This window comes from Microtus oregoni, unplaced genomic scaffold (genome assembly GCF_018167655.1).
Source record: "Microtus oregoni isolate MIOR12 unplaced genomic scaffold, Mior012 000020F_ref0000438, whole genome shotgun sequence".
NCBI lineage: Eukaryota > Metazoa > Chordata > Mammalia > Rodentia > Cricetidae > Microtus > Microtus oregoni.
The window spans coordinates 12,136,370-12,207,277 of NW_024543079.1; the positions used below are offsets into that span (position 1 = coordinate 12,136,370).

The 70,908-nt window shown below is 48.0% G+C and overlaps 2 protein-coding genes across 3 annotated transcripts; one reads left to right on the forward strand and one right to left on the reverse strand.

The window, feature by feature from the left end:
- The first annotated feature begins 26,425 nt into the window (after positions 1 to 26,425).
- Positions 26,426 to 36,130, forward strand: LOC121460384 (BLCAP apoptosis inducing factor). The gene is made up of 2 exons (XM_041670745.1): positions 26,426 to 26,556; positions 34,178 to 36,130. The coding sequence occupies exon 2, from the start codon at positions 34,352 to 34,354 to the stop codon at positions 34,613 to 34,615; it is 264 nt and encodes an 87-aa protein (XP_041526679.1). The 5' UTR covers positions 26,426 to 26,556; positions 34,178 to 34,351; the 3' UTR covers positions 34,616 to 36,130.
- Nnat (neuronatin) lies at positions 30,155 to 32,632 on the reverse strand. 2 transcript variants are annotated; one of them, XM_041670743.1, is made up of 3 exons: positions 32,408 to 32,632; positions 32,201 to 32,288; positions 30,155 to 31,239 (listed from the first exon to the last, which is right to left on the reverse strand). In XM_041670743.1, the coding sequence occupies exons 1-3, from the start codon at positions 32,477 to 32,479 to the stop codon at positions 31,010 to 31,012; spliced, it is 390 nt and encodes a 129-aa protein (XP_041526677.1). In that variant the 5' UTR covers positions 32,480 to 32,632; the 3' UTR covers positions 30,155 to 31,009. The 2 variants fall into 2 exon arrangements, with proteins under 2 accessions (XP_041526677.1, XP_041526678.1); XM_041670744.1 differs by lacking the exon at positions 32,201 to 32,288 and having other exon boundaries at positions 31,013 to 31,239; positions 32,408 to 32,607.
- Positions 36,131 to 70,908: the final 34,778 nt, after the last annotated feature.

Below are 70,908 nucleotides of genomic sequence, written 5' to 3' on the forward strand. Positions count from 1 at the left end.
TGCTTACCTTCTCTGAGCCTTCCCTCTTTATTGATTGAGGATCAAGTAAGGTATAGGACCTACTCCACGTGATGCTTCCTAGAGAAAGGGGAATTAGGAGCCTGTGGAGGGTGCCGGGGTTTGGGTAGGAGGGAGGAGGCTGGTGTGGAGCTGGTCTGGTAGGGAAGAAAGGCACTAGAGAGGGCTTGAGAATAAAGACAAGGGGGAGCCATGGAAAGGTTTGGCAGAAAAATGGCCAGGTCAGGTTACATGCTTAAACAGTCCACGGGCAGCGGTTATAGTGGGGTCAGAAAGGTCAATTTGGGACTTGAACCCGGGTCTCCCGGGGCATATCTTGCATATTCAAACTAGATGGCTAGTCTTGAAATCCAGAGCCCTACCTATCTAACCTCCTCCCCAGTTCTGGCTAGGTGCCCCCGACCAGCCAGGCGTCCGGACTGGGTCAGTAGGGCGGGGTCCGGCTTTCAAAGCAGGTTTAATCTGGTTGGAGCTGAGTAGGGGCACGCAGTCCCAGAGCCCAGCCTCCTGCTGAGGCCAGTCAGGCGTGCCTTCCTCTCAGGAGCGGGAGCTGTCAGGCATAGCCAAACTGCGCTCTCGGCTGCCTCAATTTCGCATCCCCCAGGTAGCGCAGACACTTGAATGGACCGGAAATTGAATGCAAAATCAAAATGCAGCAAATAAATGGATGCAAAAGTCATTTGGAGGCAATAATAAGAACCCCCTCCGCACTGGGAAAGGAAGTTCTGCAACCTCTGCAGGCTGGCCCAGAACGGAGCGGACAGGAGGCTGACTGCCCTTGCTGTCCCCTGTTCTGCTCCACTGACTTATATTGCTGGAGGGTCTCCAAGGTCACTAAAAGCATAGACAGCAAGACTGAGACTTGGAAAGAAGGTGGGTATAGCCAAGGTCCCCAGGGAACAAAGACCCAGGAGTCAGAAGGACCTGGGCTCTGATCCTTCAATTTCCAGCACACGTGGCCTGCTGGGAAATTTCTCTACAAGGCAGATCAAGGTGCCTGCATTCAAGCTGGTCAGGGTGGTCCTGATGGCTGCTGTCCCAGCCCTGGCATCCCTGTTGCCTTTACACGGTAGGATGGTCCTAACGGCTGTCCTATTTAGATGTCCCCACTGCCTGCACACATTAGGGTGGGAGGATGGCGGTTCCTCCCTGATGTCTCCACTGCCTAGACTCACGTGCTCAATGCTAGCTATAGGGCATGCAGTGTGGTGGCACCTTCCGGGAAGCCAGACAGAATCTTGCTCTTCTTTGCTGGTGGTGCCCAAGAGCCTTGCCTGATGTCTGCGCACAGTAGATGCTCCATAATCCCAGCATTGACTTCCCTTCCGCTGATTCCTCTCACTAAAGAGACCTAGCACTCTAAGATCCCAGGGCTGGGGTCTCTGGGGGCTGCAGACTGACTTCTTGTTCTCTTAGGGCAGGTATGGGAGGTGACAGCCACCAAGAAGCCTTTAACCCTTCAGAGCCCACATTCATCCATTGTCCTTCTCGCCCTTTGTCTCCTCCACAGGAGAATGAGTGACGTGACTTCCCCAGGCTCACGAGGCATGTTGGCCCAGTGGTTGGATGGAAGCATCAAGTCCCTTTCTCTTTGGCCCTGTTATTTCTTCAACAGGAGTGGTGGGTGCCTCCTGGCCTGGTACCTATCACATAGAGCCTCATGCTGGCACCGGTCCCCACTCTGAGAGCTATGGGAATAGGACACTGAAAAGAAAGGCCAGGGTGGGGGGCACCAGGAGTTGTTGGGACTGGGAAATGAGAAACAAGCAGAGGAGCCTCTGGCTGGGGCACCCAGGGAGCTAGGACAAGTCAGAGAGAAAGGCAACCATCTATTAAGTACCAACTATGTACCAGGAACCCAGGCTACAGCTGGGATTCATCTCTTCTGAGTAGCAGGGCTCAAAGCAAGGACATACTTTCAGAAGGGGAGAGGACACAGGGACAGCTAGGCTGGGTATCAAGGAAGCCTTCCTGGAGGAAGAGGTACTTAGGTTAAGATCTGGAGGCTGTGAGGAGATGCAAAACGAGGAAAGAAAAGCACTAGAGAGGGCATGTCGAGATGAGGTAGGTGAGATGGAGGAAGAGGATGACAAAAGATGGCTGGCCAGGAGAAGGACCCAGAAATGAGAGGCGGCTGGAAAGGCAGGTAGAGGAGGAAAGACGCCAGCAGACTCAGCCAGCCAGGCAGCAGTACAGAGAGCTAGAGACAGAGACTAGGGGGTGGGGGCTAGCTGGGGAAAAGGAGCCGAGGAAGGAGGAGAGGAGAGAGGGGCTGCCAGTCACTCTCAGCTCCCACACACTTCTGTCTGGACTTTCATCTCTGACACAAAAGAGGAAGCGAGGCCCCTGGAGGAGGTAGGGGTGGGCAGGCCGAGCTGCATAATGCATTTCACGTCGAAGCTGTTTTCATCTTCTGCTCGCCTGCTTGCCCGGGGCCTGAGCTGAGCAACTGCAGCTAGTGGGGCAGGCTGGGGTGCACAGGGGTGGAGGGATGGATGGTCCCGCCTGCTGCTAGGGAAGACCTGGCCGGGCCGGGACCATGGCTACCGCACCAGACAGGATGCTGGGGCGAGCTGCCTTTCTCCCCAGGCGCCTTAATGCCAGTCGGGTCCTAACTGCTGGTGGGCCCTGACTCCCATTCCTGCCAACTGGAGGACTGTTGCTTTAGGAGCTGCTGTGGAATAAGGGCATTAGCTGTGGGTGGACGGATTCCTGTGAGCAGAGTGCACACTGTAGACTCCAGTGTGGTTGCCCACTAAGGTGCAGCTTGCAGTTTCCCTGGTGTTAAGAGTTAGTGAAGATGTAAAGCTATACTCTCCTTTAACTGTGGAGTTACTACTCGCTGGAGACGGCTACCAGGAGCACCTTAGTATTAGCATTAATAAGACTAGGGTACTTATTAATAGGGTAGTCACTGCAGCCTGCTTGGTACCTCCCTCTGCCTGATATCACTTTCCTCTCTCCCTAGTAATTTCTCAGTGCTTCCTCTCTCTAAAAGGCCAGGATATGGTGACTTGGATTGACTGGGATAATCTTCCTCTAATTACTGGCCCCAGAGTCCTAGCCAGCTAACAGTTCCAGTCTCAACAGTCCATCAGTATGGACCTAGAGAACTTCCTGAAGAGACTGCCTAGGCAGCCAGGAAGTCTGGGGCCTGGCTCCACTCTCTAGCTTGAGAAAGCAGCTCTGGACTGAGACTGTCCTTCCGCTAGAGACCACCAGCTCCATCCCCAGCCCTGACTCTTTTCAGTCCTGGCACAATGCCAGGGACCAGAGGCACTCACCACTCACAAGCCTTGGCCATGGCTAAGAATCAGCTTAGTGTGAGAGAGAAGAGGAACCCAGGCACACACTTCCCTCGCTTCTGGACGTGGGCAGCCTCTCCCGGTGCCCTGCTGCCACTCTGACACCCTGTCCACACCCACACTGCAGTAAAGATGGTCCCTGCTAAAAGCATGTTCATGTTTCCCCAGGGTCTTGGGAAAAGCCCCCACTGACCTCAGCTCTTCTCTCTGGCCACCTAACCTTCTCCTGGAGCCTCCTGAGCTCCCACTTCTCCAACCTTTGGGCCTTGTACATGCTGACTCATGGCTGGATCATAAGTCCCTCCCACAGTCCTCTGTGCCTGCTGAATGACTCCTATTTAGCTCTGGTGACCTCTCTGACCCCAGCCCAGCTTGGAACTCAGGGAGAAGAAAGAGGTAACAAGAACAAGCCACATGAGTGCCCCCTTCTTCCGTGGTAGTAAGCATAATGAGGCCAGGGCCTGCTCTGTCTCTTACCACACCGATCAACATACATCATGCCTGGCACAGGGCAAGTCAGTGGAACTTCGTATACACTAACACAATAAGCAAGTCAGGGCCTAGTGTTATTCTATACACCCAGGGACAGAAACACACACACACACACACACACATACACACACACACACACACACACACACACACACACACACACACACAGAGAGAGAGGACAATAGACCCAGAGTCAAACCCTTACTTACTCTCCTCTGATTGAATGACCCAGAGAAATGGCTTGGCCTTTCTGGAATTCTCCAGGATTTATGGAGATAAATAATAACCGCTAGAGTGCCGTGGGGTTGAAATGGCCCAGTGGCTAGGAAGTACACCAGATCTGGCCCCTGTCAAGGACTCAGACACACTTAGTCTGGTAGCCTATCACAGCTTCTCCTCCCTAGGCCAAAGCCTGGCTCACAGCCAGAACTCCTTGGCCCTTCAGAGAAGAAACAGCTGCTGTTTCCAGCCCCCATGAGCTGGACTGGGCCGAGTGCTAGACCAGGCACCCTACCTCTTCCAATAGCGGAGAGAACAGGTACCCGTTACTCTAGTTTGCAGAGAGCTGGGCTGAGGACACTGGGAGGACAAGGGAACTTTGTGTGGACCCCTTCTCTTTGCCATACGCAGCTCCCCCCACCCCACAGCTCATCAGGCATCTTCACCGGCTCCTCCGCTTTCAGTCACGTGCCCCTTCCCTGCAGAGGAAGGTGACAGGAGCTGAGTTTAGGGGCCCCTGGCCAGGGCTTTGCCCTGCTGTGGCGTCCTCTGGCTGTGCGCTGCTGGGCACGTTGCCCCACCTCTCTGTACCTTGTATTTTCCATCTGAAAAGTTGAAATAGTACCACCTAGGTTACTGAAGGACAGGACCGAGCCCTTGTGGAGCCACACCCTCCCTGCATGCTCCAGGCCCGCTCTGTGCTCTTTATGTCCCAGCCCCAATGTTTTTATACTAACAAGTAGCCCCCATTCAGGGGCCTCACCTGGGACTGCAGGATGCCCAAAGTCCCTGTGACATCAGGCACCGCAGTGAGTCTTAGCCAGTGACTGATGGATGCAAGAGTTTGAAAGTTCTGCCCTCACCAGACTTGACTTGACATAGGCCCCACCTCCCACGGGACCAGGTAGGGCATTTCCCGAAGTCACCCTCTTACTTGGGTCCCCAGCTTCCTTGGGCAGCCCCGCAGCCTCAGCAGGCCTCTTGCCCATCCATGCTGTCCTTTGTAGTAAATGTTTGCTTCCAGGTCTGCTCCTCAGACCCCAATCTAAGCAGCAAGGAATGTTGTCTAGTATGGCTCAGGATCCAGGCAGATGTTCAACACACTGCAGCCACTACCAGTCCATCTCCTGGCACCTGGGTGGCCACGAGCAAACAGAGTTGTCCCTCAGTAGCCACAGGGTGCTGGTTCCAAACTTTACCTTAGTATTAAAATCTGAGGATGCTCAACCCCTTATATAAAATGATGCAGTCTGCATACGGCTGGGGCACACCCTCCTGGTACTTTACATTGTTTCTAGATGACTCATGGTGCCTAGCACAGTGTAAGTGCTGCCTGGAGTTGTATTACACACATACACACACACACACACACACAAACACATCTATATATATATATATATTAGACAAGTTCATATGTTGTTCAGGCCGGCTTCTAATTTAACTCTAATTTACCTGGGAACAGCCTTGGACTTCTGATCCTCCTGCTTCTGCCTCTCCAAGGCTGAGATTATAGTAATATTTATTTATTTATTATGTATACAATATCCTGTCTGTGTGTATGCCTGCAGTCCAGAAGAGGGCACCAGACCCCATTACAGATGGTTGTGAGCTACCATGTGGTTGCTGGGAATTGAACTCAGGACCTTTGGAAGAGCAGGCAATGCTCTTAACCTCTGAGCCATCTCTCCAGCCCCAAGATTATAGTCTTTGGACCCACCACATATGTTATCTCCTCACCTGGAAGGGCAGGCTTCCTTCTCCAAAGGAAAAGCAGCAGGTCAGCCACACCCACCAGAAAGCTTTCTTGACACACAGGTGCTTAAGAATGTCCAGTTATGGCTTTGTGGGAGCCTAGGCAGTTTGGATGCTCACCTTACTAGACCTGGATGAAGGTGGGTGGTCCTTGGACTTCCCACAGGGCAGGGACCCTGATAACTCTATGGGCTGACAAGGGAGGGGAACTTGATTGGGGGAGGGGGAGGGAAATGGGAGGCGGTGGCGGGGAAGAGACAGAAATCTTTAATAAGTAAATAAACGGAAAAAAAAGAATGTCCAGTTATGGAAATTTTAGATTTTGGACCCCTACAAGGAGCATCCTGGTCTGGAGAACCTCTTATTTAGAGGCTTGCTTCAAGAGAGACTGTACGAGCAAATGTCTTGTCTAACAACGTCTGCATCGCACTGACAAAGCCTTCTGGGAGATCCATGCTGGAGTCTCCACAGAGCTCACACTTGGCTGGGTGTGGTGAGCCTGCTGCCTTTCCTTTGGAGCAGGAACCCTGCCCTTCCAGGAGAGGAGGTAAAATATTTGGTCCCAAGCGGATGGCATAGTAAACTGTGAGTCTTCTAACCCTGGAATACACTTGGGAAGCAAGTCATATACCGAGTCATGGGGAACCCCCAAACTGCTGAAGTTCTATATAATCATCAGAAATTAAAATCATAGAAATGTGGAACTGGAAGGGACGTCATCTCCCATCAAATACTGAAACCTCTCTGGCATCCTCATTCACTTGGCCTCTGTTTGGATTCCTTCAGCGTCCGGAGCTAGTCCCTGTAAGACCCCTCTGAAGGTGACTTCTGGGCACCTCTAATCAGATGTTGAACAGGGAGTCTTTCTGTGTCTCTGATGAACAGACAACTTCAAGGTACCTCTCCTGCATACATTGAGGACACAGAGGAAGTCAGACCCTGCCAGGGACCCTGAAGAGTCAGCAGCGAGATAAAAGAATTCTCTGCTAGGTCAAAGGAGGATCTCAACTCCTCAGAGCTGCCCTAAAGTGGCAGGTAATGTCTGAGGATTCCCAGACACCCTAAAATTCCCAGATCCAGTCCAAATCTCTCATGGCATAAGGTCAAGGTCATGTCATGCGAAAGCAGCACTCAGGGTGAAGCCTAAACCTGCCTCAAATTGCCCACGCCTTTCCTCACCCCCACGCCAGGAGCCTCCCCAGGCAAGCCAAGATAAGCCTGAAGACTAAGGTTTGACTTGAAACCCCTCCCCACCCCACCCTGCTCTTTTATTAGGTCTAGACTCAACTGTCTGGACCTAACTCCAGACGCTCAGAGCTTAGAGGAAACCCAGTGCAGTCCCAGGCCACTGGAGGGGGTGGACAGCTGGGCTGGGTGATGGGTGGCTTTAATATTTAAACACAGCTTCCCGCTGTACAGCCACGGGCAAAAGCAGCTGTGTCCTTTTTCTTCTCCTTCTTCTGCTTCCTTCCTTCTCTTTTCTTTTTTTTTTTTTTTTTAAATCTTTAATGTCTCCCGCCAGGCACTGGTGGGGAGGCATCAGGCCTGTGCCATATATCAAAGGATTGCCACAGCTGGAGGGATATTCGGAGCATTCCCAGCCAATCCATTGTGTATAAATATATAGATATATATATATAGGTTTCATTATCCCCTTCAGGGCTGCCAGAGAATATATTCTTTTAATATGTATAATATATTTGAGCTGCTACTCGACTCAAGGAGGGAGGGAGGGCCCACCACTGGCATTTCCCAGGCATTACCAAGGAAAGAGAAACAGCTGACTTTGGGGAAAGGGAGGGGTTCCCATCAGCCAAGGTGGATCTCAAGACCCTGTTGTAGCATCTCAAATGTAACGCCAGCCTTATGCCTGGGCCCCACCTTGGCATTTTCTTGGTCCTTTAAGGAGATTTATATGATCTTCTTGTGTACCCATAGTTTCCTGCTATTTATGGGTGTTCTGCTCTAACAACAGGTTTGAGTGCAGGGCACCATCTCCCGCAGCTACCAACGTGCGTACCAACGGGAGTTTAAGGATGTGTGCTTGCCGTGTGACCTTGGGCAAGCTGCCCAATGCTTCATTTATAGGTGGAGCCAGCAGCCCCACCTTGCTGGATGAGGAGAGATCAGGTATGAACATCACTAGCGTGGAAGGAGGGCTGAGCCAGGCTCACTTGTATCAAGAGAGATGAGACTTGAATGATGAGTCCTAAAGGGTCAAGGGAAGAGACTGTCCCTTGGGTTTCCCCAGCCTGCCCAGGCAAGGGACATCTTGACCATGTGAAACCCATATAGGCTAGGTCATTGGTTACAGACTTGGCTGCGGCATCCCCCTCCTCCTCCAAGGATGGATTCTGCTCTGTGCCTGGGTGGTGCCCCTCAGACACTTTCCAGGGGACAAAAGAATCATGCTGTGCTCCGTCATGAGGATAATTTAGAGAGGAGGTCTTGTGGCATTCTCCCACCCTCAACTACCACTGTGGTTTCAGCCTCACCTGGGTCTGGAAGGGGCAGACAGAAGTCACAGTGGGTACAAATCCTAACTCTGGGGGGGAGGGGGGATATTCACTAGTCAGTGCAGCCGAGGACTTCTCAGCCTTACGTGGACTCAAGAAGGGGTCTGCCACAGTGCCCCGGTGATCTGAGGCCAGGTCAAGGTCTGGAGCCTGATGCTTGCAGATAGAACCACAACCCATCCACCCCGAGGACAGGACAAAAAGAGGGAGGGCCGCCCAGCCTCTGAGATCCTGTTCTGGGCTGCCTCCTTTACTGCCTAGAGCTGAAGCCAGTCCTCTCCCACCTTGGTCGAGGGCACCTCTGCACACCAGCCAGCACCCCTGCCTGTCCCCTCCCTCTCCACAGTCATACAGAGACCCCGCTGAATGGCACCATCAGCTTCCTCTGGGCTTCGGGCTCCCGTCAAACCCCACCCAGAAGCCACAGGAGCTGTCCTGAAAATGATTGAACTGTCCCTCGTCCGTGTCACGGCTTCTGCCTGCCTGGCCTCTGCATGGCCGACTCGGTCTCATCGGCCAGCTCATGGCTCAGATGCTGCTTCTTTAGCCTTGTCTCATGCTCAGTCGTTTTCTTAATTTAATTCTACTTATTTATTTATTTTGGTTTTTCAAGACATGCTTTCTCTATATAACGGTCCTGGCTGTCCTGGAACTTGCTCTGTAGACCAGGCTGACCTCGAACTCACTGAGATCCGCCTGTTTCTGCCTCCCAAGTGCTGGGATTAAAAGTGTGCACCATCACTGCCCAGTCAATGAATTAATTTTTAAGGCAGGATCTTTCTATATAATCCAGGCTGACCTCAGGTTTGTGAGTTTTCAGTCCTAGCCTCCCACACGCTGGGAGGCAGATGTTTATGGACTTGCCTCGTTCCCAGCTATTCTTTGCCTAGTTCCCGGGGCTTCTGTCATCACCACCTGTAACTGTTGGGTGCTTACTAGTTAGACCACTGCCCTCTCTCCAGAAAGCACAGTCCCTGGGACAAAGCCTGGCTTTCTTTTTTTCTACCTTACTCCCATCAAGCAGCAGAAGGCCTGGTCCACAGTGAGGCTCCAAAGAGTAGGGGGAACGACTGATTGCCCAGCACACCCTGAGGGTCAGGCTGCCAAGGAAGGGAAGACCCAGCCTTTAGCTTAGATCACTGTGCCGCAGGATCTAGATATGATGTGATTGGACGGCACTCGGTGAGTGCTCAGGATGCACGGGGCCACCGCTGAAGCCTCCGGGCTGAGAGACGATGAAGCGGAAAGGCTGGAGGCGAGCAGGAGGTACCTGTTTCCCAGCATGTCAGTGTCACAGAAGAGGGGACAAAGAGGGTCGGGTGGGGATGGGTGGAAGGTTTGAAACTTCAGTCTTGCCCTTACCTTAGCTCATACACTTTCTGGCAGCTTCAGATGTCTGAAGAGACAAGTCACTGACTGAGTCCAAGCCCTTGCCGCTGAGTGGCTCTAGGCAGCTCAGCTAGGGAAAAGCACCCCTCTCGTGCTCATGAAGTCTAAAGAGAGGCTTGGTGTTATGGAACCGGGATTTAAAGGATTAAGCAATCTCCTTCCATAATCTCACTTCGTTTTTCTGAGCAGAGAGAAGGATGGTAGACTCAGCCAGCCTGAGCAGGGCCCCTCTGCCCAAGGCGGCCTCTCCGCGGAACGTGGGCGCCCCCTACTGGAAAACTGTGAACACGCATACCAGGCTCTCCAACTCCCGGAGACTCGGTTTAACTTGACAGGGGCTCAAATTCCAAGCCTGTTCCAAGCCTCCGGAACTTCGCGTGTCGAGAGATTAGCAGACACACACATAACACCCACCAACCTCAAAGGTTCAGACCACTCTAAACGTATGTACGATGCCAGTCCTCCTTTACTTGGGCAGATGGCATTCGTAAAGCAAAATGGTACTGTTAGTGGAAGTTTAGATAGGGCTTGGGATGTCCACAGACTTTGTGTTCTAGGTTCCCAAGGGGTGGGAGGGTAGAGACGGAGCCAGCTCTCCCCATGGAGAAACAAGGAGGCAGGGGCGCTGCCCGTCTCACTAGCTCTCATTCAACTCAGGCTGTGGTTTCAGGCCTCATAAGGGTGCTCTTCCCCTCAGGGACTTCAGCCTGCAGAGGAGAAAGAAGAAAATCGGGACTCAGCATGCCGGGTGCAAGCCCTTTGATTTGAAATTAGGGCTACTGGCTTTTCACTGTGTAGACAGTGCCTTGTGTTTGCCGAGCACTGCTTCTCAGCGGAGCACTCCCAACTCTGGCGCTGACCTTCGAGGGTAGGGTCAAAAAAAGAAACTGAAAGCCAGGTAGCTAAAGTGAGACACGGCTTGTAATCATCCCAGCCCTCGGAGCGTGGAAGCAGGGGGTCCCTGGAGCAAGTTAGCTACATAGATTAGAAGGAATTGCGAACTCTAGGTTCAGCTAGAGAGTCTGCCTCAACAAACAGGATAATAAAGGAATACGCCTGACTACATGTTCACTCGTGTGTGCGCACACACACACACACACACACACACACACACACACACACACCAGGGTGGGGGTGGGGTAAGCAACCACACAGGTAAAGCAAGGCTAGTCAATAACCCGTCGATTACTGCTAATGTGGGGAAGAAAACCACACCCCCCTGTGTGGGTTGTGTCAATATGGCTTGCCCCAGAAACTCACTATTGAATTTAACCTTCATGGTGATCTATTAAAAGGTGGGACCATCAAGAGGTGCCTGGGACCCCACCCTCATGGAGTAGGACTCTTTCATGAGACTGGAGGATGAAGGGGTTAATGGTCTCTCCCGAGGGTGGGCTTGCTGTAAGAGTCAGTGTGACCAGGTCTGTCACCTGCTCCTTGTATCTTCTGCGTACCACAGGGGGACTTGGTCAGCAAAGCCATCTGCAGAGCTATAACACACACACACACACACACACACACACACACACACACACCGCCTCCTCTGCCAGAGCTGGGAGCTAAAACAAACCTACCCTTCCTACTAGCTTACCATTTGCAAGTGTGTGTGTGTCGGGGGGCGGGGGGGAAGTTCACTAATGATTTTATGTGTGGGTATATATGTGTGTTAGTTAGGGTTTCTTCTGCCGTGATAAAACACCATAACAAAAAGCAACTCGGGGAGGAAAAAGTTTTATTTCAGCCTACTGCTTTGAGGGAAGTCAGAACAGGAGCCTGGAGGCAGGACTGATGCTGAGGCCACTAGGAGTACCTCATGGCCAGGCTGGCTCCCTCACGGCTGGCTCAGCTTGCTTCTTACAGCAGCGAGAGCCACCAGCCCAGGGATGAAACTGCCCCAGTGAGCAGGGGCGGGGCTCCCATTGATCCTCTATCAAGGAAATGCGTCACAAATTCACAGGCTGGTCTTGTGGGGTTAGCTTCTCAGTGGTGGTTCCCTCCCACAGCTTGTGTCAAGTTGACATAAAACTAGCCAGCATAAGATGAAGGAGTGTGCACGCCATGTCCGCAAGTTCTAGGGTTGAAACGTTGAGAGACCCTGCCTCAGTGAAGAAGGCAGAAAGCAGTGGCGGGTGACTGACAGCTTCAACCTGGGGCATCTGCAAAGGTTGTTCCCAGCCTTCCCAACGCTGTAACCCTTTAATTCCACAGATTGTGGTGACCCTCAACCATAAAACTATTTTATTGTTTCTTCATAACTATAATTTTCTACTGTTATGAATCATAATGTAGATATCTGCTAGGCAATGCCAAAGGGGTCGTGACCCACAGCTTGAGAACCACTGCCCTGCATGCACGCACATTGGGAGAGGGAGCCAAGACAGAGTCTCACAAGGTTGCAGCTAAAATTGACCTCCTGCTTCTGCTTCCTGAGTGCATGCATTGCAAGTGAGCAACCGTCCACTCTGCTGCTTTGGGGTTCTCTCTTCTAGTCTGTCCCTCTCCTTTTCGTGTGATGGGATTGTCAGGGATGGAGCCCAGAGCCCCACACACCAGGCAAGCTCTTTGCCTCTGAGCTGTATGCCTGTCTGTTCCATGCCTACCCCCCTGCCAGTGCAGCACTGTCTAAATTCTTATATATCAATTCAAGTAATTCCTCCCACTTTGTTCTCCTGGGTTTTATTATCTGGGACTTGTGCCTTTCTATATAAGCTTTAAAATAGGTTTGCCTATGCCTACAGAAAGCTTTTCTGGGATTTTTATGGGAATTGCACTAAAAATGTAGATCATTTGGAGAGAATTGACTTTTTACTATGTTAATTCTTCTGATCCGCGAGCACAGTCAGCTGCTTGGATCCTCTCTGGCTTCCTTCTTCGGAGTTCTGCGGTTCTCTAAGCACAGACTCTGCAGTGTGAGGACCCCTCTCTCCTTGGAAACACTGGACATGGCATTGTTTTCATTTGAGGACCCATATGCTTATTTTGTCTGAAACAAGTCAAAGTTCCTTGGTCTTAAGAGACTGATTTGCTCAGGGTTCCATTTCCCCAGGGAACAGGAAGCTGTGGCAGAGCATGCTCCCTCCTAGCCGGGAGAGAATAACAAATTCCTCTGCAGAAAACAGTGGCTTGGAACTTTTCCTGACTCCATCTGAGAACTGAGGTCACATGGTCAGCAAGCGACTCAGATTCTGAAGGGTGACTACCTGCTTGAAGAAGCATCAGGACCCACTGCAGGGTCTGTGCAAGGTGCCCCAGGGACTAGCACCACCCCTGCTGAGAGCCTGTGGAGCAACTTACACACACACACACACACACACACGCACACACGCACGCACGCACACAAGCATGCACGCATGCATGTACACATACACAAACTCACACTTTCTCTCTCTCTTTCACACACACACGCGCACACACACAAACTCACACCTTTTCACACACACGCACGCATGCTCACACATACTTCATCTCTCACATATTACATGAAGTGATCTGTGACCTCCAGTCAGCAAAGGTCAGTCAAAGGCTAGGGGTCACAACTAGTGGGTCTTTCACAGTGACCTGAATTATACATACAGGTCCCACTTGCAGTGCAGCCACGGAGCACCAGAAATCAGTCCTCTCTGCTCTCAGACCCTCAGGACGATGTAACGGGCTGCAGCCTCTAGGACAGGGACAGAGGACAGTCTCAGACAGCTCTTCCTCATCTCAGAATGTCCTGGTCACTAGACATTCCTGTTATTCTTGATGGATACAAATAGGAAAGACGGGAGATTGGCTCAGTCCAAGGCCACCCACAGTGCTATCTATTCTCCCAAAATGGCTTCAGCCCACTTGCTTTCCAGAATCTTCTATCCTATAGCACAAAACCAAGACATTTTTGGAGGAAGGACAAGAAACCCTCATTTCTGGGCTCTACTGCCTCTGGGGGAATACAGACACCAGAGTGGTGTGGCTTTGGGAAGGAGGAGGAAGGTCTCATCCTGTGGGAGGGACCCACCACTGAGGAGGAGGTATCTGTCCTGGAGGGCAGCAGATCTCCCATCCAACCCACCTACTCAAACCGAATCACCAATGTGACAGTGTTGCTAAGTGGGCCCTTTGGAAGGCGATCAAAGCCTTCTTGAGTAGGGTTTGTGGCCTCATAGCAGAAATACCAGAAAGCTAGCTCCCCTCTTTACTGTGTGGGAACTTGACTACAAAACTCTGTCTAGCTGGCTTTAACTGTCAGCTTGACACAGGTTAGAGTTACCTGGAAAGTCTCAACTGGGAGATTGTCCAGAACAAACTGCCAATTGGTATGTCTTGGGGGAGGGGGTTGTCTTGCTATTTAACTAACCGGAGGGCCCAGCCCACTGGGGAGGGGCACCATCGCTAGGCGGGTGGTCCTGGGCTGTATAAGAAAGCTGACCAAGCATAAGCCTGCAAAGCAATCCAGAAAGCAGTGCTCCTCCTGGCTGTCCTCGAACTCACTCTGTAGAGCATGCTGGCCTCCAGCTCTCAGAGATCAACTGCCTCTGCCTCCCAAGTGCTGAGATTAAAGGTGTGTGTCACCACTCCCGGCTTTTCTTCTTTCTTTTTTGTGTATTTTTAAAAATTCTGTATGATCAAGGTTAAATTTCTATCCATTTAAAGTAACTTGGAACAAGATTGCTACTTCAATCCCAGAAAGAAACACAGCCCAGTCCACTACTCTACTCTCTCCTGGTCACCTGCAGACAAAGCTACACAGAGATGTTAAAAAAAAAAAATACAGTTATATCAGCCAGGGCGGTGGTGGTGCACCCCTTTAATCCCAGCAGGGCTAGTTCCAGGACAGGCACCAACGCTACAGAGAAACCTTAGCTCAAAAAAAAAAAAAAAAGAACAGTTAGCCAGGTGTGGTGTTCAGGCCTGTAATGGCCTGTAATCCCAGTCTCTCTGGGTAGGTGTATATTTAGTTGTATATTTAGTTTTATTATGCATTTTACTTTATGTAAAATCTGCCTCAATGAAGTTGAGCTTCATTTGTTTGTTTGTGATAGGGTTTCCCTTGCAGCTCAGGCAGGCTTTGGGTCATCCTGTCTCAGTCCCTCAGCTGCTGGAACTGTAGACATGAGGCTCCATCAAATGAAGTTGTGTGTGTGTGTGTGTGTGTGTGTGTGTGTGTGCTTTGTATGTGCATAATCTGTGTATGTATACACGTGGATACCTATGTTATAGCACATGGAAGTCAGAGGGCAACCTCAGCCACTGGGCTGCACCTTTGACCTTGCTTGTTGATGGTACCCCAGGCCAGCTATCTTTGAGCTTCTGGACATTGCCCGACCTGCCTCCCATCTCACAGTAGGAGCCGCAGGATTCCAGCATGCACTACCACAGCTTTACATGGGGATTCAAAATCAGGCTCTCACCTACTGAACCATCCGCCAGCTCTGAAGTTGTTTTGTTCATTGGCAGTACTAGAAACTGAACCAAGAGCCTCTTGGATGCCAAATGAGCTTTCTATCACTATCTCACAGCCCCAGACCTAGAAGGCTGAGGTACCCCCAGACACATCTTTAAGGCTATGACTGACTGTCTTAATTAAGGTTTCAGTTGCTGTGAAAAGACACTCTTATGTGATATTTTGATTGTATTCTGACAATAAAGCTTGCTTAGAGTCAGAGGGTTGAGCTAGCCACTAGCTGACTAAAATTAACCATAGAGATCTCGGATTGAGCACACAGGAAGTAGTTAGGCAGGCCTGAGAGAAGATCTCAAACCTTTTGGATTTTGGAACAGAAGAGAGAGAGGAGATGAGTGATGGCTTCTCCACTTCTCTGTTCATTCAGGTGCTTATCCCGATATCTGACTCCTGTTTTTTATTGACAAAGAATAATTAGATAAACGCATCACCTGGCGTCCAACACGGGGCATGAAAGCACAAGATAACTGCTTCCCTCTGGCTTTGCAGCCGCTGCAACTGCCAGTGACAAGCGCAGCTGCTACTGCTGCCAGAGCTGGCTGGCTTTTGCTGCCTTGCGCAAAGCCCTCTGAGCCAAGTCTGGGATTTTTCTGTTGCAGCCTCTACAAAAGCCTCCAGCTGCTACCCAGACTCCACAGGCCCCAGACTCCACAAGTGCCTCGGCTCCAAATACCTCCAGATTTAGCTGCCCATCACCAGCCAGCTCTGCCTTCAGGCAGCTCTGGGTTTTTACTTCCTGCCATCACATGTTCTGATTCCACACATTCCCTGGCTCCTTGAGTCCTTTTCCCAATGTGCTGTGGGCTTTCCCCGGACCCTTCATTAGGCTGCTGCTACCAGGTTAGCCACCTCGCTTATTGAATCTACTTTTAAACTAAAAAAGGAACTATTAGTCTTAAGCATTTTACCTTGATATGAATTTTTGTGTATTGATAGAAATGTAAGGTTATTTTTGTTAGGATACAATGTAAATATGTTTCTACTCTTATTTAAGGGATTCTAGCTATGCAGCTCATTTTAAAATGTAAACTTCTAGACCTTAAAGGCTATCATACAAACTGTTTAAGATAATTAAGAAATGTAGGTTAGTAATTAGTCATTTATAACAATGAAATTTGTGACCACGTTAGGTATGTTTTCAAGGTCAAAAAGAGATATATTTACCCGGGCGGTGGTGGCGCACGCCTTTAATCCCAGCACTTGGGAGGCAGAGGCAGGCAGATCTTTGTGAGTTCGAGACCAGCCTGGTCTACAGAGCTAGTTCCAGGACAGGCTCCAAAGCCACAGAGAAACCCTGTCTCGAAAAAAAACAAAAAAAAAAAAAGAGAGAGAGATATTTTTAGATATCCAGGTGGTCTTCAAACACTTCAGAGATCTACAGAATATGGCATTTAATTTTGATTTTGTAGTACTAAGGGGGCCAGTGGTTCTATTTGGCCTTGGAGGGTAAGATTGGTCTGAGCCACCCCTCTGAGATCCTAGATGATCTTAGATAAAAAATGATGGTAGATATCTAAGAGGGTAGTCAATCCCGCCACTCTGGTGGTGACACCAGCAGATATGCCCAGGAGAAAGGATAGGATCCGAACTGCTCATTTGTCATGCTGTGTCACTATAAACTCAGTGGTGGGAATCGGCAAGGGTTCTTCACCAGGCTCCACCCTAGAATCACTGGCCGCCTTAGTACTACAAAATCAAAGGGGATTAGATTTACTAACAGCAGAGACAGTTGGTCCTCATCTCTTCCTCAGGGAGGAAGGTTGCTTCTACGTTAACTAGCTGGGTGTGGTAAAAGACAAGATCTGACAACTCCAGATGGATCCCCAAAAATGTAAGAAACAGCTCAATGCCTCTGGCCAGTGACTCAGTGACAGCCTAATGTGGAACTGGATACTGCCCTTCTGAACCCCCTTTCTCTTGTTTTCCTTGATCCTACTAGTCATATCCTGCCTTATAAACGCCTCTAGATTTCTTCATCAACAGATTCAAAAGATTTCTAACCAGAATTTAAGTCAGTTGTTATTACAGAATTACTGACCCCAAGTCCTGATTGTTTATCAATAGTAAACAAAAAAAGGGAGAATTCAAAACCCTTGAGGAGTGTGAGTCCCTCCCCTGAGGACCTCTAATCTCCAGGTTCTACCCATAGAACACTCTAACTTCCTTAATAGTCCTACAGAGTAAAAAGCCCAAGCTCAGGACTTGAAATTCCACCAATCCGTGAACTTGGCCCAAGCTCAAAATCCCACCAATTCCCCACTCTGGAAATCTCCATCCTGGAAAGCTCTGCCCCCAAGAAACACTAAATAACCCTGTCTTCTTCACAGTTTTCTGATGCTTCTCACCAGAGCAGAGGCAGCCACTCTCCTGGGGTTTATTTTCCCTTCCATAAATCTCCTGTGTGAGGTTTGTTGTGTGGTGTGACTTTGTGGTCTTCTTGGGCTCCGCACTGCCAGGATATGTCTCTAAGCAGAGCTGTAACACACTCACCCTTTATCAAGGAAGCTCTTTGCAACAGAAGGAGACCATTAAGGAAAACCCACAACCAGGGGGGTGCACACCTTTAATCCCAGAACTTGGGAGGCAGAGACAGGCTGATCTCTGTGAGTTTGAGGCCAGGACAACCAGGGCTGTTACACGGAAAAGAAAAAGAAGAACTACAATCCATTGCAGAAGAATGGGCAGAGATTTTAGGAACCAGGTGAACAGAGAATTTGGCTGTGAGATTGTTAGAATGTCAGAACCGATGGCCATAAAGTCTCATCAACAGTATGGCTGCCCATACATGACCTGAACAAGGATGACACCAACAGACATGGTAATGTGGACAGAAGGGAAGAGAGTTTATGAGGCCTCAACTCTACACAAAGAACCACGGGCAGGTAAGGAATGCTGGGAGTGGGAGAAAAGTCTTCTCCAGGGAAGAAGCTACATAATAGAGAGACCTGGTCTCAAAAGAAATACATTTTTTTTTGTTTGTTTGTAGACAGGATCTCCCTATGCAGCTCTGGCTGTTCTAGAATTCACCAGGTAGACCAGAGTGTCCTCATACTCACAGATCTGTGAGTAACAGTAAATCTGTGCAATGGAAAATGATGCCATAAACAGGAAGTTTCTTCTCTTGTATTGACCTGTATTCTACATCCCTGTAGAATTCCGTGCCATATAATTGTGTAATTAAATTGTCAATTTCTAAAGAAAAGTCTTTTAAAATCTTGCCTGAGATGGTGCTTAATTTGAAGATCATTTTGGTGAGAAACAATTTCTGAATGTTGAGTCGTTCAATTCATGAATATTGTATACCTCTGAATTCGTTTAGATGTTTAGCTTTTCCCGGCAATGTTTTGTGGTTTTTAATACAGAGGCCTTGGACATGGTGGGTCACTTACATGCTACAGCACACCAGGGCAGTCATGTGGGTCCTGGGAACTGAACTCAGGTAGTCAGGCTTTTGTGGCACTAAGTCTTCTTGTCAGCCCTTGAATACCTTTTGAATTCATTGTTGTGTTTCATGTTCTGCTGCAATTAATATGCAGAATTTTTTTGTTTTGTTTTTCAAACCATGGTTTCTCTGTGCAATAGCTCTGGCTATCCTGGAACTCTCTTTGTAGACCAGGCTAACCTCAAACTCACAGAGATCCGCTGCCTGCCTCTGCCTCCTGAGTGATGGGATTAAAGGAATGCAATACCACTGCCTAGCTAAGCAGAATTTTAAAAACCACTTCTGATTGTTGTTATTAGTACACATAACAATGAGTTATTTACTAATTCATTTATATATTGTTAATGTAACTATTTCTTTGGAAATAGACAAAAAATAGAGATTTCATTGGGAAATTAACAGATGACAATCAAGTGTATGAGAAGATACTCCTTGCTTCATGGCCATTGGGAGGATGCAGATAAAACCCTGGTGGGATGCTGCACCTGTTTATTTGACAAGACTAACCAGTGATCATACCAAGTCTATGAAGATGCAGAGGATCCAGACCCTCACCACTGGGGAGGGCAGGGGGGCTCAGCTGCGCTCATCAGCTGGGAGGCTGAGGCTCTTGTATCTTTCCTTAGAGCATCAGCTTCCAGGAAAGGGGGAAGAGCATAGGATCAGCCCGAATGAGCACCTGCCTCAGTGCTGCTTAGTCTTGGACAAGGACGTTAATGAAACAAAGTCAACAGACGACCACAGCTTTTTAACTTGTCTGAACTCCAGCAAGCAGGGGTTGGAGCGATAGCTCAGAAGTTAAAAAGAGCACTCACATGGTGTGGCTCAAAGCCATCTGAAACTCCGGTTCCAGGGGACTGGAGGCCCTACCCTGGCCTCTGTGGAGTACTGGTGCAGGTAAAACACACGTACACATGAAATAAAGATATATCAAGCTTAAAAGGTATGTAAACAAAAAGTAACCTTCAGCCAGGAGAAGTGTTCCTCACGTAGATCCACCCAAGGCCCCTGCTTCACCCACTTATTCATTCAGTCAGTTATATTTTCTGAGTACTGTCATTTCACAAGACGCTCTGCTGGGAGCAGCAGTTACAGCCATGATTACAACAGGAAATGCCTCTGCTAACCCAGAACTCATCCTGGGCGGGGACAGATGATTAATAGTATACTAAATCAATTAATTACATAAGATGTTACCAGGCTGAAATGGAGCAAGGGGAGAGGATGTGGATGAGGAATATCTAGGGCACATGACTATAAGGAGCAGGTCTGGAATCCATCCAGTAGCAGAACCAGGTGGGACAGGAGGTGGGGTGGTGGCAGCTGGGAGCCAGCTTACAGGCTGCCTTGTAAGATGTGAGACTGAACTCTGGAAGAGAGGCACACTGACAATTTTAAAGATCTTGTTTTTAGCTAACCACCCTAGCCTCTACATCTTGTTGTTGTTGTTGTTGCTGCTGCTGCTGCTGGGAACACGGAGACAGTGAGAGGCACCTGCACTGGCCCCTAGACTGGGTGTCATAGATAGACCTGGTGGGCTGCTGGCTTCCAGAGCTGGGCACACCTCTATGCACTGAGTTTTAGACTTTGGCAAGTTGTGGGGAGGGGTAGGGTGGGACAAAGACAACTAGAGGTGTTTCACCTGCAAACAGAGAGACTGAAAGGGCCTAGGACACCAGGGAGGGAGAGTGGAGCTAGATAGGTGAGGCGGTTGCTAAGGATCTGCTCTTGGCTTCAGCACTGTTAGCATTGAGAGACCAGGCAGACACTAAGGGAAGGAGCAAGACAGGCAGTCAGCATGAGTCTGGAGCTCTGAAAAGACAGACACCCTCTTCTCTGATAGACGACGACACTGAGAATTAGTTCTCTAATCAAAATGATTTTGTGCCAGTCGTGGCGGCAAACACCTGTGGTCCCTGTTCTCAGGAGGTACGGGTTGGAGAATCAGAGGTTCAAGGTCATCTTCAGCTGCATAGTAAGCAAAGGCTATGGTGGGGGGAGGGGTTGAAGGGACACTAATCACAAAAAGAGATCACCTGACTCTCACCTTCCCTTCTTCCCAGACCTCCTTCATGACAACACCTAGAAAGCCCATCCATTCCCTCTGGGGCGTTCTAGGGCAGCAACCTAGGCAGAGAGTGAGAGAAGACAGCTGACCCTCTCCCAGTCTGTGTACACATGCTTGTACGCTCACACAATGCGCTCTCTCTCTCTCTCTCTCTCTCTCTCTCTCTCTCTCACACACACACACGCACAAGTACAAGTAATATATTTTAAAAAGGACAAAACACTCTGATGAAAGCAACATAAGGGATGAAGGGTTTATTTTGGCCGTAGTTTAAGAGCACAGGACCATCTGAGCAGGAAGTCAAGGCAGCAGGAACTTGAAGGACCAGATCACATCACATCTCATGAGGACACAGAGAGGGTGAACACAGACTGTTTCCGGCTCTCTTTCCTCATTCACACAGTCCAGGATCCCGGCCAGGGACTAGAGCCCCACACAGTGGGTGGGTGTTCCCATTTCAACACAATCTTTGCAAGACCAAGGTAGATCCTTAGCCCTTAGCTCACACCTCCCCGGCCTTCCACAGACTGTATATTTATGTTCTGTGTGAGGGCAAGGGTATAAACCCCATGGTCTCCAAAGGGTCTGACATAGAGGAACTAGGGTGTGGGGATTTAGACTGCAAGCCCATATGGCCTGAATTCAAGCCCAGTCACCACCTATAGCTGTGCAGCCCCAGCCAAGGGATTCCACCTTCCCGTGCCCATTTCATTTTGTGTAAAATAAATAAAATAATAGTTTATGTGTTACAGGGTTATACTGAAAATTAATAAATTTCATTTAAGTGTCTGGGGCACAGTAACATCTTACAGGAGATTGAGGTTTTAAAAAAGTTAGGCAGTTCCAAACTATACCACTAGGTGTCACCACAGACTTGGCTAAAATAATCCTTCTTGCTTCCCAAGCCCTAAGACTGAGGGAAGGAACCTCCCTACTGAAAGTAGAGGCCAGCTCTGGGAAGGGCTACTCCATATGTGTCCCTAAAGATCACTTGTGGACAAAACCTAAATGCTACCCTCAAAAGTTATCTGGTGAATTCATGGGACCAAGCTTTGGGGAAGTCATTAAACTCAAATAAGGTTACAAGAAGAAGGCCCTCATGGTGCCATTTCTGGCTAAGAACAGAAACCCTGACTAGCTAGCTCAGTCTCCCCCAATGCTGCCTTCCTCCCTCATTATGATCCAGAAAGAAGGTCCTTCCCACATGCCAACAGATGCCAGCACCGTGCTCTGGGATCCACGGGTGAGATAAACCTCTTTTTTTTTAATATTTATTTATTTATTACGTATACAATATTCTGTCTGTGTGTATGTCTGCAGGCCAGAAGAGGGCACCAGACCCCATTACAGATGGTTGTGAGCACCATGTGGTTGCTGGGAATTGAACTCAGGACCTTTGGAAGAGCAGGCAATGCTCTTAACCACTGAGCCATCTCTCCAGCCCCTAAACCTCTTTGATAAGTCACAAGTCCCAGGTACTCAGTGACAGCAACAGAAGCAGACTTAAAGCAGGGGCCTTCTCTGCTAGGTTTCCACAGTGTGGCGGGGTAGTGGCCGGCTCCATAATCCTTAGCGGGAACAGCTGACAGGCGCTGCCCTGAACATTTGATGATATGAGCTCACTGAGTCTTCACCGAAGACCATATCAGCTGAGGGCTAATGTTTCCATCCCACTTTACAGGTGGGGAAAACAAGTCACAGGGCTGTCAATTAGTGTTTGAGAATGCACAGCTTACAGTAAGTAAGCAACAGCAGTAAGCTGTAACACGCTAATTGCAGCCTCTTTTCCAGAACTTACATACTTCTTTAATCACCTTGATAAAACTTCTGGCTCCATTTTGAATCAATTGATGTCACATGGCTGCTTTGGTGCTTTTAATGTTAGTGTTCCACTACAGGTCCGATTTCCCAGATCTCATTCTTGGTAAGAAAATCATGCTAACTTTCAGAAAACAGAGCTGGGTAGCAGCGTTGGTATGGGAAGGTAGACACCCTGATTTTACTTTCTGGTCTCCCATCTGTGACATAAGTTCCCTGAGGATTAGTCGCTGGGCCCCAAACCTGCACCGCGGTTCTAACAGACTTCTATGACTCTAGTTACCAGCTAAGTAGGGGTTGGGGATCACTAAGAAGGGGGAAGCTGAGCATGGTGATAGTCACTAGCACTCAGGAGGCTGAGGCAGGAGGAGTTTGAGGCTAACCTGGGCTAGCCAGTGAATTCCAAGCCAGTCTCAAAATGAACGGCCCAGAAAAAACAACAACCAAAAAAAAAAGTAGAAGTTAGTCTTTCGGGGCTGGAGAGATGGCTCAGTGGTTAAGAGCATTGCCTGCTCTTCCAAAGGTCCTGAGTTCAATTCCCAGCAACCACATGATGGCTCACAACCATCTGTAAAGAGGTCTGGCGCCCTCTTCTGGCCTTCAGGCATACAGACAGAATATTGTATACATAATAAATAAATAAATAAATAAATATTTAAAAAAAAAGAAGTTAGTCTTTCGTTGGTGCTCCATGTGGTCTAGAGAATAATCTTCCATAACCAGTAGGTCCAGCTAGCCATCAAAACATCCAGCAGAAAGCTGCGTGTAGCGGTGTGTGTGTGTGTGTGTGTGTGTGTGTGTTCAACTGTGACTTCTCTCGCCTGTTGAGCTTTCTTCATCATGGGGTAAAGGTAGTAACATCTGTTGGAAATAGTTACTTTTCTTTTTTAAAAAAAATATTTATTATGTATACAATATTCTGTGTGTATGCCTGCAGACCAGAAGAGGGCACCAGACCCCATTACAGATGGCTGTGAGCCACCATGTGGTTGCTGGGAATTGAACTCAGGACCTTTGGAAGAGCAGGCAATGCTCTTAACCTCTGAGCCATCTCTCCAGCCCCGGTTACTTTTCTTTTTTTCATTTTTTGGGGGGTGGGGGTGGGGTTTCAATACAGGATTTTTCTGTGTAGCTTTGGAGCCTGTCCTGGAACTAGCTCTTATAGACCAGGTTGGCTTCAAACTCTTGGAGATTCACCTGCCTCTGCCTCCCGAGTGCTGGGATTAAAGGCATGCGCCACCCCTGCCGGGTGGAAATGGTTTCTTTTCTAGCTGTTCTGAAGAACAGAGTTTTGACTCGGCTGCTCCATTGTTCTGTCAGTTAAAGGGCTTGGCCGTCTCTAGAGGGGGATTCTTAGAACACACTTAACAGAAACATTCTTGGGTCGGAAACTGGGGAATGGGGCACTTTCAGAACCAGCTTCTTAGCATGTGAGTTTACCAATATAATGATGCCAAGCTGATCCAGATAATCCCTCAACAAGATTCTCTCCAGGTGACTCTAGGTCACATTCACAAAACTAGCAATCCCAAGGACCATGCTCTGGGTGACAAGAGCCAGAGCACAGAGGCCAGTGCAAGCCCCAGGGAGGAAGGGTGAGGACGAGGACCAAACTTGGGCAGTGAAGGCGAAAACGTCTAAAGAGGGCAGGGGTCCCGAAGGAAAGGACATTTCAGAGGGAGCAGAGGTGAGGACAGTACTCGGAGTCCTGGGGGTGTTCTCAGGTGGGCAGGGACAATTTGAGAGACCATGGCAGGAAGACATGTTGGCTTGGCCAAATTTTAGGGCAGAAAGGGTTTCTGGGTCATTCAAAATCACAGGACCCCAAGTGGAGCAAGCCTGAGGACTGAAGGCAGGCACCTGGTTAGTGAGCAGAGCTCAGAAGCCCCACCTGCTTCGAGCTTTGCAGAGCTCCCATAAGAAAGTTGACCACGAGACCTTTGCCAGTGCCCAGACCTGCCAAAAAGTACCACAAACATACTTTCTGAGCCTTGTTTGGGGTCTTTTAAAATATCCCTATTCTTTTCTTGAGGAATAACCTATATAGAGTCCCCTAGCTTTAGGACCAACTTGTTAGAGGTTTCCCCTACCTGAGCCAAGCCTTTGCACCTTCCCTTCGTCTCCTGACCCTCTGAAACCACTGATCTGATTGCTATCACCATAGACTAGTTTCGCCTACCTTTGAACTAGAGCAACGGGATCATGCTATTTGAATTGGTTTGGGTCCTGGCTCCTGTTAAGCCACCACCTGCATGTCAGAATAATCTGTAGTGTTTCATAGGTCAGTACTTTGTCACATTTCTGTATAAAATAGGCGTGTCCCTCAAAATTCAGAGGGAATTGGTTCCAAAGTCCCCAAATATGAGGATGCCCAGTCTCTCGCATAAAACGATGCAGCATTTACAGGTAACCCACACACATCCTCCCAGCTCTAGACGGCTGAGCTAAAGCCCCTAAGAGCCACATACGCAATCGTTCCGTTATGTTTCTTAGGGACTGATGACAAGAACGCCTGTACATGGTCAGTGCCAGAGCAATTTTCTTCTTCCAATTGTTTTAGAAAACATTTTGAACCTCCCATTCAGAAGCTGTGGCTACCAAGTGTCAAATGTTACCCACAGACCTAGCACTGCAGCACAGATCGGCCCATTCTCCTGTGGATGGATACTGCACTGTCTCCAGACCAGCTAAACTAGGGGTTTCTCTGCTCCAGACAGTCCATAGGGATGGAGAATCTAGACACAGCACAGGGGTGTGATGAGCACAAAGGGATGCTGAGAGTTTTCTAGAGTGGTTGCACCACCATTAGCTGTGCACAAGAATGTTAGTTGTCCGGTCCCTGCCAGCGCTCAGTATTTCTCCTACTGAATCCCTGCTGTATGAACCAGACCAACACAGTGAGCTTGCACCTCACTGTTGACCCACATCCGGTCTGATCTCTTCTAGCTCCCTGAGCCACTGAGTCACCATGACTGTCTGGAAAGCTGTTCAGGTTGCTTAGCTGGTCTCTCATCCCAAACCTCCCCTCCACGTCTTCTAATCCCGAAATTCTGTGGTCTTGGAGAGACCCAAATTCCTTTTCATTCCCCTGAAGAAAATAGCTTCGCATGTCTCTCAAGACAAAACTTCGAACTCACGACCAAGGTACTTGTCATATCCCTTGCTCACCTCCCGCCCTTCTAGGCTTGTCACCTCCTTCACGCACACAATGCACACACAAACTCTATCTGCCCAAGAAGTCCCTAACCCTCATTCTTCTCCAGACACCAGAATCCCATTAATTTCTCCTAACTCTCTTTACTAAACAGCACGGAGCCTAATTAACGTACTGGTATGATTAACAGTAGTAATATATAGTGATTGCAGGTGACAGTCTCTCTTCTGTCCTCCAACACTCACTCTCCCCTCTTGATTGAGAACATTGGGGTCAGGAGCCGGATTCTACTTAGCCACTAGGATTGCGCTTGCGCGTAGTGCGCGCCCAGGAACGTGTCTAATTAGCTACTAAGTGAGCACGTTGACTCATCTAAACTCTAACAAGCCCGGGGCAAGCCAGAAGGAACCACCCAGAATAGCCTGGGTCTGCGCCCAAGGTTTAAAGGGCCAGATCTGAGCCGCGAGAAGTTTTCCCCGGACTGCACAGACCACAAAGTACAAGAGCTTAGCGGGAATCAGCGCAACTAAGCAACGCTGGCCCTCCCCGCTCGTAAAGAGTAAGGATCGCAATCTGCTGCATATGCATGAGGAGGACCATAGACCAGAGGTTTGGGGCTATCCAAATTTCGCCTGACTAAAAATTCTTCGGGTTTGAAGACTTCAGCGCCCCATAATTTTATTCACGTGCATGTAAAGTCTATAAAAGATCTTCTGTGGCGGATACTGAGGGAAGAGTGTCCGAGGATAGCCCCACTTTGGGCCTGTAGATCAGGCGTCTGCGACGGACAGCCTGATTCTGGACGGGGTCCTTGGGCCGCCCGACTTGAAGACGAAGGGGGCGTCTCCCCAGCTTCTGCGGCGTCGGTGGCGAGCTAAGAAGGAGGCAGGCTGCGGCAGCGACGGCAACAGTGGTGGCAGTGCCATGGCGGGGCTCGCAGGTATCGTGGCGTCGCCCGCCTGGGCGGGGTGAGAGGTCCTCGGCGCGGCCGCGGCGCCATGTTGGCCGTCCGGGGTCACCTTAGGCGCCGCTTGGCCTGTCGCCGGGGCTTTCCTTCCGCGCGGCCGGGGGCGGGCGCACTCTTGTCTGACGTCGGCCGAACCGCCCCGCTTCTCCCCAACCTGGGCCTTGGGGGAGGGGTCCTCTTCCCGTCCCGAGGACGGGTTCCGGGACTCCTGGCTGTCACTCTGGCCTCCAAGGTCAGCGAGCTCCCGGGGTGAGACTTGGAGCACGGGACGCGACCACCACCTCCTCTGCTTGAGCCTTTGGCCAGGGGCTCAGCTTTTGAGAGGCCGGCCATTCTTTCCTCGCCACTTCAGTATCTGTTTCTCTTTCTCTCTCTCTCTCTCTCTCTCTCTCCCTCTCTCCCTCTCTCTCTCTCTCTTTTTGTTCCGTCCGAAGAAGTGTGGGGAGAAGGGCGAACCAGGCCCCGAACCCTCTCTTTGGTGACTGTCTGCTTCGGGTCCGGGTACTCTCCCACCAACTTTTCATCGATTCTGGACACTGGTTCCCTCTCCTCCAGTGTACGGGGAGTGGCCCTCAAGGGCAGCAGAAGGAATGGAATGCCTGTCACACTCGCCTTGGCCTGGAAAGGGGGGGGGATGGGGACAATCGATTTTTCCTCCTCCTTCCAAACCTCTTTTAGTTCCTGTCTAGCCTTCATGTCCCTTTTTAGTTGGGAAACTGTGACCTCTTCTGCTTGATAGGTTCTTTCTGTTTATAGGTTCAGATCCTCCTTTGTCAATTTCAGGGAACTGATGTATTGATGTTTTGGGGACGGCTTCTCTGCCCAGCCTGACATGGTCCAGCCATCCTGTCAGCCTTCTGGAACCCGAAGAAGTTCCATTTTAGGTGCTCATGCCAAGTATTAGAGCGAGCTTACTTTTTTCTTTTAAATCACGATTCATTAATGCCGAGAATTCCTGTCTGGAGATTGGGTTTCTGGAGCCTTGGTCAGTTTCCAGGGATCAGATTAATTCTGTATCTGAAAATGGGCGTCTTCGAGTTGCTACCAAAACAGTTTAACTTCTTGTCTGTTGTTTCTAAGGGGAATCAGAGTTAGGCTGTCCTCTCTTCTTGTTCTCTGTCTTTGAAACACATGCATTCCATTGCAAGTGTGCTGCTGTGTGACCTACCAGGAGCCATGTATTGCCTTCCTCTCTGTCTTCCGGCTAAACCTTGGGAATGTTCAGGAATCCGTCCTGCTGTGGAAGGGGGACAGGATCATTTCCAGAGAAGTTGTGGCAAACGTGTCTCTCTGGCATGTGCAAGAAGTCAGTAGTCACCTGGAAAAAGAGACTTTGATAGACCAGTATATTTTGTGTGTGTGTGTGTGTACACACATTTAAATCTCCTGGGGGCGATCAAGTGCCAGCTGAGATTCTCCTTTTGGGATATTGGCTCCTGAGGAGATCCAAGTTTGAAAGTAGATATCTAGGAAGTGGCCTTGGTGTAATTAGGCTATCTTTGGCTGGCCCCATAGCCCAAGCCAAAAAAACTTAATCCCTGTCCTGTCCCTCAAAGGAATCCCTTCTTTCAACCACGGCTCAGTTACTCTACAGATGGAGGTAACAGTCACCCAGAACCCACATCTCAGAAAGTTTGGTACTTACTGACCTCTACCCTACTGAATTTGGACTGGTCAGTCCAAGAAATAGCCTTCTCCGGCATTAGTCCCTGGCATCTTCATGTTTTGCTAGATTCCCATAAAGCTATTACACTTTGCTCACAGTTCATCTGCTTGCCTTTCCCCTGCTTGGAAGTTGCAGTCTCTTTAGGAAAAAGGGATATCTAGCTCTGGGTACTAAAGGCTTTGCAATAAAAGAACACACCCTGTTATTTTATGTGAGAATAAAATGTTTAAATAGCATATAGCTTATGGAAACATTGTATAAATAAGGTATATTTGGATCAGGCTTGCAGGTATAACATAAAAAAGATGGGGCATGAACACATTCCTTCTGCCTTCTCTAGGTTTAGTTTGCTTTCAGGACAGCAGGGGATAGGGCAGGAGAAGAAAGTGAATAGTGGATATTTCACGTTCTAAGAGCCACCAGAGCAATCCTTGCCTGGAATCCACACTTATCACTGCTGGAGGGTAGATGGAAGGAAGAAGTTTTGCAAGATCATGTGGAAAGCCCTGGGGTTCAGTAGCCCCTTGGCTTGGGGGATGAGGGGACAAGATGCACTGTGTCCAGAGTAGCCACACTCCTTTCTCCCTGCTTTGGCTGCCTTTGAACTCAGCTGGCATCTAGCCTGGACTGAGGTTAGAACATATGGAGCAGTGAAATGGCAGTGCCCCTTCCACATCTCCAAGGGGAGGGTCAACCTTCATTGGGAGCCTGGGTTGATATCTACTCATGGCTCAATGGGTTTAGTATGGCAAACCACAGAAATTCCCAGTCATAAAGGAGGTAGGTGCTGACTGCTGATAAGTAACCCTGGGGCAAAAGACCTGACCTAACTTCGAGCCTTGGTAGCAGCTGTGTCCACCCTGCTGAGGAAGATGGTGTCTTAGAATGCATATCATATCCAAGTCCTGTGGAATCCCGACTGTCTCTGATGTGTGTGGAGTTCATCTGGACCTTAGTAGGGAACTAAAAGCGACCTGACAAGGTAGCCTAAACTGATTTGATGGATGGTAAAGCCAAGGCCACACATAATTCTACACTACTTGCCCCTATTTCCTGGTGCTGAATGAAATTACAAGTATCTTCAAAGGTGCCAATGATTGGCCTGAACATCAGGCTTTTTCAGGGGATAGAGACAGGTCAAGGTTCGAGGGGATCAAGGTGCTTTGCTTTGTGTATTTGTTATGTGCCTAAGGGATTTGAGGAAGTAGCAGGGGATTGGTGGCTTTCCAGCTCATTCCTTTAGTATTGACATAGGAACAGGTGTGCAGTGACAGGGATGGATAAAACTAGAGAAGCAGCTTAACAGGTGGCAGGACTGTTGGGTGAGGCAACTGACACTTGCAAGAAGAGCCATGGCTAACCAAGGAGGGGACTAAGCAGCCAGCCCGCTCTCCCTGATGCCATCAATGGAAGAGGAAAGTGCATCCTGGCGACCTGATGAGGCTAGTAAGGATGTACCAAGAAAACTGGGGGCAGGGGTCGTCCAGCTGGAGGGTTGAGAAAGCCAGGCAAGGTGACCTTGGGGGTGATTCTGGGACCTGGAGCATTGAGCTGGTTGGAGGAGTTGTCAAGTCATGTCTTGTCCAAACTAGTGCCCTTTTTCCTCCTCAGCAATTGTTTCTTGGGGCTCCTGGGTGGAGTTCTGGGGTATAGCTTTATATTCTCAAATCAGCCCTCATGGTTCTCAGGATCCCATTTAGAGGGCCATCCCCATTTACTTTCTCCTCATCTTTCCCAAATTGATAACCTGCTGTGGCATGGCACCTTATCTCGGGACCAAGTAAATGCACCCATTATCCTGGGGAAGGGGAAATGTCCCTTATTCTGAGACAGATGCATACCACTTTTTTGATTGGGGATGAGAAATAGTCTTTTATCTCAGGACAGTATTGAAGTGAGGCAGGTTTGACAGTCTTTGTTCATTCTTGTCTTCTTGTCACCCCCTCCCTTTCCCAAGTGTGTACAATAGATACCTTGCCCAGCTTTAGAGACGTGTGACGCTGTCACAAAAGAAACCACAAAGGAACTTTTTGGTGCACCCCACTGCCCTGCATGATTCTAACACTGTACAAGACAGGAGAGATGATTTTTTATTTTTTGTGGAGGTGGGCCCTGATCTCCAGGAGCTTACAGTCTAGCTGGGGAGACACAACTAATGCACATGTAAACCAGTACAGTTAGTGACTACCACAATATTGACCTCAACTGCTGCGTGAGACCAGGGACAGCAAGATCAGTGAAGGCCCAGGGGTCGGAGAAGGTGTTCTGGTGAAGGTGGGATTCAGTTACTAGTTAAATAGGGCCGAATCAAGTGACACATTTTGGGGAGGGGTTTGGAAGGCCGGGTTGAAAGGGGGAATGAGGGATCAAGGCAGAAATAGGCAAGCCATAGGCAAGGGACAGCAAGAGAGCCCCACTTCCTCCCCCACCCATACCCTCCAGTCCCACCACGCTGCATGCAGTTGATGTTTTCTCTTCTGTACTGAGATTCAGGGCTTCAGCTGGTGATGTCAGAATGTCCATTCTGCTGGTTGTTGGGGTGTTGGATCTCTGTGGTAGGATCTGTCATGTGGCTGAGATGGTGCTGTTACAACTTGGTTCAGATCAGAACGTGGTGCATACGCCCAGATCTCGAGAATTTGCTCCCCTCTTCCCCCTCCTCTCCCACCCTCCGGTAGTGGGACAGGGTCAGAGGGGTTGGGAAGGGAACGGATATCTTCATCATTGTCGGTGCTGCTTCTCCATGGGCCTACCGGCCCCTCACTGACCTTGGCAAGTGCTCCTCTGACGAGGGAGCACAGGGGACCCCCCATTACTGCGCGGCACTGGCTCCCATGCTGGTCGAGAAGCGCAGGAGCACTTGATGACATGGCCGCCCAGGGCTGGGATCTGGGGCCTCAGTTGGGGGCTTGCTGCCTGCGCTTCCCCAGCACCTGCCGCCCGGTCCGGGACACTGTGTGTGCCAGCTTCTGCAGGGAGTACCTGAACACCTGCGGTGAGAGATCCAGGACCCACCCTTAGAGAAGCACCTGTGACTCCTTGTTGTGCTGCTGATACTGCCTGCAGCTTGCTGGTCCTGCGGTGTGTCCGCCCAGCCCGCCGCCGGCCACGCCTGCCTGTCCAGTGTAGCCTGGAGTGGTGGACCCGGCACAGCTTGTCCACGAGTCAGAGTAGCTGTGTGTGAGAGCTGTGCCGAGAGCTGCATGGCTGCAAGCTGATTGGACCCACAACTTAGGTATACCTCACTTCTTGCAGTGGGCTGTGTCCCTGGAGGATTTCGAAAAGTGAATCCTACCCAGTAAATGGCAGCATTCCAGGAACACCTTGAAGGAAATGTGCGATTCCTTTGGCAAAGAATTCCTTGAGCAGGGAACTCTTCCTGCAAAAGGAGCTCTTGGGGTAGATGGTTTTCTGCACAAAGCGCCTTCTTCGAATTCGGCTTTAAGAAAAGCACTTTTGCGCTCGCGCTCTTTTTTTCCATAAAATGATTTGTCCCCTCTTTTTGAAGCTTTTTCCATTTTTTTTTCTGCGAAAGGCATTTTCCTCTAATTGTCTTATTCAAATTGTGTATCTAGTTTTTTTTTTCTGTCCCTTTGTTTCTCATCCAATGCTCTTTATCTAATGGTTTTTTCCCTACTAAGTGCCTTTGTCCGGTTATTTTTCCTACATTGCGCGTTTTCTTTATTTCCTCCCCTTTACTTTTTCCTCTGATTTAATAAGATTCTTTTCGTTGAGTGTTTTTTTTTTACCTGAAAAGTGCCATTTTCTAACTTATTTTTCATCCCTCCCCACAAGCGTTATATGTGTATACAGTGTATTATTTTTCAAAAATTTCCCGCAATGCGCAATTTTTTAAGGCAGAAATTTTCTCTGGGCAAGCTCTAAAGTCTCGTTGCACAGTGCCCCGCCTCCCTCCTGGAGTCGAGTTTGAGTATAGCAGGCGATTCTTACCGCATTGGTCGTGATCGTCAGCAGCGGGCGACCGCCGAACCCCTGAGTCTTTGTTCCCGGCCTGGCGGGGGCGCACTGGGGACAGGGTCTGTGCGAGGATGTGGGCACGCACGCGAACGGGCGGGGACAAATAGTACCACTGTGGCACTTTGGGTCCGGGTGCGCTTCGGGTGCCCTCTCCCATCCAAAGCCCGGGCATATGCTCACCTGGAGCAGCACGCGGAAGATGTACCAACCGATGATTAGCAGTTCTGCTGAAGCTGCTGTCACTGCGGCCATGGTTCTGAGAGTGGGTGGTGGAGAGCGAGGGTTCGCTGAGGTCTACCGGTCTCGGAGTCCGCTGTTGGGCGCACTGCCGCAGCTCTCGTAGCCGTGTACCCTCGCCATCTGAGTGCGCATGCGCGCTTGGTGGGGAGGGCGCTGTTGAGGAGGAGGGGTGGCGGGGGGCGCTCCTCATTCGCCAGGAGAGGAAAAAAAATCCGTCTGTTCTTTCCACACGGACCCCCACCTCCCGAGTCCGCTCGTAACACCCTTCCAGAAGATTCTGCTCTGCCCACTTTTGAAATTCAGTGTTAAATGGAGGGGAGTCATGGCTCTAGAGTTTAGAGTGAGGATAGGGGTGCAGGCTTTTTGATATGACATACCCAAGTCTGCAAATCTTAAACTCATGCCAACTGTTTTGTGAAAGTCCTTGTTATGTACCACTTTCTCGGCTGTTGCTTCCCCATTCTGCCCAGCAGGCGATGGTGGCTGCGATCCCCAGTTGGACCGGCCCTCTGCTCTTAGTAGCTAAAGTGATTGTGTCTGCTCTGGGAAGGATGTAGGAAGGATTGATGCCCTTTGTGTGCGCCGAAGATTTTTGAAGAAATGGTTCAAATGTATTGGGACTGGTTTTCTGTGGCACAGCTGGTATCAATCCCTGTCTTGTGCTCCCCTCCCCCATCTCTAGTAAGTCTGCTGGGTTGGTTTTTTGTACAGGTTGCTTCGCAGCTGGAGCACAGAACAGTATTTTTCAGTAGCCGCCAAGGGTTATATGGCTACTGTCGCCTAGTTTCAAAGTAAAGCTAGTGTCCTTCTCTTAGTGTGATCTTAAAAGCTCTAGTGGAGTGCAGTTCAGGTGGAAAGACCAAATTGCCATCAAGCTACTTGGCACAGAGGCCAAACGTATTTGCCCCTTTGTGGACAGGGATATATATATATATATATATATATATATATATATATATATATTAAAAACTAAGAGAAGCCCAGTTCTGTTCAATGTCAGTAACAGATGAAGGTTGGTTTTTGGTTTTTTTGTTTTTGGTTTTGGTTTTTTTGTTTTTACATTGACTTGAAGTTGACTGGTTTGAGCTAAATGTTATTGGACTATTTGAAAAAAGCAAGCCTGGTCCAAGCTGCCATCTTAAAATATTTGACGCCACTTGACTGTGTCTTCCCGTAGCTTGCCAGCAGCACGCGGAAGTACTGTCTGGCATCTCCAGGTTAGCAGTTCACAGAGATAATTGCTGTGACTTGACACACTCCCGCTCTGGCGCTGCAGATGGGACTAGATACAGAGCCATTTCCTACCACATGGGGGCACAACACCAAATCCATGGTGTCCTGTGGCAACCACAGGGCGGTATTGTGAGGTCTGGGACCTTTGAGGACGGGCCGCAGCCCCAGGAGGCGATACATGATCTCTGCTGGGCAGGGCCTAGGCAAAACCAGTCCACTGTGGGGACCGTGCCCTCCTGGGAGCCCCCAGTAGAAGCCCAGGGAAGACACACCCCAGGAGGCCATCTTAAAGTAGTAATTTGGATAAGACATTCATGGGTGGGTGGGTAGGAAGGGGCATTCACATTTGCTGTTGTTAACCATGATCCATTTTCCCAAATAAGTATACATTTTGTTCCTGTTTTTTTTTGTTTGTTTTTTTGTTTTTGTCTGTCTGTCTGTCTGTTCTTTGTTTGTTGTGTTGGCTTTTCTCTTCAGGATCCTTGCTGCCTTGGTGATCCCAGGCTGACTGCCAGAGAGCACAGCGGCTCAGCTCCTGGAGAGAGAGTCGAAGAAAACGGAGGGCAGCCACCTGTGCCTGCTGGCTCCCATTAGGTCGGTTCCTGCAGCGGTGCCTGGCAGCCTTGGTGAAGGCCCTGCCCGGCAGAGATCATGTATTGCCTCCAGTGGCTGCTGCCCGTCCTCCTCATCCCCAAGCCCCTCAACCCCGCTCTGTGGTTCAGTCACTCCATGTTCATGGGCTTCTACCTGCTCAGCTTCCTTCTGGAACGGAAACCTTGCACAATATGTGCCTTGGTTTTCCTGGCAGCCCTCTTCCTCATCTGCTATAGCTGCTGGGGAAATTGTTTCCTGTACCACTGCTCCGATTCCCCGCTTCCGGAATCAGCCCATGACCCCGGCGTTGTGGGCACCTAACAGCTGCCGAAATAGCTTTCCGAGGAAGCAGAAGATGGGAGGGGAGGCATTGGCATAGGTCATAAAGCATTGGAGTTTCAAATCCCGCAGCCCTGCGGGTGCCACATTCCTAATAGAGCCTTTTGGCCTGTGATGTTTTATCCTTATAATGTGAATAATGGCACTGACCGGTGCTTCTATTGTAGCGTCCTGTAGTCGTGGGTGGTCTTATGGTTGTGCGTTCTGTCACCATCTGGGTCCCAGCTGACGGATTGGCCCACTCCCTTGCTCATCGTTTTGGAGAATCTACACCCATCCTGGTCAACCACCCTTGGGCAGATACAATGCTAGTCTCATTGTCACCTCCATGACCCTTCCTCATCAGGATCGTCCTGCTTCCCTCCTCAGTCCCTTTCCCTGGTTTCCCCTTGGTTCTCTCCCACCCCTTTCCTTTTGGGGGAAGCACCTGTCCAAGACAGGGCTTATTTTTGCACTTATCTCAAATTTGAAGAGATTGCTGACGCCCGAGAGCCTCGCTTTTTCATCCTTCTTTCCCTGTCAAGCAGAAGAGACGGAATCATGTCTTAACTGCTTGTTGTCCACAAACCTCCAGTATTTTCTCTGCCTCATTTAAAGAAAGAAGCAGTGGAGAGACATTGTTCCTTGGCCTGGGTGTCTGGGCTCTTGCCTTCCAGTCCAGCCTCTCTACCTTTGCTCTTCCTTCTGCCTCTCAGCCGTCCTAAGGGGGCCGCCTCTTGTTTGCAGTGCATGCTCTTCAGGAGGGAGGTATGCAGTGTTCTTGTAGATCAGTGGTCCCCAGTGAGTGAATGAGAAAGTATTATGTGTTTCATAGCAGCCATGATTCCCTTGGTAGTTGTTGGGGTATTTTTTTTATGTGCTTTGTATATGTGTGCACGCATGTGTGTGAGAATGTGTGTTTGTGTGTGTGTATGTGCGTACATATGCGTACATGTACAAATACATGTGTATATTCCTTTTGAAGAAGCTTTACTGAATGTGTTCTGATTTTGAGGTTTGGTAGTAGTAACTAGCTAGTAGGTCCCACTGCAGTTTTTATTTAGCATGGGGATTGCAGAGTGACCAGCACAGTGGACTCCAAGGTGGTTCAGACAAGACCCAGGGGAGCAGTGGCCATCACCCTCCTGCCAGGAGCCTCTTCGTTCCTGCACACATAGACTGTACACTATGAAGAACACACAGGACAACTTGGTGACTTGGTACTTGTTTTATATTCTCTGTGCTTCAGTAACAAGTGTTGGCAAATGAGACTTTCCTGGTCCCTGCCCACTGGGGATCAGCATGGTTGTTCTTCCAGTCGGAAATGTCCTCTCTTGTGTGCAAGTGAGGGTGGTGAGCCAGGCACAGAACTGGACGCAAGCACTGGGAAGTGGGACTTTGAGGCCACACTTGTGAAACGTTCGGACTGCTGTTGTAAAGCTTTTTTCTGGTGTGTTCGTTCTACAGCTGTTTGAAATGTTTAATAAAGCTTTATAAACTTTACTTTGTGGTTTTATGTGACTGCAGCATTTGGGTCATGGTGTTGGATTTCTGAGTTGGTGGGGGGCAGGGTAAAACACATGGGGCTGAGTCCTTGGCGCCAAAGTACCTTAGCTAGAGAATTTGATCTGTTCTCTGGAGAGCAGATGGTGGGGTCGGGGAGGGGCAGGGGCAGTGGCAATCCAGGCAATGAACAGGAGAGAGTCTGAAAATTTTCAGAGATGAGACATTTGTACTTCTCAGCTCCCATGACTTCCCGCCTGAAACTTCGCTCCATAGAAGACTTGAGTAATGAATCCCTTGATAAACAATTTAGGACAGCTGGTCATCAAAGATTTTTATGATGCTGCTTTTGAAGTAAAAATAAGTGAAACCCCTCATGGCATCTCAACTGGTAAAATAAATAAGGCTTGCCATTTACCCAGCATACCTTAGGTGCTAGCTGGAAGCACAGAGGGGTAAACCCTTTGCTGTGGATGTGCACGTGTTAACTGTGGCTGTGACCTGGAACACTCAGTTGTGGCAGCATGCCAGGGCCCTTTGCTGGGTATTCACCTGCAAGTCTCCCTCTCAAAAAGCAGAACAGGAGCACTTCCTGAGAGTGGGAGCTGTTATGAGGGCTGCCAAGGTAATGTTTGAAGATGGTTTGGTGACTTTAGGGAAGTTCGTATTGACCTACCTAGACATTTCCTTTATTGTGGGAAAGCTGTATGGATTTATTCCTATTCTTCTGCCCTTTTTACATTCCTGGTAGGTATTGCTGGTCCATGCTTTCCTCTTCTTGATATAACTTTCCAAAGAGCCAGGTGTAGTGGTTCACACCTATAATCCTAGCAGTCAGGAAGCTGGGGCAGGAGGATTGTTCGGAGTTGACCTGAGCTACTACAGAGTGAGACCCTAGCTAATACAGAACAAAACAGAATTCCCAAAGATGTGTCTGTTTGAGAGGAATTTTTCTTTGAAGAATTGCAATGACCATTCTTAGGATGTCTTTTCTCTCTGCTTCAGTGTTGGCCTTCCCTCTTGAGGTCTTTGCTGTGCATAACTGGGGTTCTAAAGAGATTGACAAGTTAAGCTGGGCATAGGGAAAGGCTAGTTTTTTCAACAAACACAGAGACCCTGTACAAGGATTTCAGGACAAGCAGGCCTGACACTCCAGGACCCCACGATTCTAGCCTAGTGGGGAGACTTAGAAAAATAGACAACTGCAGATTGCAAAAACAAACCAAACAAGCAGATGCTTTTGTGTCTTCTCCTGTGGAGGCACCTGGATGATAACTGAAGCCAAACTCATTGCCTATTTTGCTCTTCCTTGGAAAGCAGCTTTCTGTTTTAGATCTTGTGCTTGAGAGTCACGTATAGGCCACCCTCCAGAAGATTTATGGTCCTTTCGGTGGGGTGCTAAGAGCCCATTCTTGGCAGGGTGCTTGCCACCTGGAGGTTCTGTCTGCCCACAGGACTCCCCATATCACCTAGGATGCCACCCTTCTCCCTGAGCTGTCTTCCAGGAAAACAAAGACACTTCGTTTGCAAAAAGGCCTTGGAGGACCTCACCCTGCACTTGAGTTGCCACTGTAGCTCTCTGAGAAGGTGTCCTGCTTCCGCTGTCAGTTTCTGCATAGGTAAAATGTGGTCTTTGGAACAAATACAATTTTCCCAGCCCCAGTGATCTGGGAGTCTTCCTGAATCCTAGGCTCTTTTCAGCCCAGCTGAGGTAGGTGGCTGGAGTGAGTTGGTGGCAAGGGACTTTGGGAGCTGCCTGATGTACTTTGATCAGTGTAGCATGTATGCCCAGATACTACTTGTCTCGGGAACTTCCCTTCATCTCTTTCCTTCTCTGTGTTGAGAGCTTGTCTATGGCCCATCATTCAGCCCTCATGCATGCTGTTGCTCAGGGGTGTCAGAGTTCCTTTTAAGAGACTGAACTCCTGGAGGGCGTGGCCCGTGAGTCCTGCTCAGAGACCAGCCCTTCTATTCTCCAGTTTTTGTCAGAATCTCGTGTATGATGAGACCCTGGGACCATAGTGGAATGATGGCGGAAGTCACAAAATAATCCCACACTAGTTCAGAATTATGAATAATAAAGGGTTATTTATTTAGGGGAGACTTACAGATCACTGTCCTAGATAACAATCCTCTGCACGAACAGGGAACAGGAACAGAGTCTAGCAGCCAGAAGCAAGAGCCTGAAGCAAGAGAGCAAGAACATGCTTTAAAGCTGCATTTATAGTATGAGACCTCGCCCAAGTGGGCTGGTATCTTAAAGGCTATTAGCTGAAGGAGGGAAATGTGCTCCCACAGCAGTGGACAGTTAGTTTCCACCAGCACAGTGTCCTCTTGGGTAAAGAGAAAGGGGATAGTATTTATCAGTCAGGTTGTCCTAAAGATTCTTGACTAGGCACTGTGGTAGGGGTTCTGAGGGTCTCAGAAAGGAACTGATGTAAACTGAGAGGACTGGCTGTCAGACCTGAAGACCAAGAGTGAATACCTGAGCAGTGAAGTAATAAACGAGATCTTGCTGGATCACCATCGAATCCAGCATCTTGCTTACAGATAGATTGAACTGAAAAGTAAAATGAAGAACCACTAGTATCTGGCTAGATACTGGATACCTTAGAGACAGACCCCAAAAAGCTTCTGGGGAAAAAGAACAGTCTGTTTAAACCTAGAGCACTGACAGTTGGGGAGCACTAAGAGAGGGTTTTAAAGTTGAATTGCTGCTAGCAAGCCCCCAAACGGTCCTGAGAACTCCTGTTTCCAGCTGACTAGGAGCCATCCCAGTATACTAGCAGCGTGTGAGATGGGATTCGTCTCTCAGGGATGTAGAGAAGGCCACGCCACATCACTGGGAATGAGGAGAAAGGGCTCAGAAGAAGTAGCAGTGATGAGGTTAGCAAACTAGTACTGGGTGAATGGAGTATGTTGAAAACAGCGTTGTGCATCCTGGTCAGGCAAAGCCAAGTGGCTGGAGGTTCTGTATCGGCCTGGAAAGGGACTGAAGCACTAGGGTCAGGAGTGGACTAAAAGACTAAACACCCTGCTGGGAGGAGTCAGGAGCCCTGGGTCTTGTGCTCTGGCTTTGTAACTTGTACCTGTCCAGATCCCACCACCACCACCTTAGCTTCCTCACCTTAAAATGGAGGCCAGTAGCATCAGCTTCAGGGCAGTCTCGGATGCCACCCTTGCCAGTGGGGCTGCGTGGGCACTCTTGTTCCTTACTAGGCTCCATAGAGCAGTTAGTGCAGGGGCATGTATGAGGGTGCCTTGTTGGATCTGGTTGAACAAGACCCACCCTAAAGACAAATCTCTGGGTAGTCCTGACCTCTCACCTCTTTCCCTGGGCAGTTGTAGAGAACACACACTTGGACAGCTCGTCCATGCTGCTGTTCCCCTGTCCCGTGCTAGTGGTGGCAGCCTTCCAAAAGCAGGGAAACATAGAAGATTATAGGGCCCTGGACTTGATTCCCACCCCTTGGCATGCGACCTTATTCTTTACTGTTCATGTTCCTTGAGGCCTGTTACCTCATTTATTAGTCAAAGAAGTCCTTAACATTTCCAGAGACATCTGTGAGACATTGGTGACCTTTAATTTATTATTGTTACTTGAGTCTTAAAAGATGCTGGCTGAAAGTGTGTTAAGGCAATGAGGTATTTAATCAAAGGATTTTATATTCGAGGAATAAACTTGAATTTTACTCTTGGGTGCAGAAGTGCCCAGAACATTCATGTATAGCCAAGGCAGAAATGGAAGGGCCCATGAGGGAGAGAAACAGACGACGCATTTCAGTGGTTCCCGTTGCTGGTTCCCACTCCTTAGCTGGATCATTGAGGTCCTGCGTGACCCTTAGTCATAGAGGCTTTGTCACTGAACCAGTCACAGAACCTGCCTGACCAGGCCTGGCGCAGTGCCCGTCAGTCTGTGTCTTTATGGAGAAATAGGCAGTGAGGTGACTGGTCTTTGCTAGAAGGCAGGGAATCGCCTCCCAAGACTCCTCTTGGCAACTCTGAAGTGACGAGGATAATTTCCAGACTAGTATTTTGAGAAGAACCTCATCAAAAACACACAGCCCGACATCCTTTCTGTGGAGCAGAGCACATGAGGCAAGCCCCTATCAGGCCTGAGGTAGTGGATTCCTGATGGCATCCTTCTCCCTCCCTGCCCTGTGCCCTCAACCCCACGTACTTGGCAGTTTCCTCTTCTTACTGCCCTCCTGTCTGGTACATTGGTGAACTGGCAGCAAGTGTAGAGTACAGATTTCCTGTTCTGCAACCAAGCTCAGCTCTGGCGAATTGCTCTGTTTGCCTACAGATTGACAGCGACCCACTGACTCTTGATTCCTGAGCTCCAATAGACCATAAACTGAGTTAATTGTTGGCATTGCTCCTCTTGCCTTTCCATCTCCTTTCCTCAAAGATCATGAGCATTGTCACTAGACGTGGGCTCAGAACTGCCTCTCTTCGGCCTCACTCTGCTGCATACCTGCATCTCTGCAAACACACTGCCCAGATGTTAGACTTACTCCAGGCCTATGCCCTCTGCAGCCCTCGGGCTTCTGCTCTGTAAGGCCACTTGCTCACAGATGAACAGGGCTCTTTGTAGGGCTGCTTTTAGTGTATGGCAAAAGGGTTGGCTGGTTTTCACTTACTGGTCAAGTATGAACTAGGTGTTTCCACACTCAGAGCCATTTTGGGGGCTGCTGTGTGGTTCCATTTTGCACAGACAGGAACTATGGCCCCCAGGGGCTTAACACACACCCAGCTCTTGTCATAATGGCCCTCGTAACTTTGCCCATCTACAGCCTGGTATGTGGTTGTGGCTAATACTTGAATTGGTAAGACTAGACTGATTCTTCTGTACCAGTCTGTACACCTGTGTTTCCCAGGCCCATGGCTTTCTCTTCATTCGGATCTAGTCATTTCTGGCTGCTCAGTCTCACCTGTGTCTCTGAGAATACAGCCCAACTTCTTTCAACCCATGGTCCATGTAGCTATTGGGTTTCTGTACCATATTAGGACATGTTCTGTGGCACTTGGCTCAACTTTTGTCTTTCCACAAGGATGACATGCTCCCTATGAGTGGAGCAACTAGTGCTCACAGTCTGGCTGGCACCTCTGTGCTCCTTCTCCAGGTGCCAATCAGAGACACTCACCTATCCTCAAAGGACGTGGTCCAAAAAGGTGTCTGGGGTTGGAGTGACAACTGCTACCATCATGAAGACCAAGAAAGAATCACTGCATCACCTAGGGATCTTATCATCCCTCTGGAGCTAGCCAAGTGGGAGAGGCAGAGGAGGAGAGTGAACAGACCAAGAGGATGGGATGGCTTTCCCAACTTTGGAGGAAGGGAGCTGGAGGGTGACACCTTTGTGACTGCTCGTTTTTGTATGGCCGTTATTTGGCAAGTGCTTTCCTAGGTTAGAAGCCATGAGCAGCTGTCCTCAGGACCTCCTGAACCTCATAGCACTCCAGTGAGAGTGGCACAGCCGTGCCTGCTGTGCAGATGCCCTCTAGATGTGAATTGCCCAGCAGTAAAAGAAGCCCTGGGACTTGCCGCTGTCCCATTGTCCTCCAGAGCCTTACCGTAGCTACTGTCCTCCCAGTCATGAGTGGAGAAGGGGTGTGGAGCAACAGGGGTGAAGCGTTTGAGGGTGGGAGCAAGAGAAGATGGAGGAGGTGGGTGGAACTCCAGGGCTGGAACACATCTGCTCAGGAGGGAGGGGTAAGAGGGTAGAGAACTTTTTAAAACAAGTCAAATTGGAGATAAGAACCTGTTAAAAGTTAGGGATGAGGGAAGAAATTAGAAAAGGTATCTAAACTAAAAAGCAAAGAAATGACATCAGGAGAGTGAAGGTCAACAGTAAGCAAGGACAAGTGATGGTCCATGTCCCGATGGCCTGGAATGGACTGAACTATTTAACCTGGAATAGCCAGCATGGAGCAACCCACCCACCCTAGCCAAAGTGGCTTTGCACTGGGACAGTGACCTCGTCTATTCTGAAACCGTTGCTGGGAGGTACTAAATAAAAATTTGCTGATAGGAAATGAACATCTGAAGTGAGAAATTACATCAGATGAAGCAGCCAAGCATAGAGGCTCATGCTTATCATCCTAGCACTTGGTAGGTAGAGGTTGAGGGGTCATGAGTTCAGGGTCATCCTTGGTTGCAGAAAGAGTTAGAGCCCAGAGCTGTGTAGTAGTGGCATTCTCCTTTAGTCCCAGTACTTAGGAGGCAGCTCTGAGTTTGAGGCCAGCCTAATCTACAGAGCAAGTTCCAGGACAGCCAGAGCTATACAGAGAAATCTTGTCTCAAAACAGACAAACAAACAAACAAAAAAACAACCAAACAAACAAACCGAAAAAAAAAATAGAGGCCAGTGTGAGCTGCATGGAACCGTGTCTCAAATAATAAATAGTACACATTCAATTGAAACTGTCAATGTTAAACTGCTGATGACAGAGGGGACCAGGGTATCCATCTGATGGCCAGCTAGGTAGGGCTACCTAAGTCATTAGAATTAATACATACAGTGGTCAAGACTAGGAAGACAACCCTCCCTTGACCACAGGTCTGCATGGTGTTTGGGGGTATTATGCCCTTATGGTTCTTGAGAGTTGAGGATCCCCTAGAGAGACTCACCCAGTCTTGGATGAGTTTGTTTTCATCACCTAGGGTTCTCAGTCATCCAGATTTCACATAAGGGACCTCCAACAAGAACTAGCAAAAATAACCTGTCCTTTCTGATTGTAGCATCCCTTTCACACAATATGCTGCTTCCCCGGATAGATACAAACTTACTACCCGAGTCTTACAACTCATAACTCCATTACTTTTTTTCTTCTTTGTTTAGTTTTTAAAATTTATTTTATAAGTGTTTTGCCTGCGTGTCTGTAAGTGCACCATGTGTGTACCTGGTGCCCATGGAGCCAGAAACAGCATTGGATCCCCTGGAACTAGAGTTACAGACAATTGTGAGCTGCCATGTGGCTGTCAGGAACTGAAACCACTGCTCTTAACTGCTGAGCCATCACTCCCACTCCTGTGCTGTTCTCAATCAAGATTAGATAGACAAAGTAATCCTGCTTTTCCCAGTGAGGATGCTTCTCCACTGACTCGCTGGGATACACCTTCACTCACTAAGCCTCTCTCCCCATCTGCAGAGGGAGGCAGCTGAACTAGATTATCCCCAGTTCCTTTTCAGAGCTAGCATCACGTGAATCTTCAGATGCCCCAAGGCTTGTGATGGTATTAATGGGGAATGAAGACCCCAGACTTTGTCAGCTCCACATTTTGGAACATGGAGGGATCAAGATGGCTGCAGCCCCAGAAGGTGAACTTGCTGGGAACCGGCTAAGATGATTCTGCTGCTTGTGGTGAAGTGTCTTGGCAAACCATTCAGGTAGGTCTGCAGAATTGAAGGAGAGGGTGGGGTTGACACTCTGTGGCCCCTGAGTAATGTTTCCTTGCAGGATTGGATGTCTTCAGACTGGTAGATGCCAACTAGTTGGATCCATCCACACTGGCAAAGTAGGTGAGCTGTCTCTCCACACACTTTCCTGGCAGACTTCCTATGGCTTTCTTACTTTGAAATGCTGTCCTGTATTCATTGTCATTGTTTCCAGTCATGCCTTCCTGTAGCCATCTGGTTCTCTGTCCAGATGGCACATTCTTTGAGAACATAGCTCCAGAAGTGGTCATCAGTCAGTAATAGCTAGTCTCAGAGCTGGAGGAGAAGGCTTGTCCAAAGCCAAAGTTCAGATTGTTGATCTGTTGTTTACTACAAGGAAAGCTCTATTCTAAATCCACCTCAGAGCACACAACTAAGGCGGCTTAGTTGATATGCTTTAAAACCTGAGTTCAATCCCCAGCCCTGTATAAAAAAAAAAAAACAGATTGCAGCACACATCAGATAACTAGAGAGGATCAGTGGGGCTTGCTGGCCAGTCAGTCTGGCAAATTTTGAACTCCAACAAAAGGGTCTCCCAGGAACCAGGCCCCAAACCGACCTGTGACAGGCATTCCAAGGGCAGTTGCAACATGGACCCTGCTGAGGAGACTGAGAAGGGGCCATCGGAAGAGACCTCAAAAGCACATAGGTTCCTAAAGCTGGTAAAGAGTTTGCTGCACAGCTCTGAGAACAGGACAGAAGTCCCCCAATGGGGGACAGTTGACATCTATTCTGGCTGAGAGGAGGGAGAAGGGGCTGAAGGGGCTACAGAGCCAGGAAGGCACCCATGTTCATTGGTCACATCAGGATGGGAAGGCTGAGCCAGCCACCTGCAGAGTAGAAACAAACAGCAAAGGGCCCCAGAGCAGTGGGATTAAGTATTGATGTGAAGGGATTAGTCGTGTTGGTGGAAGGAGCAAAATTCAATCATGTTCCTTTTTGTGGGGAACCTGATCTCCATGTTCTCAGGGAGCCTTCATCTGCCCCGTGGGTCCTAACTGCAGCTCTAATTGGCTGTGGCTGCTTCTTGCCTGGTGGCTGGGGTCATGTCTTAGCATTCTTTGTAGCTCTGGGCACCTAGCAACAGGCAGCTGTTGATGTAGGGGCAGAATAATCATCGTCTCCAATATCTGAATTGGAGATTCAGATAGATGCTTTTTGTCAAAAAGATTTACATCATACAAGGAATCAACAAATGACATAACATTCATAATTACTTTATCTAGATCTCAGGGAATGCTCCCCAGCCTCAGTGTGGGCTCAACTTCTCAAAGTGTATGCTACAGGGTCATGGCCACTGTCTTATCTGATCACTGCTGCCCCTCCCCTGCATACAGTGAGGCAGCCAACCAGCTGGCCTGTTTCACAGGGAAAGAAACAGACCCAGAGAAGTAAAGCAAAAAGATAGAATGGTGAGAAGTACAGGGGATGGTATAAGGGCACAGTCTTGGGTTCTTTGGTCTCTCCTAGACAGTGTGTACGGAATTGTAACTATTTCTTCTATAATTGCACAGAAATCAAAATCAGTGAACTGTGGCTTAGCTGCCTGGGCATGTGTCTTCCAGGACTGGGTAGTGTGTCTTCTCCATAGAAGGGCAGCCCAGGTTCCACTTCAACTCCCTGGAAGTTCCTACCAGGAAGTCTCATGGGTGTTAGAGCTGTGTGAGGCGTAGGGGTGCTAGAAAGCCACAGATCCCTCACTTCCTTTAAGCATGGTCTTCAGAAGCAGGAAATTGTATGAGAGACAGTTCTCAACTAAATGAGTAGGGTTGCAGAGGAATGGATCAGAACCTCATGGTAGACAGAAACCAGAAGTGCTTAGACTGGTTGTCTGTTAGGCAGTCGGGCTGGGCTGGAGAGGTGTTCCATGGTTAAGAGCTCACACTGCTCTTGCAGAGTCCCCAAGTTTGGTTCCTGTACCCATGCCATGCTGGGTCTTCTGACCTCCTCAGGCTCCTGCACTCACGCACACGCTGCCACACATTTGCATACGCATGCATACACACTTAGAAGGTCAGTCCTGGAGTGGCCCTCCTGTCTTGAGTGCAGCCCTGATGGGTTGGGGAACACAGTATTGTAAGACAGTCAAGAGACATTGGAAAGTGGCTTACATGGCCAGGGTGTTGGGAACACAACAGTGGGTGTGGCAGACACCTGAATCCTAGGTTGAAGGCTGAAGAAAGACACAGCTGGCCTGGAGTTAGTGCCACTCTGTAATGGGGACCCTAAGAAGATGACTTTCTAAGGAGCATGTGGAGAAGATGGCAGAGAGCCTAGACCAAGACAAGGAGTTAGAAACATTCAAGGAGCTGATCCAGGTGGCAGAAAGAGAAGGACCTGAGAGATGCAACACACAACTAGGAGAGGGGGTTGCCATGGCAACCAAAGTAGTAAAGAGTTTCAAGGAGAAAGTAATCAACATTGTCAAATGTGGCAGCGAATTCCAATCGGATCAAGACAGGAATTTCCCTGTTGGACTTCAGGATTAGCTGACTTGTACTGAACTTAAAAGAGCATTTGTGGGGTGTTGTAGGAACATAAAGGGGGATGATGTTGACATGCAAGGGGGTAGACTGTCACTAAGTCCTTTAAGGAATCAAGAAGGAAAACTTGGAGATGTGAGAGGTGGGGATGTAGAAGGTGAAGCTAGGAAGGATGAGCACATTGTTCACTAGCCAGTGTATACAGCCACACCCTCCAGTGTCCCTCTGCTGTGTTTCTGGCGGTGTGCCTAACACGATGGGTTCTTTGACAGCAAACGGGCAGTCAGTACGGTTTCTGGAGCAGTAGAGGAGAAAGAATGAGTCATGCTCATCCATGTACAGTGCCCCATACTGATGGGTGGTCTGGCATGCTTCAGACCAAGATGGGGAATCCAGCAGAAAGTATTTTGGGTCAAGGATAACCTGTGCCAGAGGCTAACTCCAGGAAAGACAGATACAAGCACACAGATGCAGACAGACAGGAAGGAGCTGTGGAGAGAAAGGAGCAAACAGAACCCTAGCCTTTTTTATCTTAATCGTGAAGGAAAGAGCAATGCTGATACATGGCTATTCTGGGCTGTGGAGCCAGAGTAATTGAACAATTAGGGACAGAAACAATTATTTGAAATAAGCTCCCAAAGGGGCTGGAATGAAGTGCGGAGGAAAATAATTAGTTTGGGCAATAATGTGTGTATGACCAGATGTGGGCAAAACTCAATTATTTACCTTTTAGAGAGTAATACGATCCCATGTTCTTTTGGGAACATTTTCATCTGCCATATATCCTGCCTACATGTCTAATTAGCACCAGTTTGATCCTGTTTCGTGGCTGGGATCATGTCTTAATATTTTGTGTGCAATAGACTGAACTCTTTAGGTGCCAAGCCAGTGTCTTCTGCCTTAGACTGGAATTCTGAAAATCAACATGTATTCTTGCTTCAACCAAAAGGTATAACTGTGACAACACAAGAAAGGGGAGAGGTTAAATCTGGGGAGGCAGACCTTTGGGTGGAGAAAAAGTCAGGTCTGCCTCGCTCATCCTTGTGATCTCTAGGTTCACACTCACCATCCCACATGAACCTCCTCTCTCTCACAAGATCCAGAGAGGACACACCTGATTGTGCCAACACTGTAGGAGGGACAAGACACGCTGGTAGATTCCCAGCCAGTGTGGTAGAACCAGTCTAAGAGAGACAGAAACAGGAGAGAAAAGAAAACAGAATAGGCTGGAGGTTCAGGCCGGCAGACCCAAGCAGTAGATAGAAAGCTTGTTTTCCTGGAGCCCTGTCCCCCCTGAAAGTGACCCATCAGGGTCCCATCTTACTCCTCTGATATGGTCTAGAGACAGGATCCTCCCCAGTGGCAGACATTTCTATATTTGCACCCAAACTCTCTAGTATCATTGTTGTGTCTTTGTGTTTGCTCCATCTGAGGCACCGTTTGTGTGATGTGACAGAGATGGAATCCGATGGACAGCAAGCTTGTGAGCTCCACTCAGAGCAGCTCTCCTTACAGCCCTGCCCGATGTTCCTCGTGGCCCCTGCGACTAGTCTCTTCATGCTGCTGATCTCTCTGTGTTTTTCTGAGCCAAGGCTGTATTTTAATAAGCAAAGCTTTGAATAGTGTCTTAATGCCTGATGTGGTAAGTACCCTTACCCTGCCCTCTCTTCTTTTAAAAAAATTACCTTGTTATATTGCTGGTTTACTTATCTATCTTATAATTAACTTGTCAAAGTTCCATGGGGAAGAAATCTTATTAAGCAAGACTGCATTGGAGGGAAAATGGCATCATTAGGATGCCATCAGCTTCTCCCATCTGTGACAGTGGCGCCGTCTTCCATGGTCAGTCTCTCTTGTTTGGTTTTGCTTTGCTATTAATGCCTGCCCTCTGATAAAAGCTGGCCCTGCAAATCGCAGGCGTCCTCCACGTTTCTTAATGGCTTGGCTCCTGAACACCTTATTAGTTTTTGTTGCTTTCATGAATGGAAAAACTTGCCTAGTTTTTCATTTTACTTTTCAAGTTTTAATCAGTTTGCTAATCACTATGCCGCATTCACAGACACACACCAAGTGAGCGTGCTTTGTCCCTGGACAGACAAAGGAGAGCACAGCACACATGCAGATCTGAGCTAATTGGCAAAGAATGAATTTGAATGTTGGAATTAAATTTCAATTATACAAGTAAAACACGAATACATTTTCTTTTCAATGCAGTCCACATTACAGATGGGGCATCCCTGCTTGGCCTCTGTCTCAGGTCCTTGGACATTCAGGGGAGGAAGCTGATATTTGTCCAGTGTTTGCCTGTGCCCTGTCCAACATGCCTCTGTCCTTTTGTTTCGTCTGTCTTCATAGGCAGGTGGTGTCCACACTGGAAGTGCTGCTGAGCTGTGTGCCCCACAGGATTCGCCTCGAGTGGCTCTCTGCATCTCCGTTCACTCCAGTGCTCCGCTCAGCTGGCCGCACACAGCCGCACACAGCCTGTCACCTTCTATTTCAGTTGTTTCCTATTGACTGACTGTGAGAATGCCTCTGGTGGGCTCATAGCAAACACTCTGAGGTACCCGAAGCTGTTGGACTACAGGGAAGACACGTCGCCTGAATTCAGATCGAAACAGCTTCCATCTTCTCCAAAGTGTTCATTCTCCTGCCAGTGCATCTCCAACTGAACATTTCACCAATGGAATGGTGCATGGGTAAAAATACTGTCCCAGGTTGGTGTGCCTGTGTCATGCCACAGCCAAAGCTTTTGTTTACCTCCATTCCTAGTTTTCCGTCTGGACTGTGTGCCCAGGTCCTTCCTCCTCCTTTTCCTCTGTCTGCCTGCCTGCCTCTCTCTAGCCTCAAGCTCAGGGTCCTCCAACCTCAGTCCCCCAAGTACTGGGATTATAGGTATGATACCACACCTGCCCACTTCTTTACTTTCTCTTTTTAAAGATATTTTTATCTTTCAGTGGTTTCTGGTCCTTAATCTGTTTCAAGCATTTTATACTAATGCTTTGTTGTTACAGATGTTTTTCTTTTTTTTATTTATTTATTTATTATGTATACAATATTCTGTCTGTGTGTATGCCTGCAGGCCAGCAGAGGGCACCAGACCCCATTACAGATGGTTGTGAGCCACCATGTGGTTGCTGGGAATTGAACTCAGGACCTTTGGATGAGCAGGCAATGCTCTTAACCTCTGAGCCATCTCTCCAGCCCCCTACAGATGTTTTTCTACATTGTGTTTTTTTTTGTTTTTTTTTTTGCCAAGACAGGGTTTTTCTGTGTAGCTTTGGAACTCGCTCTGTAGAACAGGCTAGCCTTGAATTTACAGAGATCCTCTTGCCTCTGCCTCCCGAGTGCTGGGATTACAGGCGTGCACCACCACCTCCCGGCTTATGTTGCGATTCTTTTGTCATTTAGTTGAATTGTTTTTAGAAAAATTTAAAATTTTGATAGTCATATGTAGGTTTTTACTTTTACACCTTCTTTTGGCAATCTTAAGAAGCCTTCTTTAGCAGGGCATTGATGGCACATGCCTTTAACCCCAGCACTCAGGAGGCAGAGGCAGGCAGATCTCTGAGCGTTCAAGACTAGCTTGGTCTACAGAGTAAGTTCTAGGACAGCCAAAGCTACACAGTGAAATTCTATCAAAAAAACAACAACAGGGTCTGGAGAGATGGCTCAGAGGTTAAGAGCATTGCCTGCTCTACCAAAGGTTCTGAGTTTAATTCCCAGCAACCACATGGTGGCTCACAACCATCTGTAATGAGATCTGGTGCCCTCTTCTGGTCTGCAGACATACATTCAGACAGAATACTGAGAATACTGTATACATAATAAATAAATAAAATCTTAAAACAACAACAAGAACAAAAAAAGGACAAAGAGGCCTTCTTTATATTAATTTCAAGGCATTTTTCCTATATTCTCTGGCATTTACAGTTTATATAAACATAAGCATATACATATATAGTTTGTAAATGTATATTTATGGCCGGGCGATGGTGGCGCACGCCTTTAATCCCAGCACTCGGGAGGCAGAGGCAGGTGGATCTCTGTGAGTTCGAGACCAGCCTGGTCTACAGAGCTAGTTCCAGGACAGGCTCCAAAGCCACAGAGAAACCCTGTCTTGAAAAAAAAACCAAAAAAAAAAAATGTATATTTATGTCATGTATGAAGAATAAATTCTGTATGCACAAATCTTATTGTACAGTGTCACCGCCCTTCTACTTTGTGGAATGTAGATGGTGTCACCTAAGCCTGCTTTCTTTACCTGGTACCACCCTGCTGGCCTTGGGCACTGTGTAAGGCTATTCCTGGTCCTCTGCCTGTCTGCTCCCACTGTCATCCTTACACATTGGTCCCACCATGTGAATTTTAAAATGTATCAGTTTTCAAGAGAGTGTTTGCTAGGAAATTGTGTTGAAGTTACACTGAATCCACAGGTAAGTCTGGGGGAAATCAGCCTCTGCCCTTTGCTCGTGTCACCCTCCCAGCTCAGGGCATCTCCCCCTCTGCAGTAGACGGCTGCATTCTCTGGGTCAGCTTGCCTTTTGTCTCTTGATGGATTTACTCCTCAGTCTTTTTCCAGGGATTTCCAGCAGCTCTGGATGGCAGGGCCACTGTGTTCCTGTGCGCTTGACCCATGTCCTCCATCTCAGCCTCTCACTAATGGTGAGCTCGCTCTGCAGACACACAGAGTAAACCTTCTTCCTCCCTAGGCACAAACACAGCAGCACCTCTGAACACAGAGCTGGCATAATTAGCTGAAAACAATTTAGAAACTTCCCAAATTACACTTCAATAAGCAAGCAAAGCATGAATACATTCTCCCTTTTAGAGGAGGAATGGCGTGGACCCAGCTGCTGTCTCTGCCACCTGATATTGGGCCCTTCTTCCAGAAGCCTCTGTGCAGAGCTTCAGGGATTTCTTTTCAGAATAACACACATCTCAGCAACGGTGAGGGTATCTGGAATGAATGTGGTTTGGTCATGCGTGTTACACGGTACTCTCTCATTTACCGTCTACCCATCTTCCAAACACCACCATCCTGAAGTTAAAGTGTTTCCTTAGTCAGAAAGCACATCAGAGAGCTCCAAGGCCCTGCTCCAAGAACACTTTCCAGTGGACTCTAGGCTGTCCACTGTTTGTGTTTTTATTGGTTTTGATTTTTTAGGCTAGCCTCAAGCTCACTGTGTAACCCAAGAAGAACTGAACTTATCTCACTGTGTCTCCCTCCCAGTGTTAGCGCACAGTCCCACATCCAGCCAGACTTAGACTCTTGCCTGCCCTTCACCAGCCTCACAAATATTTCCCACTTCTTTTCCTCTGGAAACTTCCTGCTGCTTATCTTACATTTGTATCATGTGATTGTTTTCCAACTCTCACATCTAACACATGACTGCAGGCGAAGCTTATTAGAGTGTGGTATTGGTGTTTAGTTTTGATACATTTCAAAATGGGTGACTAAGTTGTCCGTTGCGACTTACTGGCCATGCCGTCACTTCCCCTCAAGGTTTTGGCTTGCTCCCAGATGAGCCCAGCACGGGCCCTTTCTCTCCAGTCATCTTGCTCCCTTGCGTGCTTTGATAACAGCAGAAACAACCCACTCTTGGTCTTGTATATTGTCACACAGTTTACATTTTTGAACCAGCTGGTCAAGCTGTAAAACCTTCCTGAGATTTTTAGGGAACCAGTGGATGAATCTCCGGGAAATGGACATCTTCATCCTGGACATAGGTGCCTCCCAGTTCAGGCATCCTCCTGCCTTTTAGAAGTGTGGTGGTTTTCCTCTGGTAACAGGCTTGCCTATTTCTTGTTTTATTCTTAGGTACTTAAGATTTTGTTAGCAGCCCTCTGCTCCTGTTTGTTTGACCCTTGTTCTCCATCTCAGCCTCTCAGTAATCACTGAGCTTGCTCCGCAGACACACATAGTAAACCTTCTTCCTCCCTGGGCACAAACACAGCAGCACTGCTGAACACAGAGCTGGCACAATTAGCTGAAAACAAATTAGAATCTTTCCAAAGTGCACTTCAATTAAGCAAGCAGAGCATGAACACATTCTCCCTTTTAGAGGTGGAATTACCTGAACCCAGCTGCTGTCACCTTTACCTAAGTCCCATATCCCATCCCCTCCAGTTCTGTGTATCTGATTCTGGGGCGTGCGTGAAATCTGTGCGGGTGCTTTGAAGGAGTCCACTGTGCAGAGAGCTTGCGGGAAACTGCATCCCAACTCACCTTCACCACACAGCCATGCTGATTCCAAAAGGTCTCGTCCTTTATCACAGCGGAGCACCCTTCCCCTCAGCTCTCCCAGTCTCCATCTCCAGGTGGTTCTTTGTCTCTGTTCTGAGCAGCCTTCTCTTGGCAGTGATGCAGAGGGAGGATGCAGGGTCTGTACAGTCTCTATTTTAGCAGACTTCCCCGCTGCTCTCCATGGCTTCTGTACCATAAGTATCTAACCAGAGGCTAACTTTAATCCCAAGACTGAACAGTTATCAGTGTTTGCCAATCGGATGAGTGAAAAAGTTAAATCCATTTTTTAAATTTGTATTTTCCTGTTTGCCAGTGAGGTTTTCATGTGTACATTGGGCATTTGTATTATTCCTGCAGCTCTGAGCTGCCTGTTTTTGCATTAAGCTCTTCATTGGCCTGTAGAATGTTCTGATGTAATCAGGATAGTAAGCTTCTGTGCTTTTTAGATAAATATTTTGTCTGGCTCTCAGTGCTTTGTAGAATCCTGTGTTAGAAGTTACCAATTTGATCTAATGTATTTCCTCAATCTCCTTTATTCCTTTTTGAATATAATGTTTGGTTTAAATGGAACCTTTATTTATTTTTTAATGGTTTCAGAGTTTTTGTTCTTGAGTCTTTCTTACATCTGAAATGTATTTCTGTGATTAAATTGAGACAGCATCTAACCTTTCTCAAAACATACAGCCAATTATCGGAACATAATAGAACAGGTCGGCTCGTTCATCCTTTCTCTGCCACTCTGAGGAGATGCTTCCTCTAGACTGAGGCCTGGTGCTAGGTGGCTTATTTATCTATTTATTTTCATTTATTTATTTTTAACTAATCTGTTTATTTCTGTCAGCACCAGACTTTAATTTGCCATTGCTTTTTACCACTTTTTGATATCTGTTAAGTAAAATGCCACATTTCACCACGGCTCCTTCCAGCTGTCTTAGCTCACTCCTCCACACAGATTTTAAAAGCTTCTTGTCAAATACTGTGAATTCAGAGATGAACTCGGGGGAAGCTAACATCAGTACAATGCTTTGCCATTCACTGCAGGAATGAGGCAGAACTGTATTTGTCCATCATGTCTTCCACACACCCAGCTTTCTCCTGAGAAACTTGTGGCTTCTCTCTTGGGCTTATTTCTTTGGTTTCCCTTATTGTTGTGAATGAATTTTCACTGCCCGCCCCCCATTTTGTTTGGCTTTTGTTTGCTACATTTCTTTTTAATCTGCTTTCTAATCCCTGCACTTCATTCACAGACACACAAAGCAAACGTTCTTCCTCCCTGGGCACAAACACACAAGCACAGCCGAGCACAGAGCCAGCGTAATTGGATGAAAATGAATGGGAATTTTTCAAATTAAAAGTTTAATGGCAGGGCTGGAGAGATGGCTCAGCGGTTAAGAGCATTGCCTGCTCTTCCAAAGGTCCTGAGTTCAATTCCCGGCAACCACATGGTGGCTCACACCCATCTGTGATGAGGTCTGGTGCCCTCTTCTGGCCTGCAGGCATACACACAAACAATATTGTATACATAATAAATAAATAAATATTTAAAAAAATAAAAAAATTAAAAGTTTAATGGCACAAGCGAAACATGAGTGCGTCTTCCAGAGCACCGCTGCTGGAGCCCGAGTCCCTTCTGGCTGCCTGCTCTTCCCCAGCGGCAGCCACTGCGATGGGCTTCGTCTTCCAGAGCACCGCTGCTGGAGCCCGAGTCCCTTCTGGCTGCCTGCTCTTCCCCAGCGGCAGCCACTGCGATGGGCTTCGTCTTCCAGAGCACCGCTGCTGGAGCCCGAGTCCCTTCTGGCTGCCTGCTCTTCCCCAGCGGCAGCCACTGCGATGGGCTTCGTCTTCCAGAGCACCGCTGCTGGAGCCCGAGTCCCTTCTGGCTGCCTGCTCTTCCCCAGCGGCAGCCACTGCGATGGGCTTAGCATGTACCTTTCGAGACCTTTCTAAAAACCTGTAAATACGTATTACACACCCTTAGGAAATACAGGATTTTTGTCATCGATACTCAGTTTTTACATTAAACATTATTAAGTCTGTAGAATGTCAGTATTGCCACGTCTCCTAATGTGGCAGTTGGGGAAGGGAGCATTGCAAGGAAGACTGAGCAGCTGTGGACACATGGTGGAACGAGGGGTCAGTAATGCCACCTCTCCTGATGTGGCAGTGGGGGAAGGAAGACTGAGCAGCTGTGGACACATGGTGGAACGAGGGCAGATTGATTCCATATGAGTCAGAGATAGCCAGAATCAAACTGTAAACCATATGTGGGCATGGGGCTGGCAGGGAGTCGCTTCCAAAGGCCCCAAAGTGTAGTCTGTCATGTGGGACATGGAGGTCTTACAGATAGGAAAAGTGTATAACAGGCAGTTTTGCGACCTTCTGTGAGCCCGTTTCAATCCATGGGACTTAGAAGGGCAGCTTCAGGGCCCCGCTTCACTCCCTTGCCAGAGTGAATATTCTGGCTGCTTTCCTGGCCTCTCCCTTCCCTTTCTGTCTAGGTGCTGCTGGGTGGAACTCCGACAGCCAACCTGCGATCAGCAGGGGACAAGACTGCTGACTGAGCCAGCATACCTGTAGCCACTGCCTTCTGGACAGCTCACGCTTGAGTAGATGCTCTTGCTGTTAGCTGCTCTTAGATTTGTGATGTTATGTTTTGTCAAAAGCACCTTTTCTAACACAAGAAGTTTTAGAGCTGGGGTGGGGCAGCCTTGAGGAAGGGAGCCACTCACTGGGTGAGGATCTGGATGTTTTCCTCTCATGTCCCTCCTGGTCAGCCCTCTTTCTCAGGCTTTCTGCTTCTCCTTTCATGGCAATGATGGGATTGAAAGGGCAAAGCCCAGGCTCTGCAGAGCTTCACAGCACCATGTGAAGACATCTGGTCACTATCCTACAGTCAGTGGGCCCGTGAAGGGTTTCACACCATAGTGACAGGTCTGATTTTAGAAGATCACTGTGGTGGCAGATGGGAACACCATAGTTGAAGATAACAGCCTCCAGGTAAGAGGACCAATTCAGAGTAAAGTCAGCAGTGTACCCCAGTTGGTGAATATTGTGTTAAGAGGGTGGGACCGATAGTGATTCTCCTTTCTGTGGGATCATTGGTGGACAGTGAAGGGTGTTGGAGCTGGGGTCCAAGTTGGAAGAGGGCATCACTGGGCTCAGTGTCAGGCAGAGCTAGGACTGGGGTACATCTAGGTAGTCAGCAGGCATGGTGTCCCACCTGGGTTCTAGAAAGGACCAACCAAGGGATGAAGGTTGAAAGGAGAGGATCTGAGGAATGAGTGGGCTCACCAGGGAGAGGGTAGAAAAGCAGCTAGTGGGGAAATCAGAGTGAGAAACACTTCGGGAACTGATGGAGGTGTGTACAGGCAACAAAGAAGAAAGAGGAAGGGCCTGAGTGATTTGAGGAACAACTAGGAGAGGGGGTTGCTATGGCAACCAAGGTAGTGAAGGGTTTCAAGGAGAAAGTAATCAACACAGCTATGTGCCTGGATCTCAGAAAAATAAGAAGCAAACACAGTCCTTTGAATTCGGCAATCAAGGGACTATTGTGACAAGAACTGTTTTGAGGGGTAAAGGGCTAAAAGCTGGCTTTTCAGAGGCAACGGAGTAAATGGGTAGAGGAATCGGGTGGTAGAGAGAAAAATGTGGGTGATGAAGGCTTTCTGAAAACAGGAATGCCCCTAGGATTGAAAGAAAGCGCCTGCAGGGAGGGAGAGGATGACAAGATCTGGAAGTCATCTGGCATCCATTCCTGAACCAGGCTGCCATAAGGTGAGAGGGTCTGATTGCAGATGGGCAATGGCTCATGGGAGGCAGGAAGGACAGTGGGGTTCTTGCGGTGCTCTTTCTGGCCCTGATAGGAGTATTGAGGCTCACTACACTCATAATCTGCCCTTTGGCGAGACTTTCTTTTTAAAAGGAAACGGGTGTGCTCAAGTGTGTAGGCAGACAGCCATTGTGCCTGTTTGGGCTAGTCACTAGCCCCGAAGCTGGACCCTGTTCTGCAATCTTGCTGTGACCCAGATAGCTGACCTTAAGGCCACCAGGCTCCTCCTTTCCCTCTGGCTTCCAGCTGTGTCCCAGGGAACACAGCGAGAGCAGAGCAGGATGCCTGGCTTTCTTCCCTGTGGTTGTGAGATGGCTGTGTGCCTGGCTTATGGTCATGGTGAGGTGGCTTTCTTAAAGTCCCCATCTTTCTCTAAAAGGCCACACCCATCTCTAACCTTTTCAGGCTGGAAAGTGTGTTATCGGTCACCTATCACTCATGCTGGGCACACTGTCATCTCTGGAACCCTTGGTTCCATCCTGCTTTTGGATGATTCCTTTTTTTTTTTCCTTGACAAGATTTCTCTGTGGTTTTGGAGCCTGTCCTGGAACTAGCTCTTGTAGACCAGGCTGGCCTTAAACTCACAGAGATCCGCCTGCCTCTGCCTCTGCCTCCCGAGTGCTGGGATTAAAGGTGTGCACCACCACCTTTTAGTGTGTTTCAGGTCAAGCCATTGAAGTACAGTGACTTTCCTTCCTACAGGACGTTGGGGGACTGAGCCAGGGGCCTGTGGTCTGAGCTCCCTGACCAGTACAATAGGAGGGTGTAAAGTGCACTGTCACCTGCTCACTGACTGTGGAGCTGCCAGGCCAAGTGGGAGGCAGGTGTCGAGGGGCACATAAAAGCATCATTTCATACTGATAGGTATAACCAGGAAACCTGGAGTGAAGTGGACACTAACTGGGCATGAGGAGGACTCATGAAACAATAGCTAGAGGGACTCTTTGGTAAGAATGTGACATCTTCCTGAAACCAGAAGAAAGCTAGCACACCCAAGACACTCTCCAGGAAGATGTGAGACAGAAGACTGGACTCAGAGATATTGAAACAATAATAGGTTTATTATCACACAATGAGGGCTCCTGGGGCAGCTTTAATGTCATTAAGGACCTATGTACTGTTGGTCTTTCATTTCACTAAACCTCAGAATGTGGATCCCTGACCCCATGGTCACAGCATGGCTGCTGTCACTCCAGGCATTATATCCATTTCCTTATCCTCTTCAAAGGCAGTAAAAGACGTTTCACAGAAGACAGACACACACATACAAACACTATTTTTATTTCATGTGCATTGAGGTTTTGCCTGCATGTATATCTGTGACAGTTGTGAGCTGCTATGTGGGCGTTGGGAATTGAACATAGGTCCTCTGAAAGAGAAAACAGTGTTCTTAACTGCTGAACCATCTCTCCAGCTCCCAGAGTTACTTTCTAAATTTCATTAAAAAGACGTGTGTATGTGTGCATGCACACAGTCAAAGGCAGTTGTGAGCCACCAGATATGGTGCTGGGAACTGAACCCAGATCCTCTAGGTGAGCAGCAAGTCTTCTGACCCACTGAGCTACCTCTCCAGCCCCACCTAGGGTTACTTTTCATGAGTCAGATTTGCATCACCTGTTACTCATAAACCAATCACTATCAAATAAGGTGGGCATTATCAATCATGATTCGCCACCCCGGAGGGACCAGGCTCACTGCTCTGTGCAGGACATGGAGCATGGCCCCTGTTTCTCAGAACCAAGGAGGAATGACCTAGGTATGTCTATGCTGGCATAGACATGGTGCTCAAAGGCTGGAGAAGTCCATTTGCTCTCTTCCTGGAGGCCGCTGAAAGTCTTGAAGGGAGAAATTCATCTCCACAGAATGGACTGGGAAGTCCAGAGCCAATCCCAGAGTCTAACACTGTGATGATTGTGCGGGCATTCCACAAATTGCTGAGCTCACCACTAAGTAAAACTGTGTGGTTGTTTTCTCTATTTGGGAAACAAAATACCTACAATCTTCATCTCCCTTTATACCAGGGACCTAAATCAATATCAAGTAGTTTAAATGCAAAAACAAAAAAAAAAGCACATTAATAACCACCCAGAGTGGAAATGGCTCATGTTCCGAACTGTGGTGCGGGGAGGCACTGTAACTGTCACAGCCACCGTAGAGAGAGCTGCACTGGGAAATAGAAATATAATTGAGGGAATGTGTGTCAGAAATTCTCATAAATAAAACATTCAGAGGCAGAAAGGATTTTCATAACGAAATGTTGGCACAGTGAGAAGTGTTGAGTCTATTTATGAAAGACGAAGTTCAAAGGGCAAATTCGGTTGCAAGTGTTGAGCTTACACTTACCGAAATGAGTGTAAATGAAGATTAGAGGTGGCGCTCTGGGGCCGTCTAAGGAGTGCTTTACAAACACCAGCAGCTGTGGCCTCGGACCTCTCTCACAGCTAGCCAGACTGTGGAGTGTAGGAGGTGTAGCTCAGACGTGAAGATCCGGATTGTCAGACTCTGAGCTCCATTTCCTCAGGTGTGAAGATCCGGACTGTCGGACTCTGAGCTCCAATTGCTCAGGTGTGAAGATCCGGACTATTGGACTCTGAGCTCCATTTGCTTGAAATTCATCCCAAGAAAATGATCAAAAGCCATGTTCCAAGATGTGTGCAAAAAAAAAAAAAATGTGCCTTGTTCCGAGAGAGAGAGAGACAGAGACAGAGAAAGAAAGAGAGGCAGAAGGAAGGGGTGAGGGGAAGAAAGCTGTCAAAAGCTCCAGCTTCAGGGGAGCAGTTAACCAAATTATGTTCCATTAGCTGGATTATAAGCAGTCATTAAACTCAATAATTACAATGGCTGTTGACTAACACAGGGAAATGTCTACTATATAATCAGTGTAAAACTATGGTGCAGGACTGTATAGATATGTAATAAAAGTATTCGGCATAAATGAATGTATGAAAAGATGCTTCTTGGATGTGTTCCCTAGAACCTGACAGCAGGTGCTGGAACTGTTAGTCGAGACTTTCAAAACTCTCCCAGCTTCGCGTAGTCGTCAAACTTTGTGCCCTGTTCAAGTAGCAATGCTTTTATGGCAGCTTATTTTAAAAACACGGAAGCGTGCAAGGGTGGTAGAATGAACACTTCAGAACACACCCACCATCCAAGTGCATGCGGTTCTTGCACAGCAGGAAAACTCAAGTGTGGCGGCACACACACGTGACCCCAGCACTCAAGGAAGATTCAGGAGAAGCAGAAAGAAGTTCAAGGCCAACCTTGACTGGAGAATTTGAGACCAGCCTGGGCTGCCTTCAACCCAAGGAGAAAGAAAACCTGAACAACAGGACAATTCAGAAGAAAATAATGGGTCACCTTAAGGAGGTGGTCCTCACATAGGCAGTTTTGAGGGCGTGGGGTGGAGTGTGGGGACTCGGGGGTAGGAAGGAAACAGTCCAGCCTGAGGCAGGTAGCCAAAAACTAAGGAATGAGCATCTTTGAGATCCTGTGAGCTCCTAGATTCCAGTACCCACTGTGTGAAAGGGCCTTCCTCTAGCAAATATTCCTCGGCCTGACTGACACTAAAGTCTTCAGTCCTCTCTTTTTCTCTCCCTCCCTCCCCACCCGCCTCAGCACCATCTCCACAGTCCCATGTCATCTCTCGCCTAGTAGGGCAACTCCAGACCTTTTCCTCCTACTGTGTTCCCAACCCTGTTTTTCTCTTAACATCATCCTGGCTGCTTTTGACCATTTCCTCTACCATATGGTTTTAAGAATCAATGTATTAAATACCATTAAAAAAAAAAACTAGTGATGTTGTGATTAGGAAGGTATCAAGTTTGTTCGTTAATTTGGGGTGAGTCAACAGCTTCGCAATATTGAATCCTCAGGACCCTAACATTTCAGGGGTGGTTGAGTCAGAAACTCTGATTAATGAGAGTGGGGAGGAAAAGTTGTCATAGAGATGGTTTAAAAACAAGGAGTGGGGGTTGTCATGGAAACCAAGAGAGCAAGAGCTGCTGAGAAGGAGAGTGATCAACAATATCAAACCCTGCAGAGAATTCCAATAAGACAGGGATGGAAAAACAGCCAGTGGAGGTGGTAATTAGGGGATTATCAGAGCCCAAGCCCCAGCGAGAGTGGTTTCGGGGAGTGATGGAGCAAAAAGCTGACCACACTGCCTGAGGATGACACGCAGAGGCAAGGACGGCCTGGTGCAGAGGTTTAGATAGTTAAGTTCAGATAATTAGAAAAGTTTAGAGCAGGGTTGCCTTGGAGATGGAAAGCAACTTGTGAATCCAAGAGAGAGTTTTCTCTTTTTAATCAATTATTTTTTATTGTTTTTATTGCACTATACATTTTTCTCTGCTCCCCTCCCTTCCTCTCATCTCCCCTCTACCCTCTCGCGTGGCCCCATGCTCCCAAATTTCTCAGGAGACCTTGTCTTTTTTCTCCTTCCTCTTTAGCTCCATGTATTTCTCTCTTAGGGTACTTTTTGTTGTCTATGTTCCAAGAGAGACAGAGTTTTCAACCCAATTCTATACATGATCTTTGAGCCTCTCCAGTGGGCTGACGGGGAGACCATGGGGAGGAAACAGTCTGACCTCACGGAACTTCTAGTCCAGATGGGGAAACAGACCCTTGTCAAGCCTGCAGACTAAATGGTGATCATGAACAGGGCAAAGGATTTGCTGAGGCTTCCCTGAGAGCTGACAGATGACAAGAACAAGCAGGACTCAGGGCAATGGAGGTCATCCAGTTTGGAAGGTTTGGCACTTTGTCCCAGAGCATGAATGGATGTTTAGGCACGAGGACATGTCCTGATTCATGTGTTGTAGTCCTCTCTCGTGGTGGGCACAGAAGGGCAATGGGGAGGTCTTTGAGGGGACAGCCTCTTGTCTGTCACCCAGAGGAATGATAACACCTGGACTGGACACAAGTGGAGGAACAGAAAAGAACTGAGGGGTGAGGCTTCAGGGAAGGTGGTGAGGCAGGTCGGGTGACATTAGGAAATGAAGTATATGCCTGGCATGGTGGTACATGCCTTGAATCCTAGCACTCAAGAGGCAAAGGCAGGTGGATCTCTGTGAGTTTCTGGACAGCCAGAAGTACATGGAGAGACTCTATACCAAAAATAAATAAATAAATAATAATAAATTAAAAAGGCCAGGCGATGATGGTGTCTGGACAGCCAGAAGTACATGGAGAGACTCTATACCAAAAATAAATAAATAATAAAAAATTTAAAAGGCCAGGCAATGATGGTGCACACCTTTAATCCCAGCACACAGGTGGATCTCTGTGAGTTCAAGGCCAACCTGGTCTACAGAGTGAGTTCCAGGACAGCCAGAGCTGTTATACAGAGAAACTTTGTCTGGGAGGGAGGGAGGGAGGGAGGGAGGGAGGGAGGGAGGGAGGAAGGGAGGGAAGGAGGGAGGGAGGGAGGGAGGGAGGGAGGGAGGGAGGGAAGATGGAAGATAGAGAGCCGCGGAATTGGCTCAGTTGGTGATGTGCTTGCCACTCCAGCGTGAGGACCCAAGCTTGAATACCCAGGACCCACATAAAAAGCCAGGCAAATCCAACTCTGGGAAGACAAAGACTGGAGCATCCTGGCTGAGCTCCAGGTTCAGGGACAGGCCCTGTGTCCAGAAAATAAGATAAAGAGTGATTGAGGGAGACACTTGATATCAAACTCTGTCCTCCATACACACATGCACACACACACCCACACACAGAAACAGAGTTCATAGAGGACAGAGGCCCAGGCCTTCCCAGACAGACCAGCAGGGGCTGAATTTGGAGGGGAGAGACACAAGGGGGGAACAGAGATCTCTTCCAGGAAGGTCTCAGGAGCCCAGCAGGGAGAGTGCTTCCAGAAGGACAAAGAGGCCATGCCAGGAGGCCAGGGGACACCAGGGCTGACTGGTGGCCCTAGACTTGGGCATTGGGGCCAGTTTGCAGGGTTTCAGAGGACCTGAAGAAGAGTCAGGAATGAGGGTGACCTAGGGATCACGCGTGTGTGGGAGAAGGCCAGAGAGGACGATGGGATCGAGAAAAATACCAATTTTCCCAGAGAAAGATACCTGTGGGACCCAAGTCACTGCAGAGCGAAGTGCCATTAGCTAAATGAGGCCTTCCAAGGGAGGAGGCCGCTGGGGAAGGAGCTGTCTTCCAGATAGAAGTCCATGTGCGGTTTTTTATAGAGAAAACTGTGCCCCGCTTCCTTCCAGGGAATGTTCATGGGCTCTTTGTGACTTAACTGTGTCTTCCCTTTGGCAGGAATCTCCATCCTGTTTGTGTTTGAATGAGACAGCCTGGGACAGCTGGTGGGTGGTTGCCAAAGAAGTATGTTCTGATTTTAAATAAAATGCCTGAAATGTAAGGTCAATAATTCTTAGCCTAAAAGCTTGCAACCGGTGGAATACACAAACACCATGCATGCAAGCTAAGTGTGGCCGGGGAAAGGGGCTGGGAAGAACAGGGTGTGTCTGGTGGCTTGGTCACCAAGGGCAAGGACCCCAGTGAGACACAGGGCTCAGCTCCACTGTGGACCCAGGGTTTGTAGCCATTGACCGGTGCCAGGGTATCACCATCTCTAATTCTCCAGGCAGATGAACCCTGCACCCATTGAGCAGCTTAGAGATTAGAGACTGGTGTGGGGCACTGTGTGAGTGACAGAGGGGACTCCAGTCTGCTTCCATCAACCCTCAGGTCCATGATCCCCACAGGTTATGCTGGGGCTCCCGTTCTGCCTTTCCTATGAGCACCAGGTTAGATTTGAGGATTCTGCTTGGGGGATCTCTCCTTGGAACTTAGAAGACAAGGGAAGGGCCTTATCTGAGGGTGGAGGATCAAGCAGTATCAGGTTCTAGAAGAATCTTTTGGATGCCCTGCTCCTACCCAGGTCTTACCTACCCCTCCCTGGGGTGCAGGATACGGCATTGTGAATTATTCCCAGTCTGTTCTCTCCACGTAAGCTCTGCCACTTGGTTTAGCTTTGATTCCCATCTTAAAAGCTTTGGGGACTCGCGAACCTTTGCTTTTTCAAGCCCCAGAGCCAGCCCTGGAGAGCTGTGGCTTTCTTTTCCCGGGCCATGGTTTAGACATTACTCTTAACAACTGCTTTCTGTGCCTGGAACTCACAAGAGCCCACCCAAGTGCCTCAGCCCATGCAGGGCAGAAGACGGAGGTGCCAAGTCTACAGAGCGATGTGCCCAGAAGCTCACACAGAGGGTGGAGAGTGAGGAAAAGGACATGAAAATCAGAGTCCGAAGAGAGAAAAATCATCTCACGCTCCGCACAGTGTGGTAGGGGCCACCCCACCCTCAGCTGTGAAGAGAGGGTGTGAGGGACATTGTTTGAGAAAGCAAAGCCACCGTCTTCTTTGTTTTATGTCATATATTAGCATCAAGTCCAGTTGGATTAAAGATTTCAATTAAAAAGCAAAACAAAAAAAGCACACTTGAATAAAGTAGAAAGGCTCTCCCGGAACTCTCTGGATGGGACTCCTAAGCTTCACAGTAAACGAAGCAAGTGCAAAGAAAAGAGAGAGAGGGTTTGAAATTTCTACATGTAATTGCAGGAAAATTGAAAATAACATTGCGGCCCCATGCAGAGGCTGATATCCTCGGTGTTTAAGAGCCCACACAAATTGAGTTTTAAAAATTTGAGTCACTGCTGGATAAATGTGAGCGGGTAGGAACACTCATTAACAGAAGATTAATTTCTTACAGCTCATAGGTTGAACCTATTTTCCAATGTCTAATTATTTTTTAAAAAGTGAATTAAAACAACAGCCAGATAACACTGCCCATCACTGAGTGAAGAGGGAAATTTTAATGAGAATACCCCATGCTGGCTAGGCTGTGAGGGAACACTCAATTCTGGTGATGGGAATGTAAATTACTGCCGCCTCTGACCCAGTAATTACAATCATGGCGCCTCATCTGAGGGGAATAATCTCAGATTGACAAAAGATTTATGTACAAAGAGAAGTGTGGCCTTGTTTATAATAAAAAATAGAAAGAACCAAAATAACCAACTATGGGGAACATGCTAAGCAGATTGTTTTAGATCCACTCACGTGGACAATTCTTTAAAGACTAATTGTTTTTTGTTTTTGTTTTTGTTTTTGTTTTTTTTTTTAGAAAAAGCTCTGGACTATTCTTCATGGATTAATTGTATTAAAAAAAAACTCTAGAAAATTCTTATATATATATTTTTTTTTTAAAAAAAGTGAATAGCAACAGAGATGCCAGAGTGAAATTGTATATAGGCTATAATTTCCACTGTGGAAACAAAAAATTACATCCAAAAAAAAAAAAAAACTTGCAAAAGTGCAGAGTGAGGCCCAGGTGCCAGGCGGTGTGAGAACACAGGGCTAGAAATAGAAGGTGCCCAGTGGGTCCTGGCTGCAGTCTCCAAGTCAAAACCATAATCTATGGACCAGAGGGCAGCCGAGTATTGCTTCAGCCTAGCTCTCTGGTCCACAAGAAGGGTGGCTGTGCCCCTGAGTTTACAGAAAAGAAGCTGTTTGGTCAGTGTGTGCAGAGTGCAGTGCTTGAGAAGGCGCCAGAGAGGAAAGGGTGGCCAGCTGGGCCAGGACTCTGTCGCAGGCCCTTTGTAGGGAGCCTGGGATTTTAACCCAAAATCAAGGAGGAGCCAGGGAAGGTTCGGGCTTTTGCTTTTCACATAGATGACCATGTTAGTGAGGTCTCTCTCCTTGGCAATACCAAAGCCCACTAACTCAGCCACAAAAATAAAAGCAGAACATAAAATGGAGAAAACCAGAACCTGTGGAGAACAGAACATATGAGAAAATGTATACCTTTCAGAGTTAGGCAAACAGTTCTTAAATTCACCTTGAGAGGACACAGTGATAAAAGCACAAGCCCTAAAGGACAAACTAACAGGGCTGAGATGGGTCGGTGGGTAAAGACACTTTGGTCAAGCCTGGTGACCCACATGGTGGGAGGAGAGACCTGACCCCTGCAAGATGTGCATGCACGCACACACAATACATAAATAAATTAAATGAAAATGTAAAAGAACAAATTGATATACCAGATCATAAGAATCAAGAAACTTACGCTGTGATTTGGCTCAGTGGTAAAGCACTCTCTCGACATGCCCAAGGCCCTGGGTTTGATCCTCAGCACTGAAGAAGATATAAAAACTTAAGCTCTTGGAGAGAGCCACTAACAGAATAAAAAAAAACCAACCACAGACTGGAAGGAAATATTCACAAATAATATATCTGATGAAAGACTTGTTTGAAGTCTCAAAACTCAAATTTTAAAAATAGGCGATAAAAAAAAATAAGCAAAAGATTTGAACAGACATGTCCTTCAAGATACACAGATGGAAATAAACATGAGAAAGCCTCAACACCATTTGTCAGTGGAGAAACTCAAGTTAAAATCACAAGAGACGGGCTAGGAAGCTGGCTCAGCAGTAAGAGCACCTGGCCGCTTGCTCAAACGTGAGAATCCCCGATGCCTGTGTTAAAGCTGGGCATGGTCATGTGCTCTTATAGACTCAGCACGATGGGGGCAGAAACAGGAGGCTTGTTGAGGCTTACTATCGACCCACCTAACTCCAGGTTCAATGAGAGATTCTGGTTCAGTGTGCAGTAATACGACAGAGGGTAGGGCACCTAACAGCCTCCTCTGGCCTCCACAAACACGGCACATACATGTACTAACACACATAGGAAAGAAGAGAAAACCACTGGTGGTACACATATTAGAATGTCCAAAATTAAAAGCATTCACCTTGTCAAGTGTGGGTGGGTGTTGAAGGAGCTGCGGGCTGCGTTCCTGCCACCCAGCTCCCGGCCGCCTGGCTAGCTTATGCCCCAAAATAACGACACACAAATTGTATTCATTTAAGCACTGCTTGGCCCATTAGCTCTAGCTTCTTACTGGCTAATTCTTACATCTTGATTACTTATTTCTATTAATGTGTGTAGCACCCCAAGGTGTGCTTACCAGGAAGATTCTAGCCTACATCCATCCTGGGTCGGAGCTTCGTGGCGTCTGCCCCAGAGAGGAGAGCTATCAAGTCTGAGCTCACTTCCTCTTCCTCCCAGAATTCTGTTCTGTTTACTCCACCCACCTATGTTTTAACCTATCAGGGCCAAGCAGTTTCTTTATTAATTAACCGATGACCTTCCTCCATCAGGTGGGGACATGGGGCTACTGGCACTCTCGCGGTTTGCAGGATAGGAGTACGAAATGGCACAGCCACTTTGGAAAAGAGGTCGGCTGTTTAAGATCACATTAATGGCATAGTCCAGTCGTTCTTCTGGGAATTAACCAGAGACCTGAAAGCACGGACCATTACAAAGACCGGCCCATGACCATACAGAGAAGTTTTATCTGTAAAAGCCCCAAACTAGAAACTTCCCACACATCCACTCCTGGGAGAATGGATAAGCCATCAACAATGGACTGCCAGCCAGCAGTGAATGAGGATAAGCTACTCATACAACATGGAGAACCTCAAATAATGACACAGAGAAAAGAAGCTAGACAATACTATAGTAAATGGGCTATGGGTCCTTCTGCCTAAAACTGTTGATCCTACAGATGGTTTGTAGCGTCAGGATCAGCAGTTGCCAGGGGAACAGAGGGAGAGGGGTAGGCAGGATGGAGTGAGGAGTCACAAAGGACTTAAGGAATCCCAGGAGTTGATGGGTATGGCTGTTTTCTTGGCTTGTGATAAGTGTCTACAGGTGTCAAAATTCATCTGATAGTACATTTTGTGTGTTGATTTATTTGCATGTAAGTTAGACCTCAGCACACACATATGATAAAATGGTTTCTACGTTGCCATGACTGAGTAGTACACATTCTTCATCTCTCACCTCTTCATTCAGTTTTCCAAACGCTCGAAAGAATTCTGCTCTCCTCGAGCCAGTGAATCCCTGTGCCTGTTGCTTGCCATCAGAACTGTCCTGGGAAGAATGTGCCAGAAGATAGGTGGAGAGTGTCACCTCATTCTGGGGACTCAGAAATGGGGGTGAGCTGTCAGGAAGAGGTTTCCTAGAGAAGCTGCTACTTGAGTTGCTGTCTCAAAAAATGGGGACCCGGAGAGAGAGACCAGAAGGCTCTCTGACCGAGGAGACCAAGGCACAGAGCAGGAACCTAGTGGCAGGTGTTACAGCCTGCCAGGTGTCCCCGGAGTTTCAGATGAGATGGGACACAATGGGAAGGGCAGCTGAAAACATCCAGGTGTCACAGCCCCTCACAGTTAAAGAACTTGAATCTAACCTTGTAGGCAATGCCAAACCAGAGAAGATTTTTGGGTCGGCAAGACTGAGTTATGAGTTGTTTTGCTTTGTTTTATTCAGGATCTCCTGTGACTTGGGCTGGCTTCAAATATACTATGTATGAAGTAATAAGGGCGGCAGGGCTGCGTTCTCAGCACCCCTGGCCGCCTGCCCGGCTAGCTTATGCCCAAAATAATTACACAGACACTGTATTCTTTTAAGCACTGCTTGGCCCTTCTGCCCTAGCCCTTACTGGCTAATTCTGATATCCCGATCAACCCATCTCTAATAATCGGTGAGCACCGGTCTTACCGGGAAGATTCTAGCCTAGTCCATCCTGGGTCGAGCTTCATCCCGGGAGCGGGGCATGGCGTCTCTCTCAGGCGTCTGCTGCTGAGAGGAGAGCTTTCGAGTCTCTGACCTCACTTCCTCTTCCTCCCAGCGTTCTGTCCTATTTTTCTCCTCCCACCTATCCTCTAACCAATAAAATGGGCCAGGGCAGTGCCTTTATTAGCCAATGACCTTCCTCCATCATTTCCCCTTTTTCGGTTTAAACAAAAAAAAAAGGCTTTAACTTTAACATAGCAAAATTACATATAACAAAACAGTTATCAAGTAAAAGTTACAATAATCTTTATCATAACTAAGGAAAACTATAACTATAACTAACTATTCTTAACTCCATCAAAGACTCCAGAAAGATACAATACTACCTAAGCAAACAAGAAAAAAGCAACCTTCAAAACTCTAGAAATGACAGAGACATCTTGCTGCCTGGACAGTCACCCAAAGTTCCTCTGTACCGTTGGGGCATCCATCTTCAGCCTTCAGGCCCATGCTATCCAGCAGACATTTCCATAAAGCAGGAAAATTCAAAGTCAGTTCAGTCACTATCTGTTGTGTCCTGCAGAATGCCTCGCAGACTCTTTCATGAATCAGGAACCCCGAAAGATCATCTCACCTTAGGCAAGTTCAGTAGTCCTCTCTCTGCGGGTTCTCTGTGTCCAGTTTATGCAATAGTCCAGGCAAGAGCAGTTTCTTGCCCAAATGGCTATCAAACTCCATAAGGTGCCTCTTCGATGCCCATCTTCCTCTTGAAGTACATTGGTGCTGCCAGGAGCAGAGTGTCTCATTGTCATGAAAAGTCCTCAGTTATTAAAACATTAAATGTCCTATTCTGTAATCTTTGAAAGACATGAAGAATGTCTATCTAAAATATATCTCTATATATCTAGAAAATCTAACTAACATGACTACAAGCTTTACTATTATCGATGATTATCCATTAACAACCGATATTTCTTAATTATACAGTACATATTTAAATGAACTACACAATCACAATACCTTAATCAAAATCTGAAACATTTATATATATAACAAAATTGACCTTAAATCTCTATCAATAAAGCAAAATCTATACTAATGTAAATTATTCATATCTATATCATATCCCCCTTAAAATGTAAAAGAACGTTTATAAACCATATTTGGGAATATGGGCGCAGTTTTTTCTCTCCAAACTGCTTCCTGCTGAATGGGGGCGTCATTAATTAGGTCTTTCATGGTATAACCTGTGTGCTAGTTTCATCTCAGTTGGCAGTTGAGCGAAGCAATTTTTTGAAGATGTTCACTGGAACCCTTCAGGAGGGCGTGGTCCATCATACCAAATCGGAATAGAAGAAATAAACAGCGTCTCATCCTCTGTGAAAACAAAATAAGAAACTCCTTTCCAAAGTATCATGTCCTTAGATCCAAATTTTAAAGTCAAGGCATTTTCACAATATGTATGTTGGATTAGTTCAGCAGCATTTATAAATAAATATCTTTTAGCATCTGTTGCTCCTTCCTCAGCATTTAAATAATTTAAAGAGAGCATAATAGCATACAGTATCAAAATTCTCTGTGTATTTTCCATCTTTGTGCTGCTTTGTTTTAACCTCTATTTTGTTTATTTTTACTTTTAACTCTTTGTTTTTTGAGACAGGTTCTCTGTATCTTTGACCTGAAGTAACTCTGTAGACCAGGCTGTCTTTGAACTCTCAGAGATCCGCCTGTCTCTGCCTCCCAGGCATTCGGGATTAAAGGTGTTTGCTACTACACCTTGAACTCACAGAGATCTGTTAGTCTCTGCCTTCTAGGCACTGGGATTAAAGGCGTGTGCTACCACACACAACAACTCTCTTCCTTTTTTTGTTTTTTACTTTAAGAACTTCAACTTTTAGTCTGCATATATTTTTAACACACTTTAAACCATTCAGAAATTTTCTCTGTCTTTGAATCTCTCTTTACTGTACTTTGAATCTCTCTTTTTCTGACCACATGAATCTTTAATTTACCAAGCAATCTCAGTAGGACTAAAGGCGTGGCTTTGCCAGCTAGATCCAGTCCATTCCTTAGCTTTCCAGCCTCATGGCGGATATACAGGCTGTAGCCATGTTTACTGCAACAACTGTATGGCATTTCAAGGTCCCTGCCAGCAAGTGAGCTACAACAGACAACACTCAAGTCCTCTCTCGGTAGCCGGCCCTCCTGCCTCAAATAGTCAGAGTTTGCCCTGGCAGGACAGCCCAGAAAGCTGGCATTTTCAAACGGCACAGCTTTTTTCCTGCTACGGCTGAAAACCGAAAAGCATGTGTTCAGCTTTTCGTCAACATCATTTAAGTGTTTCGTGTCAGGACCTCTTAATGAGCTGCAGGGTTTTGTAGCTAAAGCTGAGTCAGGAAGCTTCTCTTAGATGAGAGCGCTTGCTTGCCTCTAGCAAGCAGAGTAGAACCGAGAAATGGCAGCTACCAAGAAAACATGCTTTACTCTTTCCCAAGCTTTCTCAGGCTTTCAGTGGATTCAGTTGTCCACACGTCTGGGTGCCATCTGAAGTAATAAGGGCGGCAGGGCTGCGTTCTCAGCACCCCTGGCCGCCTGCCCGGCTAGCTTATGCCCAAAATAATTACACAGACACTGTATTCTTTTAAGCACTGCTTGGCCCTTCTGCCCTAGCCCTTACTGGCTAATTCTGATATCCCGATCAACCCATCTCTAATAATCGGTGAGCACCGGTCTTACCGGGAAGATTCTAGCCTAGTCCATCCTGGGTCGAGCTTCATCCCGGGAGCGGGGCATGGCGTCTCTCTCAGGCGTCTGCTGCTGAGAGGAGAGCTTTCGAGTCTCTGACCTCACTTCCTCTTCCTCCCAGCGTTCTGTCCTATTTTTCTCCTCCCACCTATCCTCTAACCAATAAAATGGGCCAGGGCAGTGCCTTTATTAGCCAATGACCTTCCTCCATCACTATGTAGGCAAGAATGACCCTGAGCTTCTGACCTTCTGGTCTTCTTGCCTCAACCTGCCAATAGCTGGCATTACAGGTGATTGCTACCATGCAGTACTGGAACTTGAAGCCAGGGCTTCATGCATGCACACTGCCCACTGAGCTCATCCCCAGTCTCTGAGTTAGGTTTTATAGAGCTCTCCCTGGGATTTGGAGAAGGAAACAGCAAAGCTGACTTTGGGAGACCTGTGGACACCTGGGAGAACTGACCAGAAA

Bases quoted from the DNA above. Each gene is read 5' to 3' on its own strand.
- Nnat (XM_041670743.1), bottom strand. From the start codon at position 32,479: ATGGCCGCAGTGACAGCAGCTTCAGCAGAACTGCTAATCATCGGTTGG. The intron at 32,289-32,407 runs GTGAGCATATGC...ATCCTCGCACAG, and splicing joins TCTTCCGCGTGCTGCTCCAG to ACCCTGTCCCCAGTGCGCCC. The intron at 31,240-32,200 runs GTAAGAATCGCC...CTCTCACCGCAG, and splicing joins TGACGATCACGACCAATGCG to GTGTTCAGGTACTCCCTGCA.
- LOC121460384 (XM_041670745.1), top strand. From the start codon at position 34,352: ATGTATTGCCTCCAGTGGCTGCTGCCCGTCCTCCTCATCCCCAAGCCC.